This window comes from Trachypithecus francoisi, unplaced genomic scaffold, assembly GCF_009764315.1.
Source record: "Trachypithecus francoisi isolate TF-2019V2 unplaced genomic scaffold, Tfra_2.0 Lachesis_group16, whole genome shotgun sequence".
Taxonomy (NCBI): Eukaryota; Metazoa; Chordata; class Mammalia; order Primates; family Cercopithecidae; genus Trachypithecus; species Trachypithecus francoisi.
This window is the reverse complement of record NW_022681461.1, coordinates 97,363,612-97,433,859: the sequence shown is the minus strand read 5'-3', so window position 1 is coordinate 97,433,859 and position 70,248 is coordinate 97,363,612. Positions and strand designations below refer to the sequence as shown.

General features: G+C 53.3%; 1 protein-coding gene across 3 annotated transcripts; it reads left to right on the top strand.

Moving 5' to 3' along the window:
- The first annotated feature begins 20,282 nt into the window (after nt 1-20,282).
- OLFM1 (olfactomedin 1) lies at nt 20,283-67,617 on the top strand. Of its 3 annotated transcripts, none has more exons than XM_033238609.1 (6): nt 20,283-20,842; nt 35,209-35,358; nt 41,416-41,571; nt 44,871-45,090; nt 53,329-53,435; nt 65,940-67,617. In XM_033238609.1, exons 1-6 carry the CDS (start codon nt 20,747-20,749, stop codon nt 66,612-66,614), a joined length of 1,404 nt encoding a protein of 467 aa, XP_033094500.1. In that variant the 5' UTR covers nt 20,283-20,746; the 3' UTR covers nt 66,615-67,617. The 3 variants fall into 3 exon arrangements, with proteins under 3 accessions (XP_033094500.1, XP_033094501.1, XP_033094499.1); XM_033238608.1 differs by lacking the exon at nt 20,283-20,842 and adding an exon at nt 32,658-33,161; XM_033238610.1 differs by lacking the exons at nt 44,871-45,090; nt 53,329-53,435; nt 65,940-67,617 and adding an exon at nt 44,364-44,692.
- Nucleotides 67,618-70,248: the final 2,631 nt, after the last annotated feature.

Below are 70,248 nucleotides of genomic sequence, written 5' to 3'. Positions count from 1 at the left end.
GGATAAGGGTATGGAAGCCTTTATAGGATTGCTAAGTGGTACAATATTAGCCAGACTGAAAAATAAGGGGATGTATATGTAGTGGTCCATTTTCACACTGCTGATAAAGACATACCCAAGACTCGGCAATTTACAAAAGAAAGAGGCTTAATGACTTATAGTTTCACATGACTGAGGAGGCCTCACAATCATGGCAGAAGCCAAGGAGGAGCAAATCACATCTTACAGAGATGGCACCAGGCAAAAAAAAAAAAAAAAAAAAAAGGCTGTGCAAGAAAACTCCCCCTTATAAAAACCATCAGATCTCGTGAAACTTACTCACTGTCACAAGAACAGCGTGGGAAAGACCTGCTCCCATGATTCCATTTCCTCCCACCAGGTCCCTCACCCAACACATGGGAATTCAAGATGAGATTTGGGTGGGGACACAGCCAAACCATATCAGTATATCATAATCCTTAGCACAACCACTAAAAGAGTAATGCAAAAATGTATCACTAAAAGTCAAGAGGTAAAGTATAATGGAATTCTAAAAATTAATCAAATAATCCAAAAGAAGGTAGGAAAGTAGGAGAGAAACCAAAAAAAAAAAAAAAAAAATAGAGAAAAAACAAAACAAGTAATAAGACAGTAATCCAGATGATTTTTTTTTTTTTTTTTAGACGGAGTCTCGCTCTGTCGCCCAGGCTGGAGTGCAGTGGCCGGATCTCAGCTTGCTGCAAGCTCCGCCTCCCGGGTTTACGCCATTCTCCTGCCTCAGCCTCCCGAGTAGCTGGGACCACAGGCGCCCGCCACCTCGCCCGGCTAGTTTTTTGTATTTTTTAGTAGAGACGGGGTTTCACTGGGTTAGCCAGGATGGTCTCGATCTCCTGACCTCGTGATCCGCCCGTCTCGGCCTCCCAAAGTGCTGGGATTACAGGCTTGAGCCACCGCGCCTGGCGGATTTTTTTAAAAAATAAAAAAACAAGGCCTAACTGTACACTCTCTATAAGAGAAGCACTTTAAATATAAAGACAATAATTGAAAGTAAATGGATGAAAAACCATAAGTGTTGCAAACAGTCAGAGCGAGAAGTTAAAGCAGCTTTATTAATGTCAGATAAAATAGACAAAGAATGTCGTCAAAGATAAAGACAGAAATTTCATAAAGATCGAAGGGTTAACTTATTGGGAAGACAAAATAATTGCAAATGTATGTACACCTGTTAACAGAGCTTCAAAATACGTGAAACAAGCACTACAAAACCAAAGGAAGAAAGATAATTCCGTGATCGTAGTAAGAGACGTTGACACCCCTCTCTAGCAACTGATAGAAGAACTGGAGAAAAAAAGTCAATTAAACACTGAAAAACATTTATATGAAAATGGTAATGACTTAAAATAGCCAAATTATATCAATTATATCAGTTGTATTGATATAATTGATATGTATTGAGCAGTACATCCAACAACCAAAAGACAGACTTTTTTTTAAGTGCACGTGGTCGGCTCAGCAAGATGAGTCATTTCTAAGCCATAAAACAAATATCATATATTTTAAAGACTTGCAGTCATACAGAGCATGTTCTCTAACTGCAATGGAATTAAATTAGAAATGAGTGACAATAAGATATCTGGGAAACTCCTAAACATATGGGTGTCAACAACATACTTCTAGATAATTCATGGTCAAAGAAGAAATCACAATGGAAATTAGAAAATGTTCAAAACATGATCATGAAAGTATGACACATGAATTTATGGGATTCAGTTAAAGCAGTGCGTAGAGGGAAACTTAAAACTTTAAAATGTTTGTATCTGAAATGAATAAAGGTTTAAAATCAAAATCTAAAGTCTCCCTCAAGAATTAAAAGAAGGGCAAAATCAGTCTAGGTATGTAGAAGGAAGAAAATAATAACAATATGAAAAGAAATCAAAGAAGTGGGTAATCAATCAAAAATAGAGAAAATTAGCAAAGCTAAAAATATTATTTGACAAGATTAAGCAAATGACAAAACCCTAAACTTACCCAGAAAAAAATGAGGAAGACCAAAAATTGTCAATATCAGGAATAAAAGAACGAATGTGATTTCAGATCTTATAGATGTTAAAAAGATGAGGAATTATTATGAATAACTATTTGCAAACAAATTCACTGACATTAAAAATATAAGAGAATATCATGAACAACTTTATGCCAACAAATGTGACAACTTTGTTAAAAGGGGGAAATGCCTTGAAAAATGCAACCTACCAAAATTTACATTATGTGAAAGAGAAAATCTGAATATCTAGATAGTTATTTTAAAATTTAAAAAAAAAACAACAAATTTTTAATTTAAAATGAAAAAAAAAAAAAACCCTTCGATCTAAGAAAGTATCAGGCCCGGATGGTTTCACTTGTGAATTCTGAGAACATTTCAAGAAAAAATAACAACAAATATACACAAAACCCTTTCAGAAAGAAGAAGAGAAGGGAAAATGGCCCAACTTGTCTTACGAGGCCGGCATGATCCTGATACCAAAACAAAGACATCACAAGAAAAATAAAAAAGCTATAAGCCAATACTCCTCACAAACATAGACACAACAATCCTTCACAAAATATTAGCAACTCAGGAAATCTAGCAACATATACAACTAATAATGCGGTAGGAACAAGTAGATTTTATCTCAAAAGGCAAGGTTGGTTTAACATTTGAAACTTAATCAGTGTCATTCACCATGGTAACGGAATAAAGGAAGGGAGAAAACGATATAATCATTTTAATAGATACAGAAAAACATCAGAGAAAAATTCAATATCCAATCGTAAACTCCCAGAGAAATAAGGATAAGGGTAGAATAAAGGGTTGCTTTATAAAGAGTACCCTTTATAAAGAATAAAGGGTAGTTATGTAAAACCTGTAAAATCTATAGCTAATTATCACACTAATCTTCCCTATAAGACTGGTAACAAAACAAGGGTTCTTTTTTTTTTTTTTTTTTTTGAGACGGAGTCTCGCTCTGTCGCCCAGGCTGGAGTACAGTGGCCGGATCTCAGCTCACTGCAAGCTCCGCCTCCCGGGTTTACGCCATTCTCCTGCCTCAGCCTCCCGAGTAGCTGGGACTACAGGCGCCCGCCACCTCGCCCGGCTAGATTTTTGTAGATTTTTTTAGTAGAGGTGGGGTTTCACCGTGTTAGCCAGGATGGTCTCGATCTCCTGACCTCGTGATCCGCCCGTCTCGGCCTCCCAAAGTGCTGGGATTACAGGCTTGAGCCACCGCGCCCGGCCAAAACAAGGGTTCTTGCTCTTGCCACTTCTATTCAAACATTTACTTGAAATTCTAGTCATTGCAAAAAGAAGACAAAGAAATAAAAGCATTCAGATTTGATAAGAAATAAAGCAGTTCCTATTTGTGGGTAAAATAATTGCTTGTGTAAAAAATGCCAGGAAGTCTGTAAAACAATTACTGGAATGAATAAGTGCATGCAGCAAAATGGAAAGATACAAGATACAGAAATCAGTCACAGTGTATATACTCATATCAAACAATTAGAAAGTGAAATTTTAAAAATTACTCTTACCATAGCACCACAACCCACAGAAGGAAGGAATTTAACAAAAAAGGGTCACTCCTCCTCACTGAAAACCATGAAACACTGCAGAGAGACATTCAGCTAAGTAAATGGAAGACAGACCCTATTGATGTATCAGAAGACTCCGGCACTGTCAAAAGGTCAGTCCTCTCTAAATTGATCTATTTTATTTATTTTTATTTTTATTTTTATTTTTTGTTTTTTTTTTTTTTGAGACGGAGTCTCGCTCTGTTGCCCGGGCTGGAGTGCAGTGGCCGGATCTCAGCTCACTGCAAGCTCCGCCTCCCGGATTTAGGCCATTCTCCTGCCTCAGCCTCCCGAGTAGCTGGGACTACAGGCACCCGCCACCTCGCCCGGCTAATTTTTTGTATTTTTAGTAGAGACGGGGTTTCACCGTGTTAGACAGGATGGTCTCGATCTCCTGACCTCGTGATCCGCCCGTCTCGGCCTCGCAAAGTGCTGGGATTACAGGCTTGAGCCACCGCGCCCGGCCTAAATTGATCTATAGATTCAGTGTAACCCAAGCGAGATTCCCGCAGGCATTTTGCTGGAATGGAGAAATTGACAGGCTGATTCAAAAAGGTATACGAGGCCGGGCGCGGTGGCTCAAGCCTGTCATCCCAGCACTTTGGGAGGCCGAGACGGGCGGATCACACGGTCAGGAGATCGAGACCATCCTGGCTAACACGGTGAAACCCCGTCTCTACTTAAAAAATACAAAAAACTAGCCGGGCGAGGTGGCGGGCTCCTGTAGTCCTGGCTACTTGGGAGGCTGAGGCAAGAGAATGGCGTGAACCCGGGAGGCGGAGCTTGCAGTGAGCTCAGATCCGGCCACTGCACTCCAGCCTGGGCGACAGAGCGAGACTCCATCTCAAAAAAAAAAAAAAAAAAAAATAGTATACGAAAATGGTAATGGCTTAGAATAGCCAAAGCAATTTTTAAAAAGAACAAAGTTGACAGGGTGGTGGGGTCGTCAAAGTTTGGTTAAGGGATGTAAATGGACAGCTAGGGAGGAGGAATGAGTTCAGGGCTCTATTGCACCTAGGATGACTGTAATTAGTTAACCACAATTTAATAAATAGCTAGGAGAGTGGATTTCAAATGTTCCCAACACAAAGAAAGGATAAATGCTTGCAGCAATGGCTATGCTAATCACCCTGAAATCAAATGATCATTACATACTCTATACATGTATTAAAATCTCACACTGTAGCCCATAAGTATGGACAATTATTATGTGTTGATTAAAAATAATTATAAAAGCAATAAATGAATACAGATTCTCAGGCCCAGATTGCTCCACTGAATTTGAATTGTCAGCAAAGGAACCTGGGGTCTACATTTTAATGATACCTCTGTCATTCCTATCATCAAGCAAGTGGCAGAAACCCTTAGACTCATTCTACTTGGATCAAATGGGAAATGTGTTTAGTGCCGAATATAAATAATTTTGTAATTGTGAGCTTTCCAAGTATAGTTCTACTTAAATCACATCATCAAATGGGGATTTTCTATGTTTCATGTACATAAAGCACAAAACAAGCAAAACTAAGATTTAAAATCCAGAGTGGTGAGCCTTGGGGCTTAGGGACTGGAAAGGGGCAGGAGGGGCTTTCTTGGGGACTGGGAACGTTCTGTTTATTTAACTTGTGCTGGATTCATGGATGTGTTTGGTTTGCAAAAATTCATCAAGTTATTAGGTACATAAACAAAGTGTGATATATAAACCCACTTATATATGCCATACATACAATACACATATACATCAGTAAAAGCAGTTTTCAGAAAGATTTAAAGGTGTCAGCTAACCTAAAAAGATTTAAAGGTAAAGGTTAATTGAAAAATAAGCATAAATATAAAAGCTAAGAGTAGCTCTACTAGATCAGCATTTTTATTAATATGAAGGATACATTGCCCAAATATACATGGACTTCAGATTATGTGCTTCACCCCTGAACAGGTATGAGAACAAAGTGGAGGGCTTAAACTCATCTGATTTTAAGATTTATTGTCAATGCATAATAACCAAGACAGTGAGGATTTTGCAAAAGGATACACAATAATCAGTGATAGCTAACAGAGAGTGCAGAAATAGTTTCACACATATGTGAAATTCATGATTAACCAAAGTGCAATGGCAACTCATGGGGAAAGACAAGTTTTTTTGACAAATGCTGCTGGAATTATGGGGTACACCTATGAAGAGAAAATGAACATTGACTCTCACACCACATACAAAAGCAAAACTCGAATCCTAGGGCAAAGTGCAAAAGCTAATACTGAACTTCTAGAAGAAAACATAGGAGAAAATCTTTGCAACTGTGGGGCACAGATTTCTTAGATTGGTTGCAAAGAAAACCCCACAAAATATAAATGGAAAAAGTGAACTTTATCAAAATTGAAAACTTGAAAGCCACCACTAAGAAAACAGAAACAAAAAAGGGGCAAAGCACAGAATGGAAGAAAGTATTGAAAATACATCTATCTGACAAAAGACTTATACCCAGAATATAGGAAGAACTTTTACAACTCATAGAGAAGACAAAAATATCTTTTAGAAAATGGGCAGAACAGCAGGGTACATCTCCAGACAATATGCACAGGGCCAATAAGCACACAAGACGATGCCCAGTATCTTCGGTCATCTGCGGCAAGGGTGGACCAGGAGACTGTGAAGGGACTGCTGAGGCCATCCAGGCTAGGGCACACAGTGGCTCTGGCCACCCCAACTGAAGCCTGGGTGTCCTCCTGGGGCCACTCTCAGAGAGAGTCCCAGAGAGGAAAAGGAACTGGCAGAGGAAATGAATCTCGATGACATCACTGGCTCAGGGGCTCAACTAAGTGCAACTCAGGCACTGGATGAGGCTGGCCCAGGAATGAGAAGTTCGGACAGGAGGTGGACTCCACACCTCGCATTTCAGCGCCATCTGCCTGGTTTGTTGCCTCCCCCTCCTGCTCTCCCAATGCCCACCTGTCTCCCAGGATGCTGAGGACCCATCCCAGAGTCCCATGGTCCTGCCAAAGGGGACATGCACCCCACCAAAGAGAAGCAGACAGACCCAGCCAGGAGGGCTGTTTCAATAGTGCAGAGACCAGAACCCCCGTGGGATTCCCATATGGGCCAGAGCCAACCAACAGCTCTCTGGATTTCAGATCCCCTTCCCTTCCCCTGCTGGTCCAGCACCTGGCATGGGGCATCCACCCCATAGGGTGAGGAGGGAGAAGAGTCCTGCTACAAAGAGCTCAGTGCAGGGCCTGGCACAAGTTAATTGTTCAGCAAGTGGCAGCTCTCTCACGATCTGTTTATGTCCCTGATGACTCTTGGCTACAAAGGTGGAATTCAGAAGCAGGTCTCCAGCCCTGGGACTGGGAATGACAAGATCAAAGCTGAACCTAATCCTTGAAAGACAACCTGGTATAGCGGGAAAACGTTGGTACAGGCAGATAAAGATGCAAATGGTACTTGGCGGATAAATATTCCCAGATCCAGCAGGGCTCTCTGATCCTTCACCTTAAGGAAGTCTGTGTGTTCAGTTTGTTTATTCATATTTTAGTTGTGCAAAGCACATGAAGTCTCAGCACTAACCTAGCATCCCTAGCATCCCTGCAATGCTGTGGGAGACAGGATGGGGCTGGGGCTGCAACCCCAGGAACGAAGGACCAGAGACCTCCACCACTGCAGCCTGAGCCTTCCTGTCCCTCCAGCTCTTCTCCTGAATCTGTGCCTTGCGAGTGAATTGAGAAGAAAATGGGATGCTAGTGCAAGCACAAGCTGGACCATCATTCATGAAACCAAAGCCCACGGAGGGCCTCCCACTAGCCTTTCCACAAAGTGGGCACTTCACGAGCCCCAGAAGTACTTCGTGTTCAGTCTCAGCCCCTGCATCTCCACGCAGCAGCCACTCAAGTCTTCACTGAGCCTCTTCAGCTTAAGCACAGATTTAGAAGAGGACATCATGGAGGTCAAGCAATTGCCTGCTTCATTTCCATGCATCAACATCACCAAGAAGGCCCCGGAGACTTTTCCTAAGTAGCAGGCTTGATATAGAATTATCAGATCGTCTCCATTTTTGTTGTTGCTTTTGTTAAATCCCCTGCGTTGATGCTAACAAAACGCTAGCCGGAAAGACCGTTGAAATTGATGTGTGTCATTTCCTTTTGCCTTTTCTCTTAAACCAATGACATTCACTCGTGCATTTAATAGCCTTTGGGTTTTTTTTTAAGCTTTGTTCTCAAATTGCACCCTGGGGAACCAAGCAGGTGAAACTTCAGACCTCTCTGAGTGGCTATCTCTGCAGATGGAAATTTGGGACTGAGGGAAACCCCACAGGAGGAGAGGGCAGCTGTAACGAGGGAGCTGGGGGCAGATCCCAGCTCTGAATCCCAAGGGTCCTGGGTTTGAAGCAACCTCAGCCGCTCCTGGCCCTGTAACCTACAGCCAGCAATTCTCCTCCATCTCTGCCTCAGTTTCTTCATCTGTAAAATGAAGCAAGAGCAGTGTACTCTCCATAAAGCAAGGAAGGAGAAAATTCCTGCTGCAAAGAGCTCTGCTTAGGGCCTGGCACAAGTTAATTGTTCAGCAAGCAGTGGCTCTCTCACAATCTATTTATGCCCCGATGGCTCTTGGCTACAAGGGTGGAATTCAGAAGCAAGTCTCCAGCCCTGGGAGTGGGGTTTACAAGATCAAAGTTGAGCCTGACCCTCATGAGGTGATGTGGGATTGGGGAAGAAGAGGAGCTCTAGAAACCAGCAGAACTGTGGCTCTGCCACATCCCAGCACATAGATCTTAGCATGTCTGAGACCCAATTCCCTCACTTTAAGGAGGAAGCAGGGTGGCATGAATATAGACAAAGCCAGAATGTACTTCATGCATGCACAGGTAAACACACACACAGCCCCCAGCACCACAGTCCACATTCAGTTTTAGTAAAGGCACGTTTCCTCCCCTCCTTCTCTCCCAGGTGGAAACTTGAGTACCAGGCAGGCTACCAGGATAGAAATCCCACCGCAAAAACCCACAGTATTAGACTGTTTTCACACTGCTAATACAGACATACTCGAGATTGGGAAAAATGTTTAATGGACTCACAGTTGCACATGGCTGACAAGGCCTCACAATCATGGCGGAAGGCAAGGAGGAGCAAGTCACATCTTACATGGATGGCAGCAGGCAAAGAGAGAGCTTATGCTGGGAAACTCCCCCTTATAAAACCATCAGATCTTGTGAGACTTTTTCACTATCACGAGAACAGCATAAGAAAGACCTGCCCCCATGATTCAACTACCTCCCACTGGGACCCTCCCACAACATGTGGGAATTCAAGATGAGATTTGGGTGGGGACACAGCCAAACCATATCATTCCACTCCAGACCCTCCCAAATTTCATATCCTCACATTTCAAAACCGATTATGCCTTCCCAACAGTCCCCCAAAGTCAACTCATTTCAGCATTAACTCAAAAGTCCACAGTCCAAAGTCTCATCCAAGACAAGTCAAGTCCCTTCTGCCTATGAGCTTGTAAAATCAAAAGCAAGTTAGTCACTTCCTAGATACAATGGGGATATAGGCATTGCCTAAATGCAGCCCTTCCAAATGGGAGATATTAGCCAAAACAAAGGGGTTACAGGCCCCATGCAAGTACAAAATCCAGCAGGGCAGTCAAATCCTAAAGCTTCAAAATGATCTCCTTTAACTCCATATCTCACATCCAGGTCACACTGATGCATGAGGTATGTTCCCACGGTCTTGGGCAGCTCTGCCTCTGTGGCTTTGCAGGGTACCACCTCCTTCATGGCTGGCGTTGAGTATCTGTGGCTTTTCCAGGCACACAGTGCAAACTGTCAGTGAATCTACCATTCTGGAGTCTGGAGGACAATGGCCCTCTTCTCACAGCTCCAGTAGGTGGTGGCCCAGTGGGGACTCTGTGTGGGGGCTCCGGCCCCACATTTCCCTTCTGCACTGCCCTAACAGAGGTTCTCGATGAGGGCCCCACCCCTGCAGCAAACTTCTGCCTGGGCATTCAAGCAACAGAGGATGTTTCCATACATCTTCTGAAATCTAGGTGAAGGTTCCCAAACCTCAATGATTGGTTTCTGTGCACTTGCAGGCTAACACCACATGGAAGCTGCCAAGGCTTGGGGCTTGCACCCTCTAAAGTCACGGCCTGAGCTCCACATTGGCCCCTTTCAGCCATGGCTGGAGTGGCTGGGATGCAGGGCACCAAGTCCCTAGGCTGCACACAGAACAGGGATCCTGGGCCAGGGCCAAAAACCATTTTTTCCTCCTAGGCTTCTGGGCCTGTGATGGGAGGAGCTGCCATGAAGACCTCTGACATGCCCTGGAGACATTTTCCCCATTGTCTTGGGGATCAACATTCGGGTCCTTGTTGCTTATGCAAATTTCTGCAGCCAGCTTGAATTTCTCCTCAGAAAATGCGATTTTCTTTTTTGTCACATTGTCAGGCTGCAAATCTTCCAAACTTTTATGTTCTGCTTCCCTTATAAAACTGAATGCCTTTAACAACACCCAAGTCACCTCTTGAATGTTTTGCTGCTTAGAAATTTCTTGCACCAGATATGCTAAATCATCTCTCTCAAGTTCAAAATTCAACAAATCTCTAGGGCAGAGGCAAAATTCTGCCAATGTGTTTGCTAAAGCATAACAAGAGTTACCTTTGCTCCAGTTCCCAACAAGTTTCTCATCTCTCTCTGAGACTACCTCAGCCTGGATTTCATTGTCCATATCATTATCAGCATTTTTGTCAAAGCCATTCAACAAATCTCTAGGGAGTTCCAAACTTTCCCACATTTTCCTGTCTTCTTCTGAGCCCTCCAAACTGTTCCAACTTCTGCCTGTTACCCAGTTCCAAAGTTAATTCCACATTTTCAGGTATCATTACAGTAGTGCCCCACTCTACTGGTACCAATGTACTGTAGTAGTCTGTTTTTATGCTGCTAATAAAGACATACTCGAGACTGGGTAATTTATACAGGAAAATGGTTTAATGGACTTACAGTTCCACATGGCTGGGGATGCCTCACAATCATGGCGCAAGGCAAGGAGGAGCAAGTCATGTCTTACATGGATGGCAGCAGGCCAAGAGAGAGCTTATGCTGGGAAACTCCCCCTTATAAAACTGTCAAACCTCGTGAGACTTATTCACTGTCATAACAGCATGAGAAAGACCTGCCCCCATGATTCAATTACCTACCACTGGGTCCCTCCCACAACATGTGGGAATTCAGGATAAGATTTGAGTGAGAACATGGCCAAACCATATCACCCAATAAGCCCTTCACTTGAGGATCTGGGCTGGGCTCTCAGGCAAGAATCAGGAGGCACTGAGTTGGGGTCCGGTCCAACAATGGCAACTCAATGGCATGTTCTGGCTCAGGGTTGGGCAGACAGGGCCTCCCTCTGGGATTCACACTGGTTCTGAATAACAAGAACCGTGCTGGGGCCATAACCTGGAGCCTGAGCCCTGCTCTTAGCCTGCTGGGCACCATACCAACCCAAGACAGCCCACCAAGGCTGTCCACATGGCATCTTCAGTGATAGTTTCTAGGGCTGCATCCTTGGCCCCCAACCAGCCCCACATCCCTGGACCTGGGCTCTGTGGAGGGCCTCTCTCTGCCCTTCAGCTCCCATCCTCCCATCCTGCTTCCCCTCAGGGAAGCCCCTCCAGCCTGATGGGTGCTGTCTGTCCCCACTGGTTAATATCCCCCTATGGTCAGGCCCTGGATAGCAGACTGCCATGTCCAGCCTCCTTTTCGGCATCTCTACTTGGGACCTCCTCCCAGGCTCTGACACCTGCAATTCCCCACACTGTTCCTGACTTGTCTCCCCTACCCTGCCTCTCTCTGTCTTTCTTTGTGCAATGAAAGCCCCTGACTCACCCAGAGCCCCCAAACCAAACATGTAAGCTGTGTCGTTACTCATGTGACCCCTTCCAGTGGCCCCTGGAGTGCAGCCCCCCTTCCCTGTAGCTCCCTGTGAATCCTCCTCATCTATTCTCCACAAAGAGGCAGAGTTTTCAAAGCACAAATCAGACGCTGTCACTCCCTGACTCAAAACCCCAGTGACTGCCTTTTCATGAGACCAAGAGCTAATGGCCTGTTCAGGGCTGACAAGGCCCTGCCTGCTCCCCATGCCCTCCCCCTGCACCAGTCATGCTGACACCAACCTCCAACCTTTCCCCAAAGCCACCTACTCTCACCCTCAGACCTCTGCATGGGATGCTCTTCCCCACTTCATGGGCCATCTTCCCCAAAATGGTCCACGAGTGACTCTGGGCCCAGCAACCTATTTATTAGGCTCACACCACTCAATGATGGCCGACATTTACCAAATTCTTCTATCTGCTTGCTTGTTTGTTTTCTGTCTGTCCCTGCAGTTGGCTGAGTAACAGCCCTCCAAGATCTCCATGTTCTTATCCCTGGAGCTGGACATGAAGCTTGATGGGCCTTTATTCAGAAGAAGTGGGCTGCAGATGTGGCCAAGTCCAGAGTCTTCAGATCCTCCTGGCTTCTCCCTGTGGGTACTAAATTCAAGTGTCCTTATAAGAGGCAGAGGAAGACACATGTGGTCAGGGGGAGACACATGCAGGGGGGTGACACATGCAGTTGGGGGGACACATGCGGGGGGGAGGCACATGCAGGTGGGGAGACACATGCAGAGAGCAGACACATGCAGTGGGGGGACACATGCAGGAGGGGAGGCACATGTGGAGGGGAGACACATGCTGGAGGGGAGACACATGCAGTGGGGGGAGATACATGTAGTGGGGGGACACACATGCAGTGGGGGAGACACATGCAGGAGGGGAGACACATGCAGGAGGGGAGACACAGGCAGCGGGGGAGACACATGCAGGGGGGGAGACACAGGCAAGAAGGGAGACACATGCAAGAAGGGAGACACATGCAAGAAGGGAAACACATGCAGAGTGGGGAGACACATGCAGGAGGGGAAGACACATGCGGGGTGGGGAGACATGCGGTGGGGACATATGCAGAGGGGGAAAATATATGCAGGGTTGGGGGAGACACATGCGGAGGAGTAGGGGACGTGGAGATGCAGCAGAGACAGCTTGAAAGTGCTGGCCTAGAAGACTGGAGCAGCCACAGGCCAAGGAACACCCAGAGCCTCCAGAAGCTGCAGGAGAAGGAAGGATCCTCCCCTAGAGCCTCTGCAGGGAGGACAGCCTTGCCAACACCTTCATCTTGGACTTCTCGCCTCCAGAACTTGGAGAGAATGAATCTCTGTTGCCTTAAGTTTCTCAAGTTGGAGTATCTTCTTATCATCAGCTCTGTTTGATGTAATAACACTCTCTTTCCCTCACTAAGGCTCCGTTTGCCTTCAGGGAACTCTGGGGAGGGAGAGAGAGCCTTACTCCATTCGACAGTCAGAAGAGCTAAGAAAACAAAGCAGAGTCCAGGGTCTGAATGAAGCCAGGGTGGGATTCACATGGTGTCAGGGACAACAGGCTCCTGGCAGGAAAGCAGGCATGTCCCCAAGCAGCCTCAGGGCAGGGCAGTGCAGCAGGACAGGACTGAGCAAGGGGAGAGAAAAGGGGCGGGATATAAGAGGTGGGGACCTCGTGACGGAGGACGGAGGGCTCTCCGGCCTGTGGGAAACCTCTGCAGGGTCGGGACCTCAGGGAAGGTTCTGTAAACCCACTCTGGCCGCAGGGTTAGGGAAGTAGCAGGGAGACCAGAGGATGTAGTTGAGTGGTTGATGACTGTGTGGGGCGGTGCTGGAAAATTAAGGCGGTGGCCCGAAAGACTTGCGGGTGAGTTGAATGTGAGGTTTAAAAGAAAGTGGGTTGCCCAGCATAGCTCCTGGAATTTGGGCCCGGGCAACAGTAAGGGCAGAACTACTGTTCCTAGACTGGGAAGGTGGGGCAGGAGCTGGCTGGGTCTGGGGTAGGCTGCATAGAGCTCTGCTGCAGACTCGCCAGGTGCACGAGTGTGTTAGATACCAAGGGACGCTGTCAGGCGGTGCGGTACGAGTTGGGAATTCAGAAAAGAGGCTATGCTGAGATGTAGGTGAGGGGAGCACAGCAATGGGAGTTCCTGTCCTACACTGGAGGAGGCACCTGGCCGGGGGCCACAGAGGACAGAGTCCTGCAACACCCAACCTTTAGAAGGTGGGAAGGTGCCAGCCTGGTCAACATGGTGAAACCCTGTCTCTACTAAAAATACAAAAATTAGCTGGGCGTGGTGGCGGGCACCTGTAATCCCAGCTACTCGGGAGGCTGAGGCAGGAGAATCAGTTGAACCCGAGAGGCGGAGGTTGCAGTGAGCCAAGATCGTGCCATTGCACTCCAGCCTGGTGACAGACTGAGACTCATCTAAAAAAAAAAAAAAAAGTAGTGGAAAGGTAGTGAGGTTCCACAGAGCCTGGGGAGGAGCAGCCAGGCGGGGACGAGGCCTGGCAAGGCAGGGGCATGCACTGTTCAGAGGAAGTGAGGCTTCCAGGGCAGAGGGAGGAGAGCCTGTGCCGGGTGCTGCTGGTTCCCTCAGGTCAGATGAAGGCTGGCATTCCCACCATTGGGTGTGATGACGAGGAAGTCGCTGGTGAGCTTGCCCAGAGCTGCGTGGAGGAGCAGCCTGGAGAGATGGGATGTGGACGTTCCTCTCTGCAAAGGGGGACAGAGAGGTGGGGCATGGCTGCAGGGGATGAAAGGAAAGACATTTCTTTGGTGAAGATGGGCAAAAATAGGAACATGTTTTCGAAGAGAGGACAGGTGTGGGGAGACAGAGCAGGGAGGGGGTGAGCTCCCAGACCCATGGGACGGTGGTCCTGCATGGGGGCAGAGACGATTCACCCCCTGCAGGGAGCCAGGCAGGGCCAGGCAGGGCTCTGGGTGGTGGATCTTGTGATGGGAGCTGAGAGTTGGGCTGGGCCTTCCTCAGTGCAGAGAGACTCATGTCATCTGCCGGGGGAGAGGTGTGAGGAGGAGGGCCGAGGGGCAGGGGAGAGGTGTGAGGAGGAGGGCCGAGGGGCAGGGGAGAGGTGTGAGGAGGAGGGCCGAGGGGCAGGGGAGAGGTGTGAGGAGGAGGGCCGAGGGGCAGGGGAGAGGTGTGAGGAGGAGGGCCGAGGGGCAGGGGAGAGGTGTGAGGAGGAGGGCTGAGGGGCAGGGGAGAAAGAGCTAGCACTCCTCCAACGGAGCTGGGGCTGTGGGCAGGGGGAGGCAGAGGTAGGATTTCAGGTCTCCCTTGAGCTAGGAGGTCATGGATTCAAACAGGGACCAGTCCACAGGGTGGTGTGATTTCCCCGGCCTTGCTCAGCTGTCAGGGCGCAGGGAGGGGTGGACGGGGAGTTGGGTGTCGCCAGGAAGACGGGAGGATGGACAACGCCAGGGAACTGAGAACACAGGAGTGACTTCTGGGGGAATTCCAGCTGGACAAACAGGGCAGTGACAAGGGGGAGACCACGGAGCAGGGCTTGGTGCTGCCCGCCCTGGCTGAACATCTGCAAGTGCACGAATGACTCCCGTGAACATCAAATGTGCTCCTAGGCTGCGAGGATTTAGTGAGAGAATGACATAAGCTCAGCGTGTGCCCAACACACAGTTGGGCTGAGAACTCCAAACCACCCAGGTGGTCCCAGAGGCAGAGCTGGCCACCCTTTCCTCGCTTGACGGCTTCCAGACAGAAGCAGCTGGTTGCCGTGCACAAGTCCAGGGAGCTGATAAGGAGGGGCAGCCTGGGTCCTCTGTGAGCCTGTTCACCATCACCCCCCAACCAGGCCGGTGTCCCCAGGCGCCAGGGAGGCCATCTGGGTTCTCCCTCGGCTCAGCTGGGTTTGGAGAGGGTGAAGCCAGCAGCCTGAAGGTTCAGGGCACAGGCAGCTGATGGCGTGGGTTTTGAGTCCCGTTTGCTAGGAAATTCGCAGAGAGGAGGGGAGAGTTAGTGCCGTTGCCTTGGCAACGCTCTGTCACATTCTAATGGGGCTCAGCAGTAGAAGGAGGCTTGTCTTAGAGGAGCACAAAGCAGATCGATTTGCTGGTGTCCTGAGGCAGCTCAGTGGGAAAGCGGCTGCTTCCCCGGGTGCCTGCTGCCCTAGCTCCATCGGGAAGGCAGCAGGAGAGGGGCGGGTGGGGGTGTCCCGGGACCCATGGTACCCACCAAAGAGTGAGGCGGGGCTGATGCTGGGTACCCACCTGGCCTCATCCCAAGGCAGCTCAGGATCTCAGAGCTGGCGGGGAGGAGGTGGGCAGCTGCCCCAGACCAACTGGAGCTTTGGGACCCAGGCCCCACACCCACCTCTACATAAAGCCTCTGCTCTAGGGACCTTCCTGATTTTGCAGACAGGAACGCCATGAGATGAGGAAAAAGACAAGAATCTAAATCTGTCAGCAGTGAGGTGTGTTGGTGTCACGGGCTGCGGCCACCCTGCACCTGAACTTCAGCCAACCCTGAAGGTGTGGACCCAACGAAGAACTTAGAGCAACCTCCTCGAGAGGCCTGAGTGGATGCCAGATCCCCCAAAATCCAGAACTAGAGCCAAAGAGCTAGGAGCTTGGGTTGCAGGAGCAAATATAAATATTAAAAGCACAGACAAGATACAAATAACACAAGCAATACAAATTGAGAGGAGGGACAGGGTGGTCAGAGAAAGAGGAGCTGAATGTTACTCAGCCTTTCAAAAGAGGAAGTGGGCGATATTGTCAAAAACGGAACCATGGGATAGAGAATGTCTAATTCCAAACAGTTAATGGTCTTCACAGACTTTTCCTTCTCAGTCTTAGAAGGTTCTTCTAGGAAACAATGCCTCACGTGGTGAAGATAAACGCGCTTGAAGTCAGCAGCATCATCCGCTTGACTTTGTTCCCCTTCCTTCTTTACATTGCAGTCCAATCTAATATTTCTAGGCTGCAAAGCCTGGGAAGGATGATGTCATCTTTTACACCAGCATTTGCTCATCCTTCCTATTTCTTTCTAGCCATTGCCATGTGCCAGGCATGGTTCTAGGTATTTGGCACGGCTGTGGCTCCCTGACGTCCCTCAGCTGGGTGCTGAGGTGGAGCTGCTATCATCAATCCACCCTCAAGGAGATAAATGGGGCCCAGAGAGGGTGACTGGCCCAGGGCCTCAACAGCTCCCAAGAGGCAGGCTCTGGCTTGGAATCCACACCATTTGGTCTTAGAGGCCACCCTCTTACATTTGCACACTGCATTCTCTAACCACATGCACAGAGGAATGTCTGCAGAGCAGTCCCATTGTCTACACTGGCTATTCTGGGTAGGCGCCTTTTGTTACTTTTACGTTCTTCTTTGTATTTTATCTTTTTAAAGAAATACAATAATAAGTCTGTATTTAAAAAAAAAAAAAAAAAAGGCCGGGCGAGGTGGCTCAAGCCTGTAATCCCAGCACTTTGGGAGGCCGAGATGGGCAGATCATGAGGTCAGGAGATCGAGACCATCCTGGCTAACATGGTGAAACCCCGTCTCTACTAAAAATACAAAAAAATTAGCCAGGCGTGGTGGCAGGGGCCTGTAGTCCCAGCTACTTGGGAGACTGAGGCAGGAGAATGGCGTGAACCCGGGAGGTAGGGGTCGCAGTGAGCCAAGATCATGCCACTGCACTCCAGCCTGGGTGACAGAGTGAGACTCTGCCTCAAAAAAAAAAAATACAGTTTACATACCATACAATTCACTCATTTAAGGTGTAGAATTCAATGGTTTTTGGTACATTATATTACTATATTTTTAAAACTGTGGTTACATATGTGTAACATAAAATTTACTGTTTTAACCGTTAAGTGAACAAGTTAGTGGCACTGATGACATTCACCATATTGTGCAACCATCACCACTGTCAACTTCCAAAACTTTGCCATCACTCCAGGCTTAAACTTGTACCCATTAACTAATCATGTCCCATCCTCCCTCCCCTTAGCCCCTGGTAACCACTAATCTACTTCCTGTCTCTGTGAATTTGACTACTCTAGGGACCTCATAAAAGCAGAATCCTGCAGTACTTGTCCATCAGTGACCAGCTTATTTCGCTGAGGATAATGTCTTCAAGCTTCACCCGTGTTGTGGCATGTGTTGGAATTTCCCTTCTCTTCATGGCTGGTAACAGTTCGTTGGATGGATGGAGCGCATTATCTGTTGATGCATCTATTGATGGACACAGGGGTGGTTCCCACTTTTTTGATTGTTTGCTTGTTTGTTTTATCAAGACGGAGTCTCATTCTGTCCCCCAGGCTGGAGTGCAATGGCATGACCTCAGCTCACTGCAACCTCTGCCTCCCAGGTTCAAGCGATTCTCCTGCTTCAGCCTCCTGACTAGGTGGGACTACAGGTGCCCATCACCATGCCTGATTAATTTTCGTATTTTTAGTAGAGACCGGGTTTCACCATGTTGGCCAGGCTGGTCTTGAACTACTGACCTCAGGTGATCCGCCCGCCTTGGCCTCCCAAAGTGCTGGGATTACAGGCGTGAGCCACCGCGCCCGGTGTGTTCCCAGTTTTCAGCTCTTATGAATAATGCTGCCATGAATGTAGGCGTGCACACATCCGCTCCAGTCCCTGCTTTCTCTTCCTTTGGGTGTGTACTCAGAAGTGGAATTGCTGGGTCACATGTTGTGTAACTTTAAAAATAAAAACAATCCTTGCTAAAACTGGATCTGAGGTCACAGTCTACCCAAGGAAATCAATGCAGCCTTCCTCCCCAACCCACAGGAACAAAACCCCAAAGACGGGGGTCGCATTCCAGCTCTATGGCCACGTCACGTGTCTCCCCGAGCCCAGACATTTATTAGCGGCTACGTGGAGCATCAGTGTGAAGGCTGAAGGAGAAACTTGGGTTGAGGCCCGGTGTGCTGTGCGTGCCCCATGCACAGAGTTCTTATGCACATAAAGTGTTTATTCCCGCACTGGATCTCCTCAGTAGCCCCTGAGACCCCACAGTATGCTCACGATTCATTCCCATTGGACAGATGTGGGGATTGAGGTTCAGACAGCCACTACCCAGACAGCCCTTCAGCTCTAAATGCAGGGTCCTCTCTGGTCCCTGGCTGCCTCTCTCAATGATCCCCAAAGGGCTTACAAACAACTTTCCTCCATTCTAGGACAACAAAGACACTGGGAGTAGTAACATGAGGAGGACAGAGAGAAAAGAAGCCTTAACAGCTGCACCTGCCCTTTTTTCCCAGCACCAACTCCTCACAGAGTCTTGGGGGCCACCCTGCCTAAGGGGCTGTGGCATATCACCAGAAATGCCACTGCTTAAACTCCTCCGAGGCTGGGAAGCCCACCCAGACCAACAAGCCGGCCCACCCTGGCTTCCCTGGAGGGAGCTCTGTCCCCAGGGCTCAGAGAACAGAGTCCCTGCAGCAAAGGCCCTCGGAGTGCAAGGGCCAAGTTGGAGGGCCCCTTCTCATCTTCTCTTCTTCAGCACATGTGCCCAGCTCCTGCACTCAATGCCCAGGGGACGCCTCCTAGATGTCGGCAGCTCGGTGACAGGGGCAGGAGGTGGCATCACCCTTGTTCTGGATATCACTGGGTGACCCCGGTACGTTACTCCCCCGAACTCCAGTGGCCTCATCTGTGACACAGGGGGCCAGGCCACATCATCCTGGGCAGTGCTGCTCTCTGCAATTATTGGGTCTGGAGTCTCTTCTTGTCAGAGATTCTCTTTAGGGAATTTGTTTTCCATAGATTAAAGACTAAACAACAGAGAACAGAGACAGGCTTCTAGATACCTGCTGCAACCTTAGCTTTTCAGAAAATACAGGTGCTTGGGACTCCTCTCACAAAATGGGGAATTTAAATGGAAAATGTGGCCGCAAGACAGTTCCTTTAGTCAAAGGGTCTGAGTACACATTAAAGAAGGGTGGAGGGAGAGGGGACACAGAAAGGGAGGAAAGGGGAGGAGGGCACCAGGACAGGCAGAGCCAAGGGAGTCCTGGGGGAGGATACACACCTATCTGTAAGAGGCCCTGTGGACCTGGCACATGCCTATAAGGAGCCCTATTGTTGTGTGTTAGGTCGTGACACAGCTCCGCCCGCCCCAGGTGCCTTTTCGGAACCAGGAACCTAAGAGAGGAGGTCTACCACCAGGGCCGGGGGCTTCCAGAACCCCCTTGGCTCTGCCTGTCCTGGTGCCCTCGGTCCCCGGCCCTGGTGGGAGAGCTCCTCTCTTAGGTTCCTGGTTCAGAAAAGGCACCTGGGGTGGGCAGAGCTGTGTCACAACCTAACACACCACAGGGCCGCTTACAGGCATGTGTGCATCCACCCCCAGGAGTACACAGACAGACCCTCCTCCACATGCCCTGTCTGGGGACAGGAGCCCAGCACTCAATGCTTGTTCCCTCTTCCACCCCTTTGCTGACCTCCCCACGCATCAGGGCTGCGTGCCAGATGACCAGGGTTCTAACCCTGGCTTCCTCCCTGAACCCTCCTCTTGGAAACATCCTTCCTGACTCAGCTTCAGCTCACCTCATTGAAGGGTGACTTCTAAGGACCCATTCAGCTTTTATCTCCTGTCACTCCGTAGACATCAAGACTTAACATCCCATCTCTCCCACCCCCAGTTGTCATTCCCCTTCCCCAATCTTCGGCCCACTCCCTGTCCAGGGGCCCAGGTCCCCAGCGCGGGCAACCCCTCCGTCCCCATTCCGGGACCTGGAGCCTGCGAGGGCTCAGGCCGGCCAGGATGGAGTTCTCTATCTCAGTTCGATTTCCCCCGCCTTTTTGATGTCACATCCTGTCCCAGCCTGCTTCCCCGCCGGCTGCCGCCCTCCCTCCTCCCCGGGAGAGAGCAAGGCGCGCGGGTCCCTCTGCGCCACCCCCGCCCCCGCCCCTTCCGAGCAAACTTTTGGCACCCGCCGCAGCCCAGCGAGCGCGTTCGTGCTCCGCAGGGCGCGCCTCTCTCCGCCAATGCCAGGCGCGCGGGGGAGCCATTAGGAGGCGAGGAGAGAGGAGGGCGCAGCTCCCGCCCAGCCCAGCCCTGCCCAGCCCTGCCCGGAGGCAGACGCGCCGGAACCGGGACGCGATAAATATGCAGAGCGGAGGCTTCGCACAGCAGAGCCCGCGCGCCGCCCGCTCCGGGTGCTGAATCCAGGCGCCGGGACACGAGCCAGGCGCCGCCGCCGGAGCCCGCGGAGCCGGGGCCAGAGCCGGAGCGCGTCCGCGTCCACGCAGCCGCCGGCCGGCCAGCACCCAGGGCCCTGCATGCCAGGTCGTTGGAGGTGGCAGCGAGACATGCACCCGGCCCGGAAGCTCCTCAGCCTCCTCTTCCTCATCCTGATGGGCACTGAACTCACTCAAGTACGTGCATCCAACGCCATTTTCCTCCCTGCCAGGCGACTGGCCCGGCCCCCCCCGGGAGCCCCACAAAGTCCGGGAACGGCTCCGGCTCCACGCCGCCCCGCGCCCCTGTCCTGGGCGCCCGAAGCGCCGGGGTTGGGTAGAGGCCAGGGTGCTGGGCCGGACCTGGGTGGGAGGGAGGGGTGCAGGCTGACCCGAGACGATGCTCCTCCAGTCCTGGCCCAGCAGGGCTGACAGCTGCCCCCTTTTTCCTAGGACTCCGCTGCCCCCTGCTCCCTGCTGAGAAGTTCGAAGGGCAGCACGAGGGGGTCTTTGGCTGCTATTGTCATCTGGAGGGGGAAGAATGAGAACCGGATAGCCAAGTCCCCAGGCATTTTTGGAGGTGGCAGGACCTTAGTCCTACCCCCAACACACACCCCTGAGTGGCACATCCTCCCTTTGGGCATAACGCTGCCCTTGGGGGCTCGGGAAAGAGGCGATGGGGATTGTGCCGCTGAGACTGGGAAGGGCAGCCAGCGTACCGGCCAGCTGGGTGCATTGTTGGCTTAATGTGTAGGGCTTGGGGGGCTGTGGCCACATGCCTGGCAGGAGGTGAGTGAAGAGCCCTGTGGTGTGCTGGTGTGGGGATCCTGGGCATTTCTAACGGGCTCGTTGTCCCCTGAACAATGTATCAATAGAGAAAGGTCTCTGCTTGGTATTCTCCATTTTAAAGATGCATCTTGGAGCTGGCAAGTCTTGGGGGAGGAGAAGGGCTGTCTGTGAGCGCCGAACTGGGAGGGCTGCTTTGGCACCATGGTGCTGGGAAGAGCCTGCCAGCCTCCGGAGCCGGGCTACTTGGGAGTGACATTAAAATGCCCTTTCAATGATACCACTGTGCCATGCTCTGAACCGGGAGACTCTGGCCCTTTGGAGTGGCAAGACCAGGAAGTGATGGGCAGCTAGCACCTTGGCCCCAAGCCCCAGCTGCACCTGACCCTCCTTTCCTTCCTCCCTGCCTCCCTCTCCCTCAGAATAAAAGAGGAAACAAAGGAGAGGAGATGGGAGGGCCAGAGAGTGAGAGGAAGACCACAGGAGAGAAGATACTGAATGAGCTTCCCTTGTTTTGCCTGGAAGCCCTCACTGGCTCCCTGGCTCTGCCCAGAACGTGCAGTCCAAATCCCAATCCAGCTGTGGGGTTACGTCGTCCCGTTTACCCTCAGAGTCCCTCTCCTGGTGCTGCCCAGATGATCGGCCAGTCCCCCCTGGAGAGGTTCTGTGTGGCCTCTAGGAGAGAAGTTTTCTTGGCCACAGGAAGGCCTGGTGGAGGGGTGGTGGTTGTGCACTGTGGCTGGACAGGTGCATTCATTCACGTGCACACACACACACACACACGCACACAGAGGGGAGCAGATACCTGCAGAGAAGAGCAGCCAGGTCCCGATTGGTGGCAAAAGCTGCCCTAAAAAGGGCTGTGCCTGTGTCTTATCAAGACACCTTGGCAAAGAGATGGCTGGTTCTGGGTGGTCCTGGACAAGGCCACACCCAAGGGCCCTCCAAGCCTTAGTGGCACCCTTAAGCCTCCATGCCCAGGCCAAAAGATGCTTTTTCTCTGTAAGTTCTCCTCTTTGTGTCTTTTTAAAGATTCCCTGTTCTGGGGAGAAACTTTTGGTTCAACTTCAATTAGAAGCTTTATCTCAGTGGTGAAAGTATTTGTCCATCCACACAAAGGGTCCTGGACATCCGAATCCCAGCCAGCCCCTGTGCACACCCCTGTATCCTCAGACCTTAGTGTCAGGGCCCAGCCAGCCACCTTCAGGACCCTGGTCAGCTCCGCCAGCCGGCAGCCTCCCGGGTCAGGAAGGGAAGTGCTCTTGTTTTCTTTGCTGGCCTGGGAGGTGCCTTTCTCTGAAGCTGAGCCACAGGCTGTCTCAGGGGAATGTGTCCCTCGACTCAGCCAGGAGGCACGTCCCACCCTCATGGTACAACTCTAACTTCCCTGGGCTGGCTTCTGATAATTGTGCTTTCGGAATCTTGCATTGGAGGCCAATTATCCCTAATGTGGTGGGATTTTGGAGAAAAGGCTCAGCAGGTGAAATCATTTCGAGTCTCTGAAGGGGGTGGAGAGTGGCTGGCTCAGCATCAGCACCTGAGAGCCTGGCTACCCTGGCCCCCGCCTGGGTGGGCCCCACTGGGGTTATGCCAGGTGACTTTCATCTTTGACCTCTAAGGTGGCACCTGGGGTCGGGAGTGGGTGTGGGTGCAGGACCAGCCTGCTCTGATTCCAAGAGCTACTTGGGGACATCCATCCCCAAGCATCTTACTTTCTTGATTCCAAAGTTGTGCGTTGTGGGTTCCTTGAGCAATGCTGTTCACATTTGTGAGTGAGTGAAGAAACGTGTCTGGGCTTCAGGAAAGGGTGCTAGAGCTGCCTGGTGTCTGCCTCCTGCTTCCACTGTAGGTAAATTGCTCCCCACAGCCCCATCCTTGCTTTTAACTCCGCCCAAGGGATGGACATGCGATTCTAGGGCTACTGTGCTTCTAAATGAGCATACGTCGACATGAGAAGATGTCAGAAATGCCTGGATCCTACCTGCACTTAATACATGCTGCCTGGAGGATTCAGGCAGGCAGGCAGGGGGAGTGGAGCACATGGCTGGGCCATCTGTTCTCCCGACAGCTTGCTTACGATGAGACACTCCATCAAACGCCAACCGTTGATGGATGGCCTACGACATGCAAGGCTGTGGGGCCAGGTGAACTTTGTCCTCAGACAGAAAGGCAGTTTACATGGTCTTGCTCTGTGGTTTTCAATAAAAGGCTGGTATTTCATGCTCTTAAAGAAGGAGGGTAAAGTGGCATCGTACTGAGCTTCCCGGGCAGGGTATCGAGGCGTTGATCTCTGGGCCTTGGGGAAGGTGGGGCAGGGCAGGGGCTCCCTGGGCTCCCACCTCCACACCCCCCAAGCTTCCTTTCAGAGTGAAGCATGTTTTTTGTACGTAATAGGGTAAAAGGGGCTGGGAGTCTTTGTAGCAACAACCTTGGACCCAGATGGCCTCACTCTCACCCCGATCCCACCAGACATTGGCTACGTGACCTTGAGAAAGTCCCTTTTACCCCCCTGAGCCTGACCTTCCTTGTTTCACAAGGAGGATTAAACAAGATGATTCTCGAGTAAGATCCCTTCCTGCTACAGACCCCCAACCCCATTCTTTCATTGGCTTACTCATCTTCTCCTTAAACAAGCCTTTCCTGAATACCAGCTGGTTGGATTTAACTCGGTCAATTCCGAGCTTGCAATGGTGAGTGAGCCAAACCCTTGCCGCTTGGCACCTGGGGCTGGCATGCTTTGAGGAAAGACCCCAGGCTCTGCCATAATCATGTGTTTCAGTGGCACAAGAAGTGTCTGCGCCAAGTGCTCTGGGTGGGAGTTGGGGAGTGAGTTGTTTTGGGAGCCGGAGGAAGCTCTGGAGAAGGAGGATGTTTGATCTGGGTCCAAGGTTGCACCTGGGTCCACTAGTGAGCCCGGGAAAAGAAGAAGAGGACAGAGGCCGGGTGTGGAGGCTCACATCTTTAATGCCAGCACGTTGATCACTTGAGATCAGGAGTTCAAAACCAGCCTGGCCAACATGATGAAACCCCATCTCTACTAAAAATACAAAAAATTAGCTGGGTGTGGTGGCGGACGCCAATAATCCCAGCTACTTAGGAGACTGAGGGAGGAGACTTGCTTGAACCCCGGAGGCGGTGGTTGCAGTGAACCGAGATTACACCACTGCACTCCAGCTTGGGCAACAGCACGAGGCTCTGTCTGAAGAAGAAGATGATGACGAAGAAGAAGAAGGAGAAGACAGAAACGGCTGCAGACAGAGGTTGTAGCAGGAAGAAGGGCCTGGAAACCCTGACTCTTGCATCCAATGCTCAATCCATGTGGGTTGAGGGTATTTGAAGTGTTTGAAGATGGAAACGGAACTCTCCTCATTAGCCATGCATCCCCAGGCTGGGCCTGGCCTTTCCTACAACATGACGCCCCTGGATGCCCCCGGTGGAGTTCAAGCTGTCAGTGAACACAGAACAGGCTTGAGTGGCAACCGTCACTGTGACTGTCTTCAGGCTTTATTGAGTGGCTACTGTATGCTGGGTCTCAGAGTTGGGCCAGCTGTTTGCCGGTCTAGGTGCCTGCATTGAGAAGTGGGCAGACCCTGGACTGCACGTGGGGAGTCACGAGTTGGTGTGAACAGGGCAGGTGAGAAGACCAGGGAGGCGATGCTGACTTAGCCTTTCAGAACCCCAGTGAGGCCCATCCCTCTGAGTCTGTACCTCATCCCCCCGTTTAGCTCATTCTAGAGCTGAAGACCTCACTTCACTCCCCTGAGCAAATCAAACAAGTAGAAACGGCTAACCGCTTTTTCTGCTGAAACCTAAGCTTGGACCAGGTGGTCCGGATGACCTGTCTTGTCCCCCTGCCAGGCCCTCCCCTCCAGCTTCTCTGCCCCCCTCTGTCCTAGACATGCTGGGAGGATACAGTGTTTGTAGAAGGGGGTGGAGTGCAGGGCAGAGGGAAGAGTTCAGGTGGAATTGGCTCTTTTCCTAAACTAATTCTTTCAGAATATGTGGAATTCATTCAGTCTTTGCATCGAAGTTGGCCGTGGCCTCCGGGGCTGGCGACGCTTCTGGTCACACAGAGGGAGCGAGGCATGCTCCCCTTTCCCATTCCTGGGCTGCCTCCCTCGGTGGATAGGCTCCTGACATCAGGGGCGCTAAGCTGTCAATCCTGCCCATGAGGCAGCTGCTCCATCTCCTAAAGTAATTTGCTTCTCATTCCACTGACTTCAACCTTCCCCAATCAGAAGAAAGGTAATTTCCTGCCTTGGGTTGTATTTATTACTAAAGTTATCAGGCCCTGTAATCAGTATTAACATCACCGTGTAAAGTAATACAAAACTAATTACTAGCTAAACTGAATTAGATACATGGCAACCACTAACCGGACTGACGGGGCAAGCAGCCAATTTTTAGCTCTGAAAGATGCATCCTGGATGCCCCGCACGCTCGGAAACCTTAGCGCTGTCCCGACTGGCACCGCAGGGCGACTGAGGGGAGGGGAAGAGAGATCAGAAAGTAAAAATGCACACCTCTGAGGTTTGTAGATTATTAAAATAATAATCTAAATATTATAAATAATAACAATAATAAATAATATGCTATATAAGATAAATAATATAAGAAATTGGAGCCCGCCCAGAGTTAAAGCCCCAGGAATCCCACCAGTGGCGAGGACTGATACCGCGTGTTAGGAGTAAACTTTATCACGTTGGGGCAGTCCCAGCAATCCTGCGCAGTTGTCCTCATTCTTGACCTGAGGACTCACAGGTGTGGGGAAGTAAAGCCGCCTGCCCAGCCACCCAGCACATAAGTGATGGCCCCAGATGGAGCTCTAGGTCTGTCTGATGCCTGAGAAACCTGAGTTCTGGTGTTTGCTAAGACAGAAAGAAAATGCAAAGTCGAAAAACAGCGCAGTGTCACCGAGCACCAGTGTAAAGGAAGTGCCAGTGCTGCCGCCCGGTCGCCAACCTCTGTGGAATGCACCGCAGAGCCCATCAGCTGTGCCTTTCCGACTGTGTGGATATGTGCGCTGCTGGCTGCTGACCTTGAAAATGGGCTTTTGAAGGAGAAAGCAGGGCAAGAAGGAGGGGATCCGCTTGTGGTTTCCTTGCAACCCCTGAGGATCAAAGACCCCAGCAGCCCCGTCCACCCCAGCAGGCCTGTCCACTCCTTGGAGACGAGAGTGCATCTAGGAGTGCCTGCTTGACCGCCTCAGTTCTCTGGGGCATAAGGTTAGGGGTTACATAGGCAGCCCTGTGCCCCTCAAATGTCCCAGCATGTGTATGACAACTTGAGATCCAAGAAGTAAGAATTAGGGGCCAGGCACAGTGGCTCATGCCTGTAATCCCAGCACTTCCGGAGGCCGAGGTGGGTGGATCACTTGAGGTTAGGAGTTCGAGACCAAGAAGTAAGAAATAGGACCTACAGGTCCTGAGATAAGGTGGCCTCTGGATGAGGCTGTAAACTGCCCGACATGCCCGCGGGTCTGGTGACACCCTTTGTTGCACTTGGCATGCTTTGTACAAGGTGGCTGGAGGGGCCGCCATGGAGAGAATCTGCCGCGTTTGCACTGACCCGTCCTCGTGTGTGGCTGCTCACCTGGAGAAGGTTTCCTGTCCCTGCTTCTTCTGTGCTCACATCAAAGCTCACGCCCCTGCCTGGGCTCCAGCTGGTGATGGCAGCTGCAGTGTTTAGATGTGCCTTAGCCGACCTGCTTGCCCCAAGAAGACATACCGGCAGCAGGGATCTGGCCAGTATATTTCTTATGCACAGTTCAATGACAGTTAAAATCTGATTGGAGAGTGTGTAGCCATGAAGAGTTGAGATGGAAGAGTGTAAGGGGGAGATGGGAATGAGGCCGGCTCCCCAGCCCTTGTCCACATTCAGATCAGCAGTTCACAGCCTCGCTTTGGGCTGTCCCTAAAGTGGTTCCATTCCATCTAGTGGTTTTAGGTATACAAGTTGTCCTTGGGGAGTTTAAACCCTGCCGCAGGGATTTCCTTACCATACAAAATGGCTCTCCTGAGTGGTGCTGAAAAGAAAGTCTCCCCCACTTGCTTCTGCTGATGCTTCGTGGGCCTGAGAGCCAAAGAAAGAACATCAGTGTATCGTAAATAACTTGACTCTATGACTGAAGGGTGTGGTTTGTAGACAGTGCAGCCGGACTCAGAAATGGGGAGCCAGCCATTTGCCAACAATTTGGCTGTCAGCTTGAGTCCTTGAGCCCCTGCCCAGCCCCCTTCCTAGCCCCCAATATGCACACACAGGTTTCTGTTCCCAGGCCACTTAGCCTCAGCCACTTGTCCCCCAGATGCACAGACTGAGGCAGCTGTGAGAGGCAGCAGGTGAGGGGCATTGACAGATGCAGGGATGCTTTGTTCCATCAGCAGTACAAAGGATGATGAAACAGGAGATTCCCCCAGGGGCTGCAGCAGTCTTGGGGAGAGGTGGCTAAGAAAGTTTCCGAGGCCAAATCCAGGCTCCACAGTCTCTGACAGCAGTGCCCGGGAGCCTCCTGTGCAGAGGCTGGGTGTCATCTGGATGCAAAGAACTTTGCTTGGAATCTGGCAGTACCAAATCCTTGGCTGTAAGCAAATGGTGCCACCTGGGGCATTTTCCACATTCCCAGCTGGACCCTGGGACTGACTCTTTGATGTTTCTCATCACGATGTCACCTTTGAATTCATGTCAGGATCAGTGACTGAGTCCATAGAAACTAGGCTGCCTTTCCCAATTAGTTACGGTGAGAGTTTCCTCACCTGCGAAGTAGGAAATGATCATGTTTGTGGGGTCCCTGAAAAATGTGCATTCAGCCCAGAGGGTGATGTGTCTGCTGAATTATCTTGTCCCTGTTCTTCAAAGTACCACTCCCAGAATTGGCCTCTTTTCTATTCGGCAACTAAGGGAATACACGGCTTTGACTTCCCATGGCCTGGCTGTGGCCAGGCTGAGACGATATCCATGAAAGAGGTGTGGAACCTGCCAGGGAGAGCGCAGAGGGTGCAGGAGGGGTCTGGGGAAACAGGGGCCATGGATAAGTCAGCTCTCTGGATGGACAAGGAACTAGGACTGAAAAGCTGGACACGAGGCCGACTGCTGAATGGAAGAAACGTCCTCCAGCGACAGTCAAGGGTCTGTGGAGTGCTCTCCCCAGGGAAAGTGGCTCCCCATCACTGTCACTGGGGGACTTGAACAGCTGACACGGAGGGAAAAGGAGGACGATGCCTCGGAGGAAGCTGAATCTCCTGGGTCAGCAGCTCAGGCCAGCTGTGCTCACAAACCCCAAGCACAGTGGCTCCTGATGGCAACGGCGTGCATAGGGCACAGGCTACCTGGGGGCACCTCTGGCTCACATGTCCTCTCATTCAAGGGTCCTGGGCGAGGGAGGGGCCCTCTCTGGGCCTGTTTCCCTCGACAGAGGCAGAGAGCCAGGGCGTGGCTGAGACATTTGACTCTGAAAGCTGCTCAGTTGTGACCCTTAGCCATTCTGCCCCCCCTAGCCAAAGCTGCAGGTCACACAGCCACGCCTGATGCAGGTGGTGTTTGGGAGACTGTTGGCTTGTGGGAGGTGCTGCCAGGCACAGGGAGCCGGGCCAGGATGGAAATCCTCTCCAGGGAAGGGGGTGAGGAGCAGTTACACCTCCACCCATGTGTGAACCCAGAGGCCTAGGAGGAGGGGAGTACGGGGGACACTTGGCTCAGAAGACCCATGCTAGTCTTCTGTGGCTGCCAAGAGGGAGTGCTCAGGGGACCCGTGGTTCCTCCCCTGCTGCCTGGCTTGAGGCCAGGTCCTTTCCTTGCTCTAGGAATGTTCCAGCACAGAAAGGGAATGGAAAAGGTACATACAGCGTAGAAAAAGTAGGGGTGGCTCCATGTGGGACCCCTCTGTGTCTTTCCTCTCTCTCTCTCTCTCTCTCTCTCTGTCTCTCTCTCTCTTCTCTCTCTCTGTCTCTCCTCTCTCCGTCTGTCTCTTTTCTCTCCCTCACCTCTCTGTCTCTATTATCTCTCCTCTCTCTTCTCTCTCCTCTCTCTCTGTCTCTGTCTCTCTCTCTCTCTCCTCTCTCTCTCTCTCTCCTCTCTCTCTCTCTCTCTTCTCTCTCCTCTCTCTCTCTCTCTCTCTTCTCTCTCTCTCTCTCTCTTCTCTCTCTCTCTCTCTGTCTCTCTCTCCATTTCTTTGTCTTCCTGTCTTCTCTCTGTCTTTGTCTCTCTCTTCTTCTTCCCTTCTCCCTCCCTTTCTTCCTCCCCTCCCCTTGTTTCCCTTCAAGGTATTTGCCAATAGCCTGAGGACAGTATGCGCATTTTTAAACAGCAACTAGGCGTCCAAACTTTGTCCCTTGAGGGCATCCTTTGCCAAGGAGCATCGGGAAGTGGCCCAGAGATCTGCTTCCCACCAAGTGGCCACTCCTGAGTAGGTTTGCATCCTGTGGACCTCACTATTCTGACTGTGGGCGTCGGTGTCATCTTTGTCCTCCCAGCTCACCATGTGGCTGTCCTAGGGCTTCCCGAGGTGATTCTCCAACAGCCCATGTGTGTCCGCCTTTTGTAAGGTCTATAGCAAGCTGGGCAGGAGCACCCTCTCACACGTGCATCTTCTGAGCTGTGAAGCCGGGGGATGTGGAGGGGGTATGCTTGTTTTTATGTGTGGCGATGAATTTATACAGAGTCCACCAAGGTCAAGACCTGTAAGGGGCTGCCATGAGGACAGAGACCTGGCTGGTCTAACCTGTCATGACAGGGAAGCTGGTGCAGGCTCCTGCCAGGACTCAGAAAGGGGTGGGCAGCCTCCTGTCCTTCCCATGAGCGTGGAAGGCAAGGGCCCATGAAATGTCTTCTGGCGCCTCTGTGGCTCATGGAACTGCGCAGACGGCCAGGGCTTCTGTGGCCATGCAGCTCATGCCATGCAGCTCATGCCACTTCTGGGGCTCATGAGATTTAACTATGGCCATGACATTTACGAGACAAGGATGCTACCATGTGTATGGGCTTAGCCCTGGAAATAGGCTGTCTCCATATGACCTTGGACAGGTCTTGTCATCTTTCTAGGCCTGAGACTTCTCATCTATACAGTCGAGTCAATGCCACCACACCATGCACTTCAGTAAGGATTGGGTGGGTGCCAGGCATGGCAAAGCCCTAGTGCCATCTGGGGTGCAGCACCCGCCCCATCAGTATTCATATGATTGTTCAGAGCTGCAGGTGTAATGAGACCTTGCTTTAAGAGAAGTCGTGAAGAAATTGGGATTGAAAGTCCTCTTTAGGAACACTTGGTATTGGCTGGGGCCGTGGACCCTCTAATCCAAATGCCTTCATTCTTCAACAATCCATAGTTTCCTTCTGGAATGCTCCATGGCCTTCTAAATCAAATTACACTTACTCAAGCCTTATCTGACGACGCTTTCAAAATGATTACGCCCACTGAATCACAGGTTTCAGAAACTGGATGGGACAGTTTGGAGCAGGTGCAGGTTGGAGCCGCTCAGGTGCGGGTTGGAGCCGCTCAGGTGCGGGTTGGAGGCGCTCAGGTGCAGGTTAGAGCGGCTCAGGTGCAGGTTAATCTTGTACTTTCGTTAAATGTCTATGGCTTCTGAGATGGCCTGAGAGTTTTGTGGATGGGATTGGGTTGCATTTGAAGTTGTTATCACAGAACAAGTGGTCCTTGTCCTTCCGCAGTGGGAAGCGGCGTGAGTGATCTGGACAGACACAGCTTGTGGCCTTGAATCGGTGTTAAACGTGCATGGCCAGAGGAGCGGGGCGGAGCCAGCCCAACCGGACTTGCCTCTCGGCCGGGGCCCAGTCTGTGAGCCGGACCTGCAGTCCCAGCTTACACTGGGAGATGGCGCCCTTCCCCAACAGTTGGAATTTCCTGGCATCCGACCCAGCCCGGCTGCCTGGGATTACAGCATTCATCAGAAAAGCAGATCTGAGGGGCTCATTTAACTAGCGGGTCTCACACCCAGCACTCAGGCCAGGATCATCTTGGCTGCAGCTGAAGTCTCTACAGCCGAGGACCGCGCGCACAGAGAGAAAAGCCCCAGGAAGGCGTTGTTGCTCTCAGGCGGGCGCCAGGGAGGCGCGCTCCTTCCGGTCCGGCGTCCGTCTTTCAGTTGCCATCCAGGAAGGGAGATTAATTTTCACCCAGGCAGAGAAGAGTGTAGTGAGTGAGCTGGGGGATGCTTTCCTCCCCAAATGGCTGGGAAAGCTTAATGGAAGGCCCCGGAGGAAGCGGCTTTCATCTCCGATTAGAAGCCTTCTGCAAATGCAAAAGCCCTATTAACTCGTTTGACCCAGTCAGGCCTGCGCTTCGGGTGGGACTGACACGCGTGAGTCCTGCCGCCGTCGCCGGCAGAGAGCCGGGAAGAGGGGCAGCGTGCGCCACTTGCCCTGCCGCTGGGCCTGGGCGCCAGGACTCAAGCGCCATCCCTGAGCCAGTGAGGACACCCCCCAACCCACGCCCCTCCACCACGCTGGGTGTGTGTCCCAGCCCCACACCCCCACCTCCCCAACACCACGCTCATGGGCGTGGCCCCTTCAGCTCCTGAGGCCCAGGTCTGAGCCCCAGATCTTATGCAGCTCCTGCCCGGTGTGCGCCCTCCCAGGCCCCTCCCTGCGCACCGCGGGCCACAGCGGACCACCCCAGCCCCCGCCCTGCTGTGCCGGTGCCAGGGGTGCCGGTTGGCTCCCTTCCTCCCAAGCAAGGTCTTAGGGCACCGCGGCTGCCCAGGGTTCGCAGGCGCGCCTTTAACTCTGCACCAATACCCCGACGCCCCCCTGGCGCTGGAGGCCTTCGCGAGTCTGGCTGCTTTTCGGAACCGGCCCTGCCTGCTGGATTTCAGGCGAGGGCCCAGGCTGGCTGGGACCCTCGAATCACCGCGGAAAAGGGCCCCAGGAGGCAGGATGTGTCCGTCTCTCTGCGGGCAACCTTTGCCCCAAAGCGGTCCCTCTGCGGGGATCGGAGAGGGGTGCCTAGGCGTGAGGATGGGAGAAGCCCCGGGACAGGAGGGCCGCGGGCCGTGCCCCAGCTGGGGTCCCCGCGCCGCCGCCGAGTATTTTATGATCTAGGGATGGTGGTGCGTCCGTCTCCTCGTGTCACCCTGATCCCAACTCCTGGGCGGACTGGAGTTTGCATATCTCGCTGCCGGCCGCCAGGGGGCAGCGGGGAGCCGAGCAAGAGGAAAAATCCACCCATTTCCTGGGCGGATTGCGTCGGCCCCGCCCGGCCGAGCCCCGCCTCCCGGCCGCGGCCCCCGCGCGCAGCCCGCGCAGCGCTCAGAGCCAGACGGCGCTTCCCGGTGGCGGCTGAGGATCCCGGAGGGACGCAGCCGGGCAAGGCGAGGCGCGGGGCGGGCAGCGCGGGGCGCGGAGCGCGGCAGGCAGAGGCCGCCTGGCCACCCTCCCTGGCGCCCGGGGAAGGCGCGGCGATGGCCGGGGCGCGCGGGGCGGCGGCGGCGGCGGCGGCGGCGGCGGGCCGAGGGGGCGCGGGGACACAGCCGGGCGCCCCTGCCCGCCGCGGTGCCCGCCGCCTGAAGGCCGCCCGGGCGCGGGAGCCAGCGCCAGCTTGGAGCGGGCGCTGGAGGCAGCTCGAGGCGCGATGTCGGTGCCGCTGCTCAAGATCGGGGTCGTGCTGAGCACCATGGCCATGATCACCAACTGGATGTCCCAGACGCTGCCCTCGCTGGTGGGCCTCAACACCACCAAGCTCTCGGCGGCCGGCGGCGGGACGCTGGACCGCAGCACCGGCGTAAGTGCGCCCGCCGGCCGCCTTGGCGCGGCCCCTCCTTCTCCTCCTCCTCCCCCTCCTCGGTCCGGAGCCCGGGGCTGGGCGGGCGCCGCGCGGGACCCGAGTCGTCCAGGGAGGTGGCAGCGAACAGGGCGGGCAAGGGCAGGGGTCGCGGGCCGGCGCAGCGGTGGTGACCCTGCTCCCCAATCCCCCAGCCTGGGCCACTCGATCTCCGCCCGCGCGCCCCCGGGGCGGCGTTTCCTTCACCTGGGCGCTTAGCCGCTGGGCCGGGGGAGCTTGGTGGGGGTTCGGAGGCTTGGAGTCCTGGGTCACTAATCATGAGCCCCTCATTGAAAAGGTTAGAAAACTAAGGCTGGGGACTTGGGGACTTATCCAAGGTCACACTCAGGGAGTGAGGGGTGGAGCCTCCGCTAGACCCTAGTCTGGGCTCGGCCCAGCGGGGACTCTGAGCCCGCCCTAGTTTGGAAAAGCCAGACTGGCCCGACCGGACTGGGAGTGGGGCCCCGGCCGGTGGGCTCCGGAGCTCCTGTCCGCGCCTTCGTTCCCAAAGTCCCAAGGCGCCCTTTCCTCCCCTGTCCATAGGAGGGTTTGTTCCCTCCCCTGGGAGGACGGTGCGGAGGGGCTGGGGTGCGGCCCCTGGGAGCCTGCCCTTGGATGCTCACTGCCTCGCCTTTGCCTTCGTCTTCTGCGCGCACCCCTCCCTCCTGGCCTCTGAAACTGAAATCACCTCTCCCTCTCGAGCCTAGCGGGAGGGGAACCGTGGCCAGGGCTGCTTCTGGGCAGAGCTGACTTAGATGGCTGAGCAAGGCTGAGCTGAAACCAGCCACCCGGAGGGCCGCGGGGGAAGGGGCTGCTGCTGGGAAGGCGCACCCCAGACCACTGCCCCTCTAGGCTGAAAGGAGAGGTGAAGGACGTGAGTCTCCCTCCCCCTCCCTTTTTGCTGCCAGAGGTTCAGTGCTCTGCGAAGAGGGCTCCGTGGTGTGGCTCCCTCCTAAGACCCCTCTTGAGGCCGCCCCCCCAGCTCCTTCAGGAATCGGAGGGCGATTCCTCCATGATGACTTTGTTCCGGCCTGCTGGTCCCGATCTTCTCAGGTTAGAAATGAATGAGATTAAAGATATGATTACTATAGATTCTCCCCGCCCAACTTCTCCTCCCCATCTTCATGTTAAAAATAGCAGAGATGACCTGATGCCACCAGAGGGAAGCGTGCTTGGAGACAGTGGGGCCGGCAGCAGGGTGGAGCGTGGAGGCTCATGAGTGCCTGCCCCGGTACCTGGCTGGGCTGGGCTGCGAGGTTACACCAGACATAGGCAGCTCCGGTTTCTTGGTGGTCTTTGGGCAAACCTCAGGACTGAGGTTGGGGGTGACCCCTGCACAGCATGTCACCAGCAATTTGGTAACATTCACCACATGGCTCGTGGATGGAGCCCACGAGGAGTTGGAAGCCTAGTGTTTTCTTGGGTCAGTCTTTGCCACGCTGCCGGCAGGGAGGTTGCCGCGGCTGGGGGTTCATCACAGCTCTGGGCAAATAAGCTGCTGGATCTGGGTCTGTTACAGTGGGTGCTGCTTCTGCAAGTGTCAGGGAATGGCAGGGCGAGGCTTGGTGGTGCCAGTCACCCGTGCTTGACTTACGGGAAGGCTATCCTGTTTCTGACATACAGGCCCACTTCGAGCCACCCAGCGTTTGCTTTCCTGCCTTGCTCCTTGTCCAGCCTGTGGCCTCCAGTTGCCCCTTCCATCCACCCAGCAGATCAATTTGGCCAGATGACAAACTCCAGACATTCCTTGAGTTGAACTTGAATTTTAGGAATGTAAAAGGTCTTGCCTCTTTGACATCCTTCCAGCCCCGGGTCCCCTAACGGGAGACCTGTGCTTCTTTGTTCCCAGGGACCCTTTCTTCCCTTTGGGTCAAACATGTCTTGGGACCATTTCCTCATGCCTTTTCCCAGGGTTGGATGTGGACACTTGCCCCTGGTTGTTGGCTCTGATACACAACCTCATGGTCTCCCTTTCTTTCCTTCCCTCTCCCTCCCCGCCCCTCTCCAGGTGCTGCCCACCAACCCTGAGGAGAGCTGGCAGGTGTACAGCTCTGCCCAGGACAGTGAGGGCAGGTGTATCTGCACAGTGGTCGCCCCACAGCAGACCATGTGTTCACGGGATGCCCGCACAAAACAGCTGAGGCAGCTACTGGAGAAGGTGAGTCTGCGCAGAGTGTGCGTGTGTGTGTGTGTGTGTGTGTGTACATGCCTGTGTGCTCACGCCAACACCAAGCCTTGGCTAGCTTGCAGGCCCCATTTCTGCTCTTTCCTGGCTTGTCTCCACTCAAAATATTTGTGAATGAATGAAAGGGTGGATGGATGGATGGGTGGGTCGGGGTGGGTGGGTGGATGGATGGATGGATAGGTGGGGGTGGTGGGTGGATGGATGGATGGATGGATAGGTGGGGGTGGTGGGTGGATGGATGGTTGGATGAATGGGTGGGTGGATGGACAGGTGGATTGAGACCTCCATGGGTGGTCCAGGAAGAGAGGACTAGACCTGCCTCCCTGTCACTGCAGGCTCCACTGAGAAGTCATGTGGGCATGGTGAGATGGGACACAAGGCTCATCTCTGAGTGATGTCATAATCTGTGTGCATAGGGCTGGGGCTGTCACCCAGCAGCTACCTTGGAGAGCGCCTGTGGGCCCAGGCATGCATGGCCATTTGGATTTTATGAGATAAGATCTTTTTTCTGCCCTTGAATGGTTGTACCTGGCCAGTGGCTGGACAGGTGCTCCTCACCATGAACGCCTTCCTGGGGCTAAAGCAGACCACATTGTCACCTTCAGAACTCACATGGGAACAGCAGGGTGTCGTTTGCATAACATTTTGCATCTGTTATTTCACTTAATCTTTGTGAGAAGAACCATGTGAAGTTGGTGGGATTTGTCACTCCATTCCAAGAAGGGGAAATTTGGCTCCCAAGAGGTGGACTTATTTGTCCCAAGCCAAACAGCCATTAGTAGGGAAGTGGGCGCTAGACCCACATGGCTGACCTCATCACCTGGTTCAGTCTCCTCCACTCCCCACTTTAGTCAGGGGGCCTTCTCCTGATGGGCACCGCCCACCGGCCTTTTGGCACATTCCGCCCAAGGACCCCATATTCTGTGGTTAGTGTAGGTTCTGGGGACCCCCTAGGAAAGTTACCAAGAGAACAAGGAGGAATGGTGGGCCCTTCTGTTTCACCCATTGATTCCCCAGAAGAAAGGGGCATTTGCATGTAGCGCCTGTGGGCAGGAACTTTCCCACCCTGAGGGAGTGGGGTCACACCACACACACACACACACTCACATACACAGTCACACACACATACACACTAACACACTCACACACAGTCACACACACATACACACTAACACACTCACACACAGTCACACTCACAGACACACTAACACACTCACACACAGTCACACTCACAGACACACACACACACACTCACACATAGTCACACTCACACACAGTCACACACACATACACACTAACACACTCACACACAGTCACACTCAGAGACACACACACACACTCACACATAGTCACACTCAGTCACACACACATACACACTAACACACACAGTCACACTCACACACAGTCACACACACATACACACACTCACACAGTCACACTCAGACACACAGTCACACACACATACACACTAACACACTCACACACAGTCACACTCACAGACACAGTCACACACACATACACACACTCACACATAGTCACACTCACAGACACAGTCACACACACATACACACACTCACACATAGTCACACTCACAGACACAGTCACACACACATACACACTAACACACTCACACAGTCACACTCACAGACACACAGTCACACACACACACAGTCACACATACACACACTCACACATAGTCACACTCAGACACAATCACACACATACACACTAACACACAGTCACACTCACAGACACACACACACATAGTCACACTCAAGACACAGTCACACACACATACACACTAACACACACAGTCACACAGACACACAGTCACACTCACACTCAGTCACACACATACACACTAACACACTCATAGTCACACACAGTCACACACTCAGTCACACACATACTAACATACTCACATAGTCATACTCACAGTCACACACAGTCACACACACATACACACTAACACACACAGTCACACTCATGGACACAGTCACACACACTCACACATAGTCACACTCACACTCAGTCACACACACACTCACACATAGTCACACTCGCACAGTCACACACACTCTCACACAGTCACACACTCACATACACTCTCACACACACAGCGGTAAAACCACGATTCTTCCTGCAGATTGACCTTGGACTTTCTGGAATGGGCGTCAGCTCAGGAGTATGACAGGAGGCCTGTGAGGGGTGGGGGGGCCTCTGTAACTCAGGGCTGGCTCCATGCTGGGGGGACAGACGGTGCTGTCACTGCCCACCTCGCTGGGGAAGGTGGGAGCAGCCTGGTGAAAGGATAGCATTGCCCCAACTTGGGTTAACATTCCTGCTGCTGAACCACAAACCCTCAGGAAACTCTGGACAAAGCAAGTGCCCTTTCTTGGAGAGGGAGAGGGTGGGCTAGAGATTTCGAGCGCCCACCCAGCTCTGACAGGCCCTGAAAGCTCCGAGTCACTGCCTGTTCCTGTGTCCCAGTCCCTGTCTGGAATGGCCACAAGACCCTTGTTTCTTGGGCAGGAAGGTTACATCATGGTACCCAGAGCAATGGGCCTAGTTCGTAAGGCACGCTCACCTTGAAGAAATAGAATTTTTTTTTCTTTAGCCACCTGAGTAAATCATTTTAAAAGAATTAAAGTAAGATGTATTTAACAGATTCCGCCAACATTTGTTAACACCAAACTAGATCAAAGCCTAATTGAGCCTTTAATTATTCAGAAGCTTAGAGTGGGGAGGTGGCACTTGGAGGGGCCTCTGGGCTGTGAGGGCTGGGGAGAGTCAGGAGGGGAGAACAGAACCCTGAGCCCAGGGAGGCAGCACTTGCCGGGAGAGCAGAGAGTTGGGAAATGGATTCCAGAATGCTCCATGAGCCCCTGGGACTGCAGGCCCTGGAACATTCCTTCCCGCCTGTGCGTGCCACAGCATTACTGCTTAAAAATTTAAAACCGCATTTGATACCATGGCGGGCACTCTATTTTCGGAGGGCATGAACCATTTGCTGTGAAAGAGGGCCCTCGCTCCTTAATGCACTGTGCATTTTAGCAGGAGGCAGGGCTGCTCCGTCCTCAGCTCCCCCGCACACCCTGGCCTGTGTGCTATTTTCTTTCTTTCCTCTTTCTCTTTTCTTCTCTTGCCTTCTCTTCATGGGCAGAAGCAGGTCAGGATGCTCCAGAAACCTCAGCCCATGTGCCCTGTGGATGGGGCTAGGTCACAGCTGAGCATATTCCAGCTAGGTCTGTCGGTGTTTCTGTGGCCTGGCTTCACCTTTAACCCACCTGGTGAGGCCCCACCCCCAGAGTCTCTGATTTCTGTTGCCCTGGGGTCCCTGTGCAGAGCCCAGACATGTATAGCCCTGGAAGCCTCACCAGGTAATTCCATGCAGCTGGGGTCGAGCACTGTAGGGACACGGATAGTGGCAGGCGTGGGGCATGGGCTCCGTTCTCTTTGAAGATGCACTTGGCTCTGGGTTTGAGAGTGTAGGCTTTGGAGCCAGTCCAGCTTGAACTGGCAGGCCTCCTGGCTGTGCGACAGTAAGCAAGTTGCTTAACTTCTCTGAGCCTTGGTCTCCCTATGTGTAAAATGGGACTCAAAATAGTATTCATCTCCCGGGGTTTTGTAAAGATCAAATGAGATAAATAACACAGCAGACTCAGTGCAGTGCCTGGAACACGGGAAAGGATGGGTCATTATTAGCTGTTGATTATCTTGAGGCCAGGTGTGTCTCTGCGTGTTGCTGGCCCCCCTCCCGCCTCTTAATGCCTGCTGCCGCGTTGGGTGAAGTGTGGGATAGACTGTCATCCCGTAGCTCTGTGACCCTGAGCCCGCTAGTTAGTTGGCTTCTTAGAGGCACATCCTGCAGGCAAGAAAATGAAGGAAGGGCTTCAGAGGAAGGGCTGTGCTTAGAGGAACGCCCTCCCTGAGGTTGGGGAGATGGGCCGGTGATTGCAGTCCTGGACTAACTGTCAGCTGGAGGCCAACCTTGCCTGTGCCTTGTCCATGGCCAGAAAGGAAACTGCATTCAGGGTTGGAAGAACTGTAGGAGAGTAATTGTTTGGTTTTAAGGTAGGTGCATAGCTTGGTATCTTTCAAATTTGTGTTTTAAATCTAAAGTCGAATCTTTGCAATCTTTTAAAAGCCTTCTTTCTCTGGGGAGCAAAAAGCCTGCGGCACTGTGTGTGGTCTCCTGACCGAGGCCAGCAGGAGCTCAGCAGCTTCTCCTCGGCACTTGTGGGCCTTCGCTCCTGGGGATTTTGCCAGGAGGGGAATGGAGAGAGGGGTCTGGACTGGCACTGCCATTTGTATTGTTGCTTCCTCCGGCCGTGTGGCTGCAGGGGCCACCCCTGTGCCCTAGATTTACTGGACTTTGTGCAGGGGTTACAGATGTGGATGAGACCCAGTGTCACTCCCTCCATGAGCATCCTGTCCAGAAGGCTGTGAGGGGACAGCTGTGGGGCTCACTCCTAGGCAGACATTGCGCCAACAAAGTGACGTTGTTGTTTCCGAATAGTTTGCAGCCAGTTTTAATTCAATTCATCAGGGAAGCCTCCCTGGAGGAGGTGGCGTTTGGGTTGGGCCTTGAAGGATGAATAAAACCAAACTTTACATCTTTTCTTGAAAAAGGTGCTATAGTTATTCAAAGTGACAGAGGAAGACAAGCAAGGGAATCAGGCAGGGTGGTGTAAGAAATATGCTTCCATTTCCCAGGGAAGAGAAGGGGTGACAGGGAGCTAAAGCCACCCCATCGTGTGCTTTACAAACTTAAAATTTCAAGATGAGTTTGTGTGTGTGACTTTCTAATAACAAGATATGAAATTCCTTGCATTTTGGGGTGCTGAGATTGGCCATAGTGGTTTTCCTCCTACTGAGGAGGCTAGGCTTGTTCTCGCATATTTGACTTTACTTTATTTGGCGGGGTGGAGGATGTATAGTAAGAAGTGGAAACCACACTGTTCTCTTTTCACACTGACCAGGCAAAGCTAAGCCTCATCCCCAAGTGGATTTGTTCCTAGAAGGGAGAGTATTTTCAAATTCAGCACAAAAGTCAGAAGTGAAGATTTGCTGTCATGGAGGTAACTTCCTCCCTAGTAATTGGATTAGATTCTGAGAAAATGACCCAAACGCCACTGCGGCAATCCTCAGCTTCCTCCCGCCTCCCTGCAGCCCCAGATGCATTTGCACAGAAGCACACGCCAGTTTCCTGCAAATAAAATGCACTGGCAGGTGGCTGCACTAAAACTGTTTTTCTTTTAAGCTCCCTGGAATCCTGTTGAATATTAAAGTTCCATCTTGAGGCTAGATCAATTCAGATCTGCCTGTAAAGATGTAAAACAGCGATTCTTCATTTGCTGGGTGATTGATTCCTGACTCTATGCTCGGAATGTACATGTTTGCAGAGCAGTCATCTACCTATGATACTGTGGGGTGTGATGGATGGCACAGGAGATAGGGAAAAAAGCTTGATTCAGAGTCAGGGAGAGCAGCTCCCTTGTTCCTTCAGTCTGCACTTAAGTAATCAACCTTATCAGCAAGGCACTCAATGAGATTTAGGAGGAAGAATTTATATCTGGGGGCGGGGCAGCCTAAGAGTGCCATTTCTCTCTGCTGGTATTTATGCTTGCCTTACTGATTTTGTCCTGCAACATAAAAACTAGGAACAATCCCCACCCACCACCACTGAAAAAAAAAAAAAGAGAGAGAGGGAGAGAGAGAGAGCAAGAGAAATCACCCAGTCTGTACCTGGAGCTACAACCAATAAAGGAACTTGAGTCTCCCACACCCCTGATTTGCATCCCTAATGATAAGAACACGTTGGCAGAGGAAATGTTTACCCAACCTATTTGCTGTGTTTGGGGAGCTATCAGTCCGATGCTGGTGATTACCTTGTAAATAATGCATGGGCCACTTCTGGTTCCCAGTGTGCTGGCTGTGTGGGAAAGGGCAGTGTCAGTAGGAGCAGGCAGAGAAGATTGCCCGGCACCTATGGTGGCTCTTTTGCTGAACTTGTTGCCCTTTTGACAGGTGCAGAACATGTCTCAATCCATAGAGGTCTTGGACAGGCGGACCCAGAGAGACTTGCAGTACGTGGAGAAGATGGAGAACCAAATGAAAGGACTGGAGTCCAAGTTCAAACAGGTGGAGGAGAGTCATAAGCAACACCTGGCCAGGCAGTTTAAGGTATGTATGTTCCTCCCCATCTCTGTCCCCTTATCCTCCTCCTCCTCTTCTTCCTCCTTCCCTCCCTCCTCTCCCCCCTCTTCCTCCTCCTCCTTCTTCCCCTCCCTCCTCTCTTCCTCCTCCTCCTTTCCCTCCCTCCTCTCCTCCTCTACCTCCTCCTCCTCCTCACTCCTCCTCCTCACTCCTCCTCCCCTCTTGTTCCTCCTCCCCTCCCTCCTCTCCTCCTCTACCTCCTCTTCCTCACTCCTCCTCCTCCTCACTCCTCCTCCTCCTCACTCCTCCTCCTCACCTCCTCCTCCTCACTCCTCCTCCTCCTCACTCCTCCTCCTCTTGTTCCTCCTTCCCCTCCCTCCTCTCCTCCTCTACCTCCTCCTCCTCCTCACTCCTCCTCCTCCTCACTCCTCCTCACTCCTCCTCCTCACTCCTCCTCCTCACTCCTCCTCCTCACTCCTCCTCCTCACTCCTCCTCCTCCTCACTCCTCCTCCTCTTGTTCCTCCTTCCCCTCCCTCCTCTCCTCCTCTACCTCCTCCTCCTCACTCCCCTCCTCCTCACTCCTCCTCCTCACTCCTCCTCACTCCTCCTCCTCCTCACTCCTCCTCCTCCTCACTCCTCCTCCTCCTCACTCCTCCTCCTCCTCACTCCTCCTCCTCTTGTTCCTCCTTCCCCTCCCTCCTCTCCTCCCCCTCGCTCCTCTTCCTCTTCTTCCTCCTTCCCCTCTCCTCCCCCCTCTCCTCCTCCTCCTCCTTCCCCTCCCTCCTCTTCCCTTCTTCTTCCTCCTCCTCCCCCTCTCTCTACCCTCCTCTCCTCCTCCTCCTCCTTCCCCTCCATCCTCTTCCCCTCCTTCCTCTCCCCTTCTCTTCCTCCTTCCTCTCCCCCTCCTCTCATCCTCCTTCTCCTTCTTCCCCTCTCCCCTCTTTTCTCTCCTTTCTCTTCCCCCTTCCTCCTCCCCTCCCTCTCCTCCTCCTCTTCTCCTCCCTCTCCTCCTCCTCTTCTTCCCCTTCCTTCTCCTCCCCCTCTTCCTCCTTCTCTTCCTTCTCCTCCCCCCCTCCTCTTCCCCGTTGCCCCTCTACCTCCCCCCCCGCCTCTCTCTCCCTCTTCCTCCCTTTTCTTCTCATCCCCCTCCCCTCCTCCTTTCTCTTCCTCCCCCTTCCCTCCTCCTCCTCTCCCTTCTCCTTCTCCTCCCCCTCCTCTGCCCTCCTCCCCCTCCTCCTCATTCCTCCCCCTCCCCCTCTCCTTTTCTTCCTCCCCTTTCTCCTTCTTGTCCCCCTCACCCTCTCCTTCCTCCTCCCCTCTTTTCCTCCTCCTCCTTCCTCCCTCCTCCTTCCTCCCCCTCCTCCTCCCCCTCTTCCTCCTCCCCCTCCTCCTTCTCCTCCTCTGAGGCCCGGTGTGCTTTCCCTTTGTGCTTTCCCTTTCCCTACAGAAATGGTCATTTGGGGCGGGGAGAAGCACAGCAAAGGTTGCTCTGTGCCTCGAAAGGACTGTTGCCCTTGGCAGTAGGGAGGCCACCACTGGCCCTGGTTTGGCAGAAGCCATCTTGGCAGGGGTGGCCTGAGTGGCGGCCGCAGCACACACTCGCCCCCAAGCCCCCGTCAGTGTGGTTTGGAAGCCAGGGGTCTGAGTCCTGTGCTGCCCAAGCCAAGTCGAATATCAGCTGGGAAGGGACATCATTACTGGCCCTTGTCATCCTGCAGCTGCTGCAGGTAAATCACATTAGCCAAGGATTAGCTGAATTGATGAGAACCATTCTGGAGCAGGAATCTCTCAGGGCAGCTTTTCACATCTGACCTAATCTAGCCACGACAAGGCATGCCATAGACATGCAGGGAAAGAAGAGGGAGACGCCAGCCTCCTTTCCATCTCGTGGGAAGCGTTCTGCTTCTCCGGGTAACTCTGGACGTTAAAACTGGTGTGTGTTTGCCCTAAAATCATAGATACATATGTGCAGCCAGGTAGAGCTATGCCCCCAGTTGACTCCATCTCAGTATAATTCGACTGAAACATTATATGCCACCTTAATTAAGGTATACATGCATTTTAATTAGCAATCCAGCCCAGATGTAAATGAACAGGTCCAGTGACACACCCTCGCCCGACTGGAAACTGCTGATGTGCTCTGTCTCTGTCTTCCCGTCCTTTTTGTGCCAATGTTTTTCTTTGATGTGCTCCCTGCATGAGGCAAGAACTAATTCTCTTTTTAAAACCATACATGAAATAGATGAAATGGCAAGCTAATGAAGTTATAAATCTATATTATAAATAAAACAATAGCAGGCCCAATCCTGTTGAGGTGAAACAAGCTGATTGCGCTCAGCAGAGGCAGGTGGACATTTTGTCCTTGCATCTGGCTGGTCATCATGAATTACTCTGGAAAGAGTAGATGTTGACCTGTCTGACCAAAAAGCCTTTCTGTCTCTGAGCCAGCACTCCCTTCTCTGCGGCCGGCAGACTCCTCTAACGATGGGGGTGTCTTCAGCAACTGGGAGGTAGCTCATCTTGGCAAACGTGGTTGACACAGGCATCTCTCCAAGTTTCCAATTTTGGGGTGCTGTGGCTTTGGGGGAAGAAAAGCAAGCGCTTGCCTTGACTGTGCTAAACTGCATTAAAAGAAATTCCGGCAGAAATTGTGATGAGGGGATATCAATAACTCTTCAAGCAGTTTGTTTTGACTAACTCGAGCATTACGGCGGGATTTTTCTAAATGACCATGCAAATATGTGTTTCCTGATGGCTGTCTGTTTCAGGCAGGCTAGTGAGCTAGTTCTTCAACGGTATTTCATTTTCTTACTTGCAGGGCTAACTTAAAAGAGTTTTTTCAATGCTGCAGTGACTGAAGAAGCAGTCCACTCCCATGTAACCATGAAAGAGAGCCAGAGAGCTTTTTGCACCATGCATTTTTACTATTATTTTCCAATACTTAGCACCATTTCACTAAGGAACCTTGAATACAACCAGGATCCTCCTTTGCATGCGACTGTAGCTGCATTTCATGAATAGTTTGAACCCTTGTCAATGCACTTTTTGAAAAAGAAAGAAAAAAAAAAAACTTCGTGTATGTGACTCAAAGCATGTAACCTTAAGATGTTGCATTCTAAACTGACAATAAAGACCTTTCCCAAATATGTTGGTGTTCTGAGGACTGTTTAATATGCTCTTCTAACTCATTTGGACCAGAATAAATCAGCCTGTAAATAAAGCGGGAATATGCACACTGCCCCTCACCTAGAGAGAAGCCAGGCCAAGGCAGGGTGTGAGAGTTCTTGCATGCATCGCACTGAACTAGCTTATTTTAACCTTACAGGCAATAAAAGCGAAAATGGATGAACTTAGGCCTTTGATACCTGTGTTGGAAGAGTACAAGGCCGATGCCAAATTGGTATTGCAGTTTAAAGAGGAGGTCCAGAATCTGACGTCAGTCCTTAACGAGCTGCAAGAGGAAATTGGCGCCTATGACTACGATGAACTTCAGAGCAGAGTGTCCAATCTTGAAGAAAGGCTCCGTGCATGCATGCAAAAACTAGGTAGGCCCAGTACCCTGCGGGACGTGGCGCTGCACTGCCCACCTCCGGCACACGCACAGGCTTAGGGAGTGGTGCTGAGGTTCGCGAGGTGATGGCTGGATTAGGGCTCCTGGGCAGGGCTACCTTGAGAGACAGCAAAGGAGGAGCGTAGGCCGCACCCATCCTAGGGCATTGTTCAGAGCTGGGTCTTGTGCAGAGGCCACAGACCCCGCTGAGTCACACATCTGGAAAAAAATAGCATACCATCTGGCGGATTGTGTGTGCGTGTGCGGACTGTATGTGTGCGTGCATTGAAGACACCAGTTTCCTAGAGCTGGAAATATACATCTCAGATTCCTCTGGATGGAGAACGGGGGCTGGTGGAGCTCCTGAAATACTGAATCATGCATAGTTTGAATAAAAAAGGGAGCAAAATTCAATCACATCACAGTAGAGCTGCCATTCACAGCACGGGAGGGAGCCCCTGCTCACAGCCTGGAAGGGGAGGAGCCTCTGAGCAAATGAGCCCCTTCCTCGGTCTGTTTCCTGAGAAAAGCCCCCAGTAGGGGGTAACCTATTTGGATTCTTATTTCTGATTGATTACCCGTTCACCTTACCAACTTTCCAGTTAATCACTAGGAGAAATCTTAACACGTTAGTGTCTGCGTCTGCTTTTAAATAGCACATTTCAAATCCCAATTCCACTTCTAGTTTTTCTTAAGAAATATTAACCATCTGTCCTCACCAAGCTGGTTTTTTTTTTGTAATAACACAAAGGTTGTTGTTTTCATACTATCTACTTTTTAGGGTAACGTGGGGTAATTTTAGGGTGATTTTGCCTTAGGAAGTTTATCTCAGGCTTTCTCTGATGTTCTAACTTGGTTACCTTTTTATTTCTACTCTCCCTTCCACACACACACACTCCAAGTGCCTTATTATAAACCTAAAACATCCAAAAAAAAACACTTTAAAGAAAAACGTCTAGTGTTGTTAGTCAGGTGAAGAGAGAGAATATTCAAGGGGAAAGAGAAGAGTCAGCCAAACCCTTGTTTTCCCAGGTTCCCACTTTCGGTGATTTTTAAACGCTGTTCTAGGTGTCCTCAGTGAACACACAGAGCCTCAAGTTCCCTAGTCCCGAAACAGAGACAGTAAGAAACGCTGGGGGTTGGAGAACTAATCCATTTTGATGAGTGCATGCTGGCTGTGTCCCATGGGGGCTGCTAACTGCATTCTTTCAGCTCCGTGCTCCAGGGTGCCCAGCCCTGGTGTGACAGTGGCTGGGTGACCTCAGACAGTCCCAGGAGGGGCGTCTTGGGCCAGATGGTCTCTACCATGGCTTCCCAGTTTGACTTTCTAGGAGTTGTGTGAATGTTGATGGTGGTGACAGGGCTGTATGAACGATCATGAGGCTGTATGACTGTTCCCATTGGGTACTATCTTTGGCGTTCTCCCCATCATGACCTTGAGTGACCTCGCCATTGCCCCTTTCTCCGGGACCTCCAAACACTCCCACGGATGGGGTCTCCCTTGGCCTCCAAAGTATCCAGTGGCAGGGTCTTTTTGTTGTCGTTATGTATTTCCCCATGAGCAGTGTCTTTTCCTCCCTGGAATAGACAGGGCACATTACGGAGAAACCCAGAAAAAACCTCCACATTTTCAAATCAAGGAATCAAGGGAGCAAAGTAGGGATTTGGAGTACAAAGTTGCAAATAGTGAGAAGCCAAGGGCCTTTCCGAGGGGGCACCACCCCTCCCGGATGAGCTGGCCTTCCCATCTGTGCTTGGCCTATTTTTAGTAGCTGGGTGAGTTTACCTTATAGCTTCAAATCCTGGGTCTTGTGAAAGAGATCACATGGCTGTCCTTGGGCTGCTAACACCATTGATTTGGGAGTAAAGAGAGAGGGTTCATTGGCCTCCAGAGGCCCTCTTTTTCCCACCTTTGGAGTGCAGCTGCCTGGTTTCACCTCTGCGTTTAGTTCTTTCTTTGGAAGGGCTGCGACATGTAGGCAGAGCTGCTGAATCAGAGCTTCTGCAGGTGGGGCCCTGGCATCTGCCTGTAGCCAGCACCTGACTAATCTTGACACAGAGCAAACTGAGCTCCCCCCCGTAGAGGAGGCAGCTCTGTAAGGTAGTAAGCGCCACTCGATAGCTGTGCGACTCCCCCAAGGCATTTACCCTCTCGAGTTTCAGCTGCCTCCTCATCTGTAAAATGGTGCAGGGAGTCCCTGAGCTCCAGGGTAATTCACAGAATGATAATTCATGGAAGTCCTTCAGATCCTGAGCTCAGCACTGTGCCTAGCAGAGGAGGTGCTGGTAGGCAGGTAGGTCGATGGATAGAGAGGTGATGATAGCTGACTGATGACTGGATAGGTAGTTAGATAGATAAATGATTGATTGATTGACACATGATTGATAGACACACAGACAGAAAGATTTAGCAGCTGCTGATCTTCCTCCTCCCTCTTCCCAGGCTTTCGTTCAAGCTCAGTAACTTAAGCGCCAAATTAATATCCTGCAGCTGCTTAATTTAGCTTCATTTTAGCCTTGCAAATGGGCACCCACCTCAGGACCACCCTGGCAGCCTGTTTCCTTGCTGGGAGGTTGCTGAGGAGACCCGCCTTCTGCAAGGTGGAGCCAGCACGTGCTGCAGACCATCCTGGGTGGGCAGGGCTTCTGCGAGACGTGGCATCCAGTAGGGGGCAGTTTCCACCCCCGTCCCAGACCCCGCAGTTTCTTGGTGTGCCTGCTGCACCTGCTGGTGTGAAGTCTGACTGCAGGTTCCATGGTCTAGTGACTGCAGGTTCCATGGTCTAGCTTACCGGGTTCCCTTCCTGCAATAAGCCTGGAGGAGAGGCTCTCCCAAAGTCTTCCTGATAGTTCTCTCCTTGCTGCTACCATCTTCAAGTCACTGTTGCTGACAATTCCTGACCCCAGAACGTACTCAGAAACAGAGAAAACAAGGACCAGGGCTCCATCAGCTTTCAGTTTCCAATTCTGAAGATCCCTCTTTTGATGGCATTATATAATTTTCCTAATGGCCCAGCCAGAAACTTGAATCTGAATCTTTCCTCTCAGGCATCCTCTGGAAGGGAGGCAGTTTGTTGGTTCCTCTGGAGCAAGTCTTGTTGCCAGGCAAGGGGAGAGGCAGTGCTGGCACGTACCCCTGGCCTCGTCCCCTAAGCTGGGCTTGGGGCCCTCTCTCCAGGGGAGCCTGCAGAGTCAGATGCCCCAGCAGCGAAGCTAAGCGAAGCCAGAAGAGAGGGTCAGTGCACGACGCCACTCTACCCATGGAACTCCCGGGATGTGTCATGTACCTGTCGGCTTCAGGCCTCCGTGGTCCTCTCTATAAATGAGGGGCCGGCTGATTGGAAGGGCTCCTCCCAGATATACCATCCTGGCACTCTGGTGCTAAAGGCTTCCTTCGTTTCTTTTTTTTCCCCCAAAGGGTGAGGAGGATGCCCCCAGACACCCATAAGCACAGATAGAGCCCGGGCTTCAGGGTCAATCGGGTCTTTTTGTTTCACTAGAGCGCATCTTAACAAAGACCACTGGCTCCAGCTTCAGAGTCCCCTGCCAGCCGCTGGGAGCTGGGCCTGCCTGGGTATCTAGGTTGATGCAAGTCCAGTTGCAGGCCCCCATCCCAGCCTGGGCTGTCGGGACCTGGGGCTTGGCTCTGGCACCATGTTCTACACTCTGTCCTGGGGGAGAGGAATCTGAAGCCTCCCTCTTGTTCCCTGACCCCAAGATGTGAGAAAGGGTCAGCCAGGCAGAGAGAGCGTCTGTCTCCTCCTGCCCCCGGCCCTGAGTGGAGCTAGACAGTGAGCCACTGTCACCGGCACACATGGTGCATTCAAGGATAGAGAGTTAAGCCCCTGCCAGTGGATTCTCAAAGAAAACCCACTAGAATGACCGGGGAGGAAATAAACTGAAATCTAAAAAGCCACTCAGAAGCACTGACTGAGTGGGGCCCCAGACGGCCGGGGCTCCTCCCAGGAAGTTCTCCAGATGACAGGCGGTGAGAGTCTCCTGGAGGCCCGCCCTTCCATGCCGTGTGAGGAGGAGGGTCTGCCGTGACCCTTTTCTCAGTGGCCATCCCAGCCCAGGCCCTGTGTCTGATCTCGAGGCCTGGCGGGGATGCTGCATGGTTCTCAGCTTCTTTCATCTGTATCTTGGACATTGGTTCGTCCAAGTTCCCAGCTCTGCAGACTTCTTCCAGCTTAAGTCTTCCTGGATTGCGGGGGATAAAAGCTGGGACCAAGGAGGATAGATTCAGAGGACAGGCGGCAGGCCAGGAACCCCGTCTGCCTGCTTCAGGGCACTCAGCCCTCCTGGCCTCCAGGGTTGCCCAGAGACCCCTCTGTCTCTGGCCTGAGGTCCTCGGCGGGCATCTCCCCAGGCCTGTTCTATGAGATCATCCAGGCTGCTGCTCAGAAGTGGTCTCCTGGGAATAGCAAGAGGCAGATTGTCTCATCCGCAGGGGCATCGGCTTGTCCAGGCTCCTGGCCTTGCACAGCGCCCTGCCTTCTGAGCCCGTCTGGGGCCCTCGGGAGGCCTGCCCCTCCAGCTGAGCATGCCGGCCCTCCCAGCCTAGGCCTTCCTAGGAGACAGAGCCCGTTTGGGCCATTTCCTGAGCCTCCAGCAGTGCAGGAAGCCCAGCCAGCCCTCTCCTGCCTCTCCCCTCCTCTTCCCTCCTTGTGCGTGCATCCTGAGTGCTCGTGACTGGAGAGGGATGCTTTCCTGAACTGAATGTGCCAAGATTCCGCTGAGGCTCTGCCATGGGCTTTTTTAGATCCTGTCAGTTCCTGAGGTCTTGGCAGAAGCGGTCTGGATGGAGAACCAAAAATAACTCCCTGACTCAAGGAGGGCAGGTGGCCTCCAGCCCCGAGGGCCCTGGGGGCTGTGCCTGCAGCCAGCAGTTGGAAGAGCAGGCTGCAGAGCCAGCCTCACCCTTCTCCGCCCTCACTAAGCCAGGATTTTAAGGCTCATTTCAAGGGGTCACTTTTGCATTTAAAAGAGGGTTCTGGAGAGGGTGATGCTCAGCTCTGAGCTAGTGGGGACCATGCAGGAGGGAGGAGGGAGCCCTTGACCCGGGCAGGGTGGGCCTGGGGCAGAGCCATCTTCTGGAGGGCAGACCTGCCAGGTTCAGGGTTTGCGGGATGAAGTGGGAGGGGTGAAGACCACATTGACCTGGGCTCCCCTTCTCCGCACGTCCTCAGTCTGAATCCCCAGTGATGCCTCCTGACCTCTGTGGAGCTCTGATTCTGTGGCAGGTGCTGTCCCAAAAGCTCTCTGGTGGTCCCTGCCCTAATTCTCACAGCAGCCTTCCGAGGGGGCGCTGTTGTTATTACCCTATCTATAGATAAGGAGAAGAGGGGGTTACAGAGCATCCTCCAGGGAAGAGGGTCACCCTCCCTCCCCACTGTCTCCTCCACTGAGATGGAGAGTGAAGCCTTCAACTGAGGAGGCTTTTCTGAGCAATGAGCCATTCATTCATTCCATACAAATCCCCAGGCTGCGTTTTGGAGGAAACAGGGTGACTGCAGGAAGTTTCTTCCCTGGAGCGGCAAGACCCAGCCATTCCTTGGCAGTCCCAGGAGATGTACGGTGGGAAGCTGGCTCCGGCTCCAGTGAGGACAGGCAGGCCAGGCAGAGTGAAGGAGGGGCACGTCTTTAGGGCAGAGGTGTCCGTTTGGGGCAAGCCAGTGAAGGTGGGTGGGAAGGCGGGGCTGGGGCTGGCACGCCAGGTGGAGGGACAGCTGGAACAAAGCTGCATGAACCAGCAGGGAGGGGCTCGGGCCAGGCAGCGGAACGGAGCCTGGCACTGACTTGCTGCCTCTGGCCTCTGTTGGCTGCCTGCGAGGTGGAGGGCAGACACCTGGTCTCCTTCTGGGAGGTCATGCGACCGGGACGAGCCTACTGCGGGTGTGGTTCCGGGCGTTAGTGTGGGCCAGCGTCACGGAAGGCCTGGCGTGTTGACTGAGGAGGCTGAAGTGGCCAGAGCCCACGTGCGCTGCTGGATGGAAAACCCAGCGTGGGGCCGCTGCTCTTCTAGGCTTCTCCTTCCGGACCACTAACGGAACCACGGCATGGAGAGCCCTCACGGGACGCTCCCAGGGCCACAGGCTGTCTTAGGGGACACCGGCCTCTGGATGGCAGGGAAGGCTGGAGAGGGGCTGTGAAGGGCTTCTCCCAGCACCCACCCAGTGCAGAGGGAGCTGCTGTCTCCCCCGAAGCCCAGGGCCCCTCAGCAGCCGGAGGGTGAGGGGTGAGCCCAGCCATGGCTCCTGCCTCCCATCTCCTGCCTCCCATCTCCTGCCTCACGCTCCTCCAGGGCCTTAGTGAAGCCACCCTGAGCTCCCCTTCTCCACCCACGAGTTGCACTGGGGTGAAAAGCTGGACCGGGCTCTCCTGGAAGAGGAGCCTCTAGTGAGACTTCTCAGACCCCCCACATCTTCTTCTTGTCCCCATAGACGCCGGTCAGCTGTGGCCATCTCCTCTCCATCCCTTTCTTCTGCTGCTTCTCCTCCCACAGATGGGAGGCATGGCCCTGGCCTGGAGCCCATGTGGACTACGGCCGAGCAGACCCTGGCAGCCTCTCACCCGGCCCCACTGCCGGAAAGCCTCCAGCCATGAGGGGACAATATTTACTTAGGAAAGCACATAATGCCTCCTGAAAGTGGGAACAGGGGAATAAGCACGGAGGAGGAGGGGAAGGAAGGGCTGTGACATTTCTTCTTCCAATCCGGGCAGAGGCAGCAGGCCAGGAGCCAGGTTGCCAGGGCCTCGGAGCAGTGCAGCCCAACTCGATGGTAATTTGGGGACAAACCCAGTCTTTTTCTGCGGGCGGTGGGCTCCTTGTCCCTCTGAAAGCCCCTGTTGCCTGGATGCACGCTCTCCCGCCAACCCGCAGTATCGGAGACACCTCCACGCCGGCGGGGCCGGGAGCGTTGCTCTTTCTGGTCTTGTGTGATGCCAATAACAGGCACACTCACCACTTCCAGTTGAGAGAGAGTGGGAGGCACCCCAAGACCTGCGCTGAGCATGGGAGTGGCCGGGCTGTGCCCTCCTGAGTACCAGTCTGGAGCCTGCCCCACCCTGCTTGCCTACGGGATTATCCTGGCTGAGCCGAGGTCCAGACGCATCGCCGGCAGTCTTCCCCCACACATGGATGGCCTCTGAACTCATGTACTCGCGCAAGCCCACCGAGGGTGCCACGCAGACCTAGGAGGTCACAGGCGGGCTTGGCCGGGAGGGTCAGGGCAGGGTGCAGGGGCTTGCGGCGGAGGGGCCCTTCCTCTACCCTCTGCAGGGAAGCCAGCCACTTCCCATCCAGGGTCCCTGCTAGAATCAGGAGCATTTGGTCCTTCAGAGAGCGGCTGAGGCTCGTGCGTTCTGGAAGAGCTGCGTGGCTGTGCAGACACGCCGGCCTCCAGGCAGGAGGAATTGTGTTCCTGTGCAGTGGGTGTGGAAGCCGCCCTGAGCCCTCAGGGGTGTGGGGGGCTCCAGCCTCAACCCGAATCACCGGGTGCCCCGGGTGTGTCCCTCCTCACCTCCATGATCCTCTGTGAGACGGAGGGCTGCTGAGGTCACATCCAGGATCCCATCCACCCTGGTGCTCAAAATCCCAGCGCTCCAGCCTGGGCTCCTCCCACAGGCAAAAGCAACTGGCTCACGCCTGTGGGAGAAGCGCGCAGGCTCCTTCTGCGGGAAGGCAGTTGTGGCCTTTGTCCCGGTCAGTTCCGGGGCCGCTGGTGGTGTTGCTGCTCCGTGGTGGGAAAGGGCCTGCCTGGATGCAGTGTCTCGCACTGCACCTAACTGTGCCCCACGCGGGCTGGGCTGTCAGGGCATGACATCTAATGCCCTTGGGGGTGGAGCTGCTGCTGTTCCCATTTCCAAGAGAAGAAAATTGAGTCTTGGAAAAGCTGACCCCTCTCCTAGAGGTGCTGGCACCCCCATCCCCAGGCCATGGGTGCAGCAGGCTGAGGAGGGGTGGAGCCCAGGAGGGCGGCTGTCTGCTTATGGCTTTTCACTGCTATCCTGGCCACAGCTGCTCTGTTTTGGGGAGGAGGTGGCTTTTCCGAGACAGGGGGCATTGTCTGTGAAAACAAGGTCGTGAGCATCTTTCCACAACACCCCAGACCCCAAGAGCAAGAGGAGAAGCCACCACATGGCACATGTGCTCTGGGCAGTCAGGGTCAGGGTGACCACCGCGGGCCGGGGCCCCCGCCCTCCCTCTCCTGACCTGCGTGCTCTTTTCCAGCTTGCGGGAAGTTGACGGGCATCAGTGACCCCGTGACTGTCAAGACCTCCGGCTCGAGGTTTGGATCCTGGATGACAGACCCTCTTGCCCCTGAAGGCGATAACCGGGTGAGCGTCCCCTTATGCCATAGGGGGTCATTTGGGCAAGAGCACTTTCAGACACCTGGTGGGCCTCAGACATGAGTACAAGCCACGCCCACCCTCCAGGGCCTGTGGACTGGGCAGCTTGGTGCCTGGGGGCATTTGTTCCTGGAAGACCTTCAGGAGGGACCCAGGCCTCTGTGCTAATTCAGAGTCGTAGATCATGGGCCGAGGAGTGACATGAGGATGATGGTATCCCATCACATGGCTGCAGACCCCTTCAAGGCCCCCTCCCCGGCCCCAGTGGGCTGGACTGGGTCTGGGCTGGTGCCCCAAGTCCGTTTCTCTGGAGCCAAAACACAGCCCTGTCTTTTCCGGTCCTCGCCTCCGCTTCAGGAAGAGAATTCATTAGGCCTTTCTTGTTTTAATAACATCTCATTTGTATTTCATTTGCCATTCCTTTCATGGCTGATGGAGACTCATGTTTCTTTTGATTTAGGAAAGAGGCCATGTTCTTTTTTCCCAGGCTTTTCCCCACTGGGTGAAACCTCAGAAGAGGAGAGAGAAACAGGCACCATATTTCCCTTGATCTGGGGAGCTGGGTTTTACGTTAGAGTCCCTTTGAAAAATGAGGAGGTGAGGGCGGCTGCCTGACCGATGGTGAGGCCCGGCCCTGCTCGGCCCCTGGGGCCCAGACCCCTGGACACGGGCAACATGGGCTGGTAGCCTCCCTGCAAAGCGAGTTCCCTCTGAAGGCTCCCGCTGGAGGAGGGAAGCTGTCCCTTGATTTGCAAACTGAGCTGTGGCTGCCAGAGTGGGCGTTGCTCACCCAGCCCCACTTTCCTTCAGGGGTTTGCAGGACACTTAGAAAATAAACATTTAAAAACAAACAACCCAGCTCTGCCCTGGGCCGACTGAGAAAGGCCCTTTGAAATGTGAGATAGCCTCTAAGCTTTATCTGGAGCGGGTTTGATGGAAGGGATGGACCCAGCTCTCTCCCCTCCGATTTCTGATCTCTTTGCCTCCCTCCTTCACCATCGCCACCATTTCCACGAAATCTCTTCTCTTTAAAACATGGGCGGCACTGCCTCCGGCATACTCCCTCCTTCCAGGAAGATGGCTGGGGAGAGGAGAGGGACTGGCAGGCTTGCTAGAGCCTGTTGCATGTGTCTTGATCCCCCGGCCTCCCATGGGAGTGGCCCCTGTCCCCATCTGGAGGGGCTGGCCAGACTGCAGAGCTGGGATACAATTGGTGTTTGGTGTTTGTCAGGGAGAAGGTTTTTCTGTCCTATTTTCTAAAAAGTGACAGCTGATGCTTGGAAGTTTTCTAACAATTTAATTAGCTGTGAAGACTCTGACCACTCTTTCAGTCCACGTCCCCGCTGGAAAACCCCACTTATATTCAGAATTAGGAACGTGCTCTTGTCACAGATGTTGGTAATAATGATCATAATACGGAAGTGAAAACAAGGTGATGCTAGCCGGCACTTAGAAAGCAGGGCCGGGCATGGTGGCTCACACCTGTAATCCCAGCACTTTGGGAGGCCGAGGCAGGCAGATCACCTAAAGTCAGGAGTTTGAGATCTTCCTGGCCAACATGGTGAAACCCCATCTCTCTAAAAACCCAAAACTTAGCCAGGCCTGGTGGCATGCACCTGTAATCCCAGCTACTTGGGAGGCTGAGGCATGAGAATCGCTTGAACCCGGGAGGCAGAGGTTGCAGTGAGCCGAGATCGCGCCACTGCACTCCAGCCTGGGTGACAGAACGAGGCTCTGTCTCAAAAAAAAAAAAAAAGAAAGAAAGTGGGTCCCGTGTGCAGGTTCTGTCCAAAGCACTTCTCTTCATGCATTAGCTCCCTTAATAGCAGGGGGAAGGACAGGACCTTAATGCAGCTGTCTGCGTGCCCTTCCTGCTTTGTCTTCCCTAGGACCTTTCAGCATCAGGGTCATTGGCATCTCATTGTGGATGACAAGACCACGTTCTCACCCCCAGAGGCAGAAGGGTCTCGGGAGTGTGGAGCACCTGTCTGTAGCATGCACTGACACTCCAAGCTGAGTCCCCTTACAGCACCCTCCCCTTATAAGTGCCTTCCCACCTCCCTGCAATCTGGCCCATCCCACTGTGCAGAGCAGGAAAACCACCCCACACACCCACACTGGCGGCATTGAGATCTGTGAGCAGGAAGCAGTCACCTCACCCCGCTGCTGCAGAGGGCAACCCAGGACCGGACTGCTCTGTCTGGACCTAATGCCCCCCAGGACCGCACTGCTCTGTCTGGACCTAAGACCCCCCAGGACCGCACTGCTCTGTCTGGACCTAACGCCCCCCAGGACTGGACTGCTCTGTCTGGACCTAACGCCCCCCAGGACCGCACTGCTTTGTCTGTACCTAATGCCCCCCAAGACCGGACTGCTTTGTCTGTATCTAACGCCCCCCGGGACTGCACTGCTCTGTCTGTATCTAACGCCTCACGTGTACGCCTCTTGACTCCTGTTTTTATATCCCCTTCCTTTGTCGTAGGGAGCGCTAGTCAGGTTATCATTTTTCTAGGTGCCTAGGATCTGGGGCTCCTGGAAGCCCCGGCTGTTTGCTTTGCACAGCGCAGCCAGGGTGTGGGTTTGCAAAGCTGTCGCGGAGCTGATGGATGCTTTTGATCATTAGGCATCTATTTTCTGTTTGATGACTGGATCGCCCTCCAGGAAAAGAGGCTCTGGTGGCAAGTAGAGTGTGGGGAGAAGCCCCAGGAGGAGGGATCCCTGGCAGGGGAGTGGGGGAGATGGGTGCTGGGGCTGGCAGAGGAGCCACCGGGGGCCTGCTCAGAGCACTGTCGACTACAGTCACTCCAAGCCATATGCTCAGCGCAGCCTCCAACTCCCAGCGTGCCAAGTGACACGTCCCCAGGTCCTGCCATTGATCTAGGCCAGCCGTGGTTGGTTTGTTTTGATCTTTTCCAATCTCCCATTCAGTTTTGATCACACACACAGGAGACCAATAACTCGCTCCAAAAGAAAGAAAACAAAATCGATGTTGGCTTCAGCGCAGCCTCCCATGGAGGGCATTGTAAGACGGGTGTGGCCAAGGGCAGAGGGGAGAAGTACAACGGGACTGCCTAGTAGAAAGCCCGGCTCAGGGGGACCTGCAGAATCTCCGCGTTCATGTGACCCCAGGAGGGACTGTCCTGAGCCAGCTTGCAGGGTCTTGCTAAGCTGTCAGAACAAAGTTAGCTTGGGACACCTTTGCATCAGGCCTTTCTTGGTTCATTTATTAAGCACCGTCTGTGTGCCCAACCTGTGCTGAGCACTGAGAACCCCCAGCACTTCTCAGCAGGGAGCCACCCCTGCGCTTCCCAGGGCACCGGGCCCCACAGCGCCCCCTTTCTCTCCTGCCTGTCCCATTGCCTCAGTGTTGGAGGAGGGAAGGGCTGTGTGGAGGGTGACCAGCTCTCAATCTGATGCATGAATGCCCTGCCAGGCTGTGTTCCCGCCCACAGGGAGACCACGTGAGTTCTGGGACCCCTTCCCCAGCTCCGAGGCTCCTGGCCTGCTCTGACCACGGGCTGCCTTCCAGAGCCTGACATCTGCCTCCTCCTTTCTGACCCGCTTCCTATCAAAGTCTCAGGTCAGCTCACATCAGCAGACACCAGACACCAAAAAGAGGGCCGGTGCTACTCCCAACACCCCAGGAAATTCATGTTCAAAGGGGTGATATCATTAGGAAAACATTGTCATTTTACAAACAGTAGCAAGCTTAGCTTAGTGTTTCAAAGTCCTTTCCCATCACCTAAACGGTGTCAAGGCCATCTAGATATTTTATAAGGATCCTACAGGATCTTTTTTTCCAGAAGGTGGAAATATCCAAAATGCATAAAATCGTGTGGGTGCAGGCAGTGGTCAGCCCACCGCCAGTGGTGCAATAAACATCAGCGTCCCTTCAAACCACTTCTCAGTGTGAGGATGGACATTCCCAGAACCGAGAATCATTCCCCTTCAGCCTTCACTCCCTCAGTGGAGCCTCCGGCAGAAACTGCCAGAATCCCCACCTCTTTCCCACCACCCATTCAGCTACGGCCCGTGAGAGCGTGAGAGCGTCTCTTCCAGCAGCCCAGGCTCCTTGACATTAGCAATTCTATCGGGAGGACATGTGACAGAGGCTCGCCAAACCAAAGGGAAGTGCCGCGCGGGCCCAAGTCCCTACGCCAAAGCCCTCTAAATAGCACCCTCTTCTCACCTCCCGGGGGCTGCATCAGAGGCGTTTGGGACGGCGGTGCCAGGTCCATGCCCATCGTCCAGCTCTACCCTGAACCGAGAGGCCCTCTTCACTGGGAAGCTGATGAAAGTATTGGCACAATTAGGAAAATCCCACGTTCTCAGTAAACTGCACCACACGCAGCCGAAATGCGGTCCAGAGGTTCAGACAGCCAGTTTTTCTTACACGGGAAGCTGTGCTGGGCCTTGGTTTTGGAGAAGCCTGGTGCCCTGAAAGCACGGTATTTACAAACGCATTGTGTGTTTAAGAAGGAAGTACCCACCCGTTGCTTTATTTTATCTTTTCCAGCAAAGAAACCCTCAGGGTTTGGGGAGGGGATTTGGGCGGGAACTTGGGGCCTTTCAGCCGATGTGGTGGAGTTAGAGGGAGGCTGTGCTTGAGCGGTGGCCTTGCTCAGCATCTGGCCACAGGCTCTCGGGAACTGTAGCATGTGGTCCGTTGAACTAGAGAAGGATGATCAGTGTGCAGAGACCCCCACGACCCTCAGGAGGCCTGAGTCCCACCCTGACCCCCTGTTCTTTGTACATCTTGGAGCTGGATATCTGACGTTTCCTGCCTTTGCTGAGGGCGGGTGTGTTGCGGAGCTGTTGCGGACATCAGATGTCACCAGTGAGCTCCTTTGTGGGGTCCCTGTGGATAGTGTGGTTCACAGCTGGGCATAGAGGTTCAGGGCGGCTCCACACTGGAGTCTGCATCTCTCTGTGACCTTTGGGACATTCTTTTTTTTTTTTTGAGATGGAGTCTTGCTCTGTCATCAGACTGGGGTGCAGTGGTGCAATCTCGGTTCACTGCAACCTCCACCTCCTGAGTTCAAGCAATTCCCCTGCCTCAGCCTCCCGAGTAGCTGGGATGACAGGTGTGCACCACCACTTCTGGCTAATTTGTGTGTGTGCGTGTGCGTTTTAGTAGAGACAGGGTTTCACCATTTTGGCCAGGATGATCTCCATCTCCTGACCTCGTGATCCATCTACCTCGGCCTCCCAAAGTGCAGGGATTACAGGTGTGAGCCACCGTGCCTGGCCAGGACATTCTTAACCTTCTGTTCCTTGGCGTCATGATCAGAAAGGGCAGACCTGCACAGGGACTCTCAGCACACGTGGTGGCGGCAGCACCAGTGGCTCTAATACACCAGGTTTCAGCCCACAGCACACAGCAGCCCATCCAGCTATGAACGAAGAGCAGTTAGGTCAGGGAGGGACACGCACTGCCCGCTGATTCACTAAGAGGACTCCATGGACAGACAGCACCAGGGGTCACCCGCCCTGCGGGGCTCTCAGTTAGGAGAGGCACCTGCAGAAGAGTCTCTGGTCTCTGCTGTCTAAGGTCCCTGTTCTCTCCAGGCTGCACTGGCTTTCTGCTCCCGGAATGTTCTCTCTGGTCTCCCCTTCCTATGCCTGGGAAACCCCAAGATTCTTCCAGCAGGAGGACTTCTGCATGTAGCCATGGCCCCTCATGAGGTCAGAAGCTTTGGGAGGACAGGGCCTATGTCTCCAGCACCTAGAAAATAGGAGATAAATGGTGTCCCTGGGTTGAGCTTGGGGCCCAGCCTTGGGGCTTTGTGTAGCCAAGACCCAGGGCAGGATGGCCAGCCAGCCATGCACACCTGCTTTCAGGCATTTCTCTCCCAGCCAGAGGGTGACCCGTCCACCCAGTCTGTGCAGGGCCGCTCTTAGACAGGTGTCTCCTGGGCCACTGTGGATGCCTTGACACCAGGAGACCTCAGCAGCAAGGGCTTGTGTGTGGACGCCGTGCTGTTCCTGGGAGGACGACGGCAGGAGGGCTTTGCCTTCTGCAGGGGCACAGACAGGGGCCACCACGTGGAGCTGCCAAATGAGATTGGGACAAGGTCCTTGAGGGGGAGAAGGAAGAGGGATGAGGAGAGGCCCACCTGCAGAGGCTGTGGCAGGAGGGAAAAGGGCATTGCTGGGGGCGTCCAGGGATGAGCAGGTTCGGGGAGCCGCTGTCTCCTTCATAGATGGAAGCCACTTTGTGGGGTGGGGGAGGGCAGCCTTGGGAACATGGGTGGAAGCAAGCCGTGTCGGGGTCAAGGCAGGCTTTGAATGTGCTGTGTGCAAGATCCAGACCAGCGTGCACGCTTCCTAATGCACAGAGCAGGTGGCAGCCGGCACAGCTGGCCATGTGACCCTGAGAGAGGCCTTCCTTCTCTCTGGGCCTCTCTGAATTGGGGATTTGGGGATGGGGTCCCTAAGCCTCTGTGATTCTGTGGAGGGAGGGGTGTCACGGCCTGTCTTGCTGCATCCTGGGCTAGTCCAGAGGCCAAGCCTCCTGCGGTCTCGGTTTTCAGATGGACTGGCCCTACCGCCACATCCCCACAGGTGGTCCTCCGACCTTCTTCCTTTGGGTGGTGCCTGGGCCTGGTGAGCTCCAGCAGGCTCTGAGGGCCTTATCTAGCCTACCCAGAACCACCAAGGACACTGGAGTCCTGGGCTAAGGACAGAAATGATGATCGCTGGCATTTACTGAACCACTGCATGTGGCAGGTCCTCACTGGACCTGTTTTGCAGCACAGGGAACTGAGGCACAGAGAGGGGTGGAAACTCCCCCGGTCTTGCTGGAGACTGGCGGTGGCTGGTAATGGTAGCGCTTCTTGGTGCTGCATTAACAGGAGTCCAGCCACGTGCACACCCCTCACTCTGTGGGATCCACAAAGCAGTGCCTGGGAGGTCAGAAAGCTCTGGCAGACCCACGTTGTGCCCTGAGCTGGGTGGGGGTGCTGGGTCACAGTGAGGCGGCGAGACCTCCCCTCCGGGCTCACAGTCAGGTGGGGGACACATGCCCGATGCCCCAGCACACGGGTGTAGGAGCCCAAGAGGTGTCCTGTGGCTGCTGCAGGAGCTCCCACAGCCTGGGGGGCACCACTGGGGTTCACTGCCACCCAGTGCCGGAGGCTGGAAGCCCCAGACCAGGGCGCCTGCAGGGCTGTGCTCTAAAGACGACAGGGGAGGATGCTCCTGCCTCTTCTGGTGACTCCAAGTGTTCTTGGCTATGGCTGCATCACTCCAGTCTCTGCCTCCGTCTTCACGTGGCCTCCTCCCTGTGTCTGTGTTTGTGTCTCCTCTTCTGTCTCTTATAAGGACACTTGTCACTGGATTTAGGGCCCACCTTCATCCAGGATGAGCTCATCTTGAGATTTTTTTTTTTTTTTTTTTTTTTTTTTGAGACAGAGTCTAGCTCTGTTGCCCAGGGTGGAGTGCAGTGGTGCAATCTCAGCTCACTGCAACCTCCGCATCCTGGGATCCCGGGATCAAGCAATTCTCCTGCCTTAGCCTCCCGAGTAGCTGGGATTACAGGCACATGCCACCATGTCCAGCTAATTTTTATATTTTTAGTAGAGATGAGGTTTCACTGTGTTGGCCAGGTCTTGAACTCCCAACCTTGTGATCCGCCCGCCTCAGCCTCCCAAAATGCTGGGATTACACATGTGAGCCCCCAGGCCCAGACGAGATTCTTAATCCTATCTGCAAAGACCTTTTTCCTAAATAAAGTCCCATTTGCAGGTCCCAGGATGTGGACCTATCTTCTGGGGGCCACTATTCAGTCCACTACAAGAGTGGACACCTGCCTGCCTGGGGGTACAGGGGTTTCGGAAATACCTCCCGAGGGGGTGAGTGTGGGCTGGGGCAGGGATGGGGACGGGGCGGAAGGGCGGCTCCTGCAGGCACAGAGGCAAGAGATGGAAGCTCTGGGCCTCAAGGACGTGATCGGGCAACCTGGGGAGGAAGGAAGGGGCTGGCTGGGCAGCAGAGTCTGATCCTAGACTCCAATATAGGGAACTGGGTAAGGGACAGGCTGGACTGGCATTCTAGAAGGTTCACACAGGCCACACCAGAGCTGCAGGGGCCAGGAGAGAGCTGCCAGCACCACTGACGAATGTGGCGGCGAGAACCAGGCCCCGGACACGGATTATTCCCGTGTGCATGGGGAACAGCCCTCTTTGCACACAGTGCAGGGTCGTCCCCAGGGCTGATGTCATCCAAGCCCCTCACCCACCCCCGCTCTATGGCAGGAAGGATGAGGCCAGGCAGGAACAGCAAGCCTCTCCCTGCAAGTGTGTCCACCCTGTTTGGGACAGTTTTCCTGCTGGAGCTGGACACACATACAACCTTTCCTCAAGACCGCTAGGGCCACGAAAGGTCAAGGGTGAATGTACCTCTTAGTCATTCAGCCCTGCTAGAAAAGAACTATCCTCTATTGTGGGAGCCACTGAAATCTTCAGCCGAGGGTGCCATCTTCACCTCCCTACACATTCACCACTCAGGTCTGCAGCTTCAGGCCGAGCCTTCAAACCCATGTCCACATCCAGGTGGCATCCACAGGAAGAGGGAGGAGGCCGGCCGAACCCTCACCTGGCCAGGCCCCACTTCCCTAGCACAGGGACGGATTGCTTGCCTGAGGTCAGGCCTGGTGGGTGGTGTGAGGATAGAGGGTTTGCCCTCCAGGTTCCCCTGGGGGCAGAAAGGATAAGTGGACAGAGGAAAATGGGCCGTTTACCTGGCAGGTTCATGGCGTAGACAGCAGCGCATCAGGGCTGGGGCTTTTCAGCCTCACCCACTGACATCTGGGACTGGATCATGCCTCGTTGTGGGGGGCTGTCGGTGTGTGGGGATGGGTAGCAGCACCCCTGGCCTCTGCCCCTAGATGCCAGCAACACTTTCCCCCCTTCCCAGTCAAGACAATCCAAACTGTTTCTGGGCATGGCCAGTGCCCCCAGGGCAGATCACCCCTGGCCAGATTGGTGATTTCAAGCTCAGGATTTGGAGTCCCCTCCTGGACCTGACCACTGGAAAGTCACCAAACCTCCCTGGCCTCCATTTTCTAGTCTAAAAATGGGGCGATCACAGCTCCATGGGTGTACGGGCTCACGTGATCATTGAAGGCAAGAGATGATGCCAGCGTCCGGCGCAGTGAGCGCCCTGAGTAAGGGCACACAAGTGACCAGGCGTCCAGGGAGCTTGGTTCCGCTCTTGGCCTTTTGCTGGGTGTCCTTGGGTCTTGTGGGAGAGAATGATAGGTCCTGCCCGGAGGTGTAAGTGCTCAATCTCCCTAAAAGTCGGCTCTGTATTTGGGGCCACCTCCCCAGAGAGGAAGCTCGCAGGCATTGATGAGATTTGATCTGAGCCTTGGGACTTGGAGAAAGGGGAAGAAAAAGGCCTTTCAGATGAGAAGGTCGAGGGAAGGAACTCAGAGGACAGGGCCTACTGTGAAGCACGGGTCTCCTTTTCCAAGGTCTTTGGGAGTCCGTGTGCCTCCCTTTGCATGGGTGCCTTCCCATTGGTAACTGGATCTCAGCCTCGGAGGAGTTTTTACCCCACAGAAACTGGCAAATGCTCAGAGCAGCCTCCCCTGAACCCCACCCAGGGCCCAAGCACCGTGTGCCGGTTCTCCCTCCCGCCCCCAATTACATCTTCAGAGTGCTGTGTCCTGTGTCCGATTTGCCGGTGTACTGAAAGAGAAGGTGATTTAAAAATCCTTAGCAACTTAATGCTGTTGTCTCCCCGTTCTGCCCATGGGAAGGAGGCTCTGGACCCGGGGTACAGGGGTGAGTCACCCTGCATCCCTGCGATCTAGGGCTCGTTTGTGGGGGTGATGTGTGAACACAGTCAAAGGTGTTCTGTGTGCTGTGATGGAACCGCCACAGTCAAAGGTGGTTCCCCTCCAGGCAGGTCAGGAGAGGGCTGGGGGAGGAATGGTATTAGATGTGAGTTTCAGAAGCAGTGAGCTCCATGTCTGAGGAGATAGCCAAGCAAAGAGAAGGCCAGAGGGCAGCTTTTTGGCAGTGTCATTAAGGGGGTTTCAGTGCACGGCCCCGTTCCCTGTAGTACCCCTCCCGGTTCTAATCTGTGACCCACATCATTGAGGTTTGGTCTGTGGGAGGCTAAGGATAATAGCCTCAAATGAGGCCCAGCTGAAAAAAAAAAACTCGTTAAAAACAAAAAGCACATCTGCCTGTAAGTATCTGAATGGATGTCTTGAGAAGAAGGTTATAATTTTTTTTTTAATTTTTAGCGCATGTGTAATGCCAAGTCTGAAAGCTCCCTCATCCGTAGTCTCCTGCAGCTCCAGAGCCCTCGATGGATAAAGCAGCTGTCTCATTGCCAGACAGATGCATGCAGAGCGGCACCAGCCTGCCAGACTCCCTCTGCCTGACTGCGTTGCTTTCTCATTTGCTCCCACATTGGTTGAAAATGACTAAAGCATTTTGCACAAAGTCCAGACAATTCTCAAGTCAACTGGCATTTGAGCGATCATCAGAAATCTCTTCCTCTGTGACCCCAAACTTGGGCCATTACTAGGTTTGCTATCTTGGTTGATTTTGACAACCAGAGCCTTCTTCAAAGCCCATATTCTTCTCAGAGAGGTACTTTCCCTGGATTAGGGGTGACAATGAGTGATTACACTCACAGCATCCCAAATGCCAAATTAATGACGTTCTGCCCTGCAGACGGGATGACTCAATCCATGCTGCAGTGATGACCTCGTGGGAGGAGAGGCCTCAAGCGTGGTGTCTCATTGGGATATGGGAGCTGGCCTTTCCTGGTGACCTTGAGAGCCGGTCCTCACTGCAGACAAGAGCTGCCCGGAGCTGTGAGCATTTGACCTCAGCTAGGCCAGGCGGCTATGCCCCTTCGAAGGCCCCCTTCAGCTCTGGGTTCTGCATTGAAGGAGCTCCTTTCTTGCACATGTGTGTATGACCCCCGCTATGCGCCAGGCCCCTGGCTGGGAGTATGGCAGTGAACAGATAGGTGCAGCTGCTGTCCCACAACCTGGTGTCATCCCAAGCAAGCAGAGGGCAGGATTAGGGGCGAATGGCTGCATGTATACGCCTGTGTGCTCCCACCCTACCTTCCCGCTAGATTCTTTCTTCAAACTGGGCCTGTGTGTTCCCATCCCACCTTCCTGCTAGAACCTTTCTTCAAACTGGGCCATCCTTTCTCTGATAGCACAATAGCCATGTCTCCTTTTGAGGAGCGTGCTGGGTTTGGAGGTAGGTTGTAGCACCCTTTGCTTGTGACTACTCTTTTCTGGCTCTCTGGGTTTGGAGGGAGGCCACGGTACCCTTTGGTTGTGACTACTGTTTCCTGGCTCTTTCAGCTCCTTCTCCTGAGGACCAGGAAATTCCAAGTTGGGGAACAGCTTCCCACCCAAGGAGCCTGCTCCACCCCACTTTGGAGTACTCGCTGGGTCTTTAGAGTGCTTGCTGGGTCTTTGGAGTACTCACTGGGTCTTTGGGAGTACTTGCTGTGTCTTTGGAAATGCTCTCTGGGTCTTTGGAAGTACTCGCTGGGTCTTTGGAAGTACTCGCTGGGTCTTTGGAGTACTCGCTGGGTCTTTGGAAGTGCTCGCTGGGTCTTTGGAAGTACTCGCTGGGTCTCTGGCGTACTCGCTGGGTCTTTGGAAGTGCTCGCTGGGTCTTTGGAGTACTCACTGGGTCTTGGGAAGTGCTCGCTGGGTCTTTGGAAGTACTCGCTGGGTCTCTGGCGTACTCACTGGGTCTTTGGAAGTGCTCGCTGGGTCTCTGGCATACTCGCTGGGTCTTTGGAGTACTTGCTGGGTCTTTGGAGTACTCGCTGGGTCTTGGGAAGTACTCGCTGGGTCTCTGGAGTACTCACTGGGTCTTTGGAGTACTCGCTGGGTCTTTGGAAGTGCTCGCTGGGTCTTTGGAGTACTCACTGGGTCTTTGGAGTACTCGCTGGGTCTTGGGAAGTGCTCGCTGGGTCTCTGGAGTACTCGCTGGGTCTTTGGAGTACTCGCTGGGTCTTCGGACGTACTCGCTGGGTCTCTGGAGTACTCGCTGGGTCTTTGGAGTACTCACTGGGTCTTTGGAAGTGCTCGCTGGGTCTTTGGAGTACTCGCTAGGTCTTGGGAAGTGCTCGCTGGGTCTTTGGAGTACTCGCTGGGTCTTGGAGTACTCGCTGGGTCTTTGGAGTACTCGCTGGGTCTTTGGAAGTACTCGCTGGGTCTTTGGAGTACTCGCTGGGTCTTGGGAAGTACTCGCTGGGTCTCTGGAGTGCTCGCTGGGTCTTTGGAGTACTTGCTGGGTCTTTGGAAGTGCTCGCTGGGTCTTTGGAGTACTCGCTGGGTCTTTGGAGTACTCGCTGGGTCTTTGTAAGTGCGCATGGGGTCTTTGAAGTACTCGCTGGGTCTTTGGAGTACTCACTGGGTCTTTGGAAATGCTCGCTGGGTCTATGGAGTGTGCGCTGGGTCTTTGGAAGTGCTCACCACCGGGTCTGCTCTCTCCACAGGTGTGGTACATGGACGGCTATCACAACAACCGCTTCGTACGCGAGTACAAGTCCATGGTTGACTTCATGAACACGGACAATTTCACCTCCCACCGTCTCCCTCACCCCTGGTCGGGCACGGGGCAGGTGGTCTACAACGGGTCCATCTACTTCAACAAGTTCCAGAGCCACATCATCATCAGGTTCGACCTGAAGACAGAGACCATCCTCAAGACCCGCAGCCTGGACTATGCCGGTTACAACAACATGTACCACTACGCCTGGGGCGGCCACTCGGACATCGACCTCATGGTGGACGAGAGCGGGCTGTGGGCTGTGTACGCCACCAACCAGAACGCCGGCAACATCGTGGTCAGCAGGCTGGACCCCGTGTCCCTGCAGACCCTGCAGACCTGGAACACGAGCTACCCCAAGCGCAGCGCGGGGGAGGCCTTCATCATCTGCGGCACGCTGTACGTCACCAACGGCTACTCGGGGGGCACCAAGGTCCACTACGCCTACCAGACCAACGCCTCGACCTACGAGTACATCGACATCCCCTTCCAGAACAAATACTCCCACATCTCCATGCTGGACTACAACCCCAAGGACCGGGCCCTGTATGCCTGGAACAATGGCCACCAGATCCTCTACAACGTGACCCTCTTCCACGTCATCCGCTCCGACGAGTTGTAGCTCCCTCTTCCTGGAAGCCAAGGGCCCACGTCCTCACCAGAGGAAACTCCTGTGAAACCGCTGCCAAAAAGATACCAATGATACTAACAATACCAATTTTGAAAAATCATCAGCAGTGCGGATTCTGACGTCGAGGGATAGCATTACCTCCATGTTTCTCCCTTTCCAGCCGGCGGGCCACAGACATCGGAAGAAACTCCCGTATTTGCAGCTGGAACTGCAGCCCACGGCGCCCCGGTTTTCCTCCCCGCCTCGTCCCTCTCTGGTCACACAACATGCTAAAGAGGCAAGGCAATGACTGTTGGCCAGTTCTCACCGGGGAACAACCCACTGTTAGGATGGCATGAACATTTCCTTAGATCGTGGTCAGCTCCGAGGGATGTGGCCTCTGGGCTCTTGGGGAGCCCCGGGCCGCACCCGGCCGTAGGCTAGTGTAACTCGCATCCCATCGCAGTGCCGTTTCTTGACTGTGTTGCTGTCTCTTAGATTAACTGTGCTGAGACTCCACGTAGCTCCTGGACCCGTGTCTAGTACATACTGAAGCGATGGTCAGAGTGTGTAGAGTGAAGTTGCTGTGCCCACGTTGTTTGAACTCGCGTACCCCGTAGATATACTGTGCAGCGTTCTTCTGTTATTCCCTTGAGGTGGTAATTTCGTATGTTCAGTTTATGCAATGATTGTTGTAGATGCAATGCCGTAGTTTGGATTAATAAGTGGATGGTTTTTGTTTCTAAAAAGAAAAAAAAATTCAGTGTTCACCCTTATAGAGACATAGTCAAGTTCATGTTGATAATAATCAAAGGAATTACTCTCTCTTCTTGTTAAATTAGCTAAATCATGTAACCGCAGATAGGAAGGGCTCACCTAGGGAACCTTGGGTTTCCGATGGGACGGTAAAGTCATACGGGCAACAGTGTGCGGAAAGTACATTTTTTAAGTAAAAAACAAAGGAAAACTTTGTACTCTCCAGTTATCTAAGGAACAATAAAAACATTAGGAGATCCTTTGGCTTCGCTTGTCATTTCTGAGAGTTTTAAAAACTGAGACTTCCAGGTCCTTGCAGACGGATTCCCGGGTTTGAGTGGCCCTTTGAGAAAAGGAAATAAATCCCTTCTTTCAGAAGAGGGAACAGCAGGTCCCTGGTGGATCTCCAATCTCCCATCCCCCCAACCTGGAGGAGCAGCTTAGAATCTACCCCCCACCCCTTAGGTGACTCTGGGGCACTACTCCAACTTGGGACTGTGCACCAGGGACCCCAGCCACACCCCATCTCCACCCTGCTTTCCCTCCACAGACACCGCTGGAGGGGGCCTGGGGCGGCACCCACTTTAGACAGCCCTGGTGTGATGGGCAGAGACCCCGCTGAGGAAAAGTGCACTCATCTAGCGCTGCAACAGGGCCTGGAGGTGTGTGACATTCCTTTCTGGGACCTGTAGACCTGTATCTCTCCAGGCCTTGGAGACCGTGGCCAGGTGCATGCAGCCCTTGGCAACCCTGAGGGGCCCAGGGCGTCACACGGGCTAGATCCCGGGAGCCTCATGGGGCCCCTGCCACTCAGCAAGCCCTGAGGTCTCTGCAGGACAGGCCACAACTCAATGTCTGGAGGCTTTCTGGAATGTACTGGCATTTTCTGCGAGTAAAGGAAGAATGTCAGAGTAACCCCCTCACAACGTTCCTGGCACTAACTTGGCAGAAGAGGGCTGCTCATCTGGGTCCCCAGATACAGTGTGAGGTTGGGAGCCACCCTTCTCTCATCTGCCCTCTGCTCAAGGGCAGCTGGCACCCCCAGCAGTATGGATGGCAGGGCAGTGATACGGGGCATTGGGAAAGCCGGGCAACCTTGTGGGCCTGGCCCAGTGGCACCTGCTCAAATCGGCGAGTGGATGAGCTTCCAGCACTTCCGTCATTCGTCCTGGAAAGACAGCCAGCCGGGCGGTTCCCAGATGGAATTGTGGATGGCACTTAGATGAAGCTGATGTCTGTAGTGCTTGGTACCTGGTGGAACCGAATCTGAGAATGTCTGAGAAGGTGTGACACCAGCTCCTGAAACCACACAGAAGCTGGGGCGGCTGAAACAGCCGGTCAGAGAAGGAGGCAGCTGGGGACCATGTCTAGCTCCCTTGTTACCGGGTCCTGGACAACAGTTAGGAAAATACAGGATGACAAACAGGGCACAGGCAAGCTCTAACCCACTGGGTGGAAAGGGAAGGAGATGCCAGCGTCTCCAGAGGTGCAGAGCCCGGCTCCCAGTCCCCATGGCCATCAGCCGCTCGTGGGGTCAAAGTCTGCCCCAGGTCCCTTCCTCCCAGCCGCTAGGGCCACGTTTCTAGGTGGGTTGGGTGGGCCAGTGATGCCCCAGTCCCAAGCTGCCTAGGACCCCCCGGCAGAGGTTCAGTGCCTGTCTCTGCTCTGCACACGCCTCTCCCGGTCAGGCTGGCCACTTCCCATCTGTTCCCCCAGGCCCCACCTGCCTCCAAGCCTCTCACCTGCCCTGCCTGCCCTGTGTGCCCTGTTGTCCCTGCTCTCCACCTCCCCCAGGGGCCAGGTCAGGGGCCATCACTTTGGGAGTGACTCCTTCTCACCTCCCGGGAGCATTCCTCCTTGGCCCTGCGTTCCTCCGGGCCTCCGTTCTCCCGTCCCCCGGCTCTCACCAGCCCCTGCATCCAGCATCTATGAGTCTCTTGCACCTGACATGATATGTTCTTTGAGGGGGATTTGGGGATATCCAAAATAGGTGAATTTCCAAACCCAAGACAAAAAAAGCCCGACATTTGGGAGGGAGTGGGGCAGAAATGCCTAATCCATAACTGCAGCCTCCCTGGCAGGAAGGCAGCGCTCACACACCACTGTGGAGTGCACTTGCAGTGAGAACTTTCAGGGCTGGAGGCATGTCATACTTTCCTGTTTACAAATTGTCTCAGAGCGCAGTGGCACACAAAATGCCCCCTGCAAGACACAGGAGTGGATATTCAGAGAAAAGCCCGAAGTTTCCATCCAGCCATAATTCACTCTAGCAGGCCAATGACTTTACCCGTGACGAGACAGAAACCTGTCCAAGCACAATCAGATGGAAACTAGTCTGTAATTACAGGCTGTGATTACAGGCTGATTTCTTTGTAATCTCCCCTTAATGACATAGTAAAAAAACAAGCGTTCAAATACCTGTTCTATGAGTCACCAGAAGACAAATAATGACCTGACAGGTCCAGAATGGATTTGCTGTCTCAGGCTGAGTATTTGCTAGGGAAAATATTCCTCCAGGATATTACATACCCAAGAAAAATGGTTCTACCCAGAGAGCAAATAAAATAACCAGCTGCCATTAAATCTCCCAGATTCCAATAACCAAATATATCGGCTGATGGTGGAACATCTGTGGATGAATTTTCTTTATTAAAAGTTTGGCGCAGAGTCAAAATCCGGCAGTTGTTCGCAGTACTCAGAGGCTGGAGCAAGAGACAGTTCTGTTTGCAGCTGGGTCTGAAATTCTCCTAGTTGCCAGAGGGTTTCTTTTCCTGAGGGAAGCCTGTGACTGGTGGTCCCACAGCTACCCACTGAATCCTCCCCTGGCTCCGTTAGAGCTGCAGGTGCTCAGGTAGCACTTGGTGGGGGGAACATAAGGTGTGGGCGACTC

What these genes read in the sequence shown, in the direction of transcription:
- OLFM1 (XM_033238608.1), top strand. Translation starts at nt 33,012, where the DNA reads ATGTCGGTGCCGCTGCTCAAGATCGGGGTCGTGCTGAGCACCATGGCC. An exon ending in ACCTGGCCAGGCAGTTTAAG is followed by an intron (nt 41,572 to 44,870) that starts GTATGTATGTTC and finishes TTAACCTTACAG; the next exon opens with GCAATAAAAGCGAAAATGGA. An exon ending in CCCCTGAAGGCGATAACCGG is followed by an intron (nt 53,436 to 65,939) that starts GTGAGCGTCCCC and finishes CTCTCTCCACAG; the next exon opens with GTGTGGTACATGGACGGCTA.